We start from the raw sequence: 72089 nt of genomic DNA, 5'->3' as shown, positions 1-72089 counted from the left end.
AACACAGAAAACAGAACTGACACCCTGCAACTGTAGAATATGTGGTTGGAGGTGACTGGAGGCATTAGAGTACAGTGCTATATTATGCCATCCGACCAGGAAAATAGTGTACTTGCGCTAGGTATTGGCAACTGTACTACATTTACAAGCAATTTTCGAATACAGAACGAGAAGTGATGTCATGATCGCATGGGTAGGAGAGACACAAAATAGCTATAATTACTGATGCAGTGATCGGTTCAGATGGAGTTGTAACGAGGTATGATTTAATAGTAGACTGATTATGCACTCGAGAGAGAGAGGGAGATGTTGCTGCAGGTCATTTCACCATTTTTATCCGTTGTTCTGTCGGGATGCATCGATTGTGTTCTGTGTGTGACTTAGACACTGTCTACTTGCGATCGTTAATAACAAAGCTCTCACTCACCTGAGGACTTCCATCTCATGTATGATGATGACGAAACATTCCATCCTGTTTCGACACATTCCTTTAGCCGAACAAAAATTTACGCCATGTAGTCCATTTCCCTGCTGCACCTTGGACGTAAAATCGAGTCATCACTTTCGTAACTACGGTGATTGTAAGTAGAAACACGTGTATGTAAGGTAGTGCAATCGCCGTGTATACATCTGCTTGACAGATGTCCTGTTTACGGAGTTAGTAGCGGCATGATGCGTAATTTCACGTGTCAAACACCGCTGCTACGCGCTTGTCTCTTTCTTTGTAAAGGGCATTCTCTGTTACTAACGATCATTTTATATGCGACTGATGCGTGCATGGTATAATTTCTGAAATGTGATCGGGTGTGAATAGTGAGCGTGTATCACAAAGAATCGATGTTTTAAGGAAGTAGTTTCTTTATTATACAGTTTGTCACCATAGTTTTTGTAGAGAAACCTGAAAGGACAATGTGTCTCATGCGCTGGAAATATGTTTCCTACGTTAGAATAGTAACTGCTTCGCATTATCACGACTAGCAGGTCGAAAACCGCAACAATCTAACATTATAGCGTGTTTTAAGTGCAGAACCAAGTAGCCTTAGGAGCGCATGTGTTTATGTTCTCTCTTACCAATAGCTTCTTGGTAATCACCCCAGACCCTAGAATAATACTTTAGAATTGATAGCACAGTTGATTTACGTAAAATGCTTCAAACTGTCCCTCTGGAGATCCATCAGGCATAAAAACTATCCGTTTCTTGTTCTTAACTGTCTATTATATCATTACAACACTTTCATATCTATTACACGCCGATAAGGGGTGCTAACCTCCTCGACATTCGCGCATCGATCTTGTGCTCTTGGATGGGTGCGGGACAGCAGTTACGGATTCAGTTTGCTCTGTCCCTTCACAAAACGTGGAATGTAGCGGTCTACAACGGGTCAGCTGCAGATTAAATTGGTGACAGTCCTGCAGGCAGCGTTGGTCAAAGAGAATGCAAGGAGATCTTTCTGTGACTCCCATCCACATAGGGAACGATGGCAATCGTAATCCTACATTACGCACTATGATCGAAGTGCTAGAAATATGTAGATGACTGTCTGGTATACTTTGATGTACATGTCTAAGAATTAATAATGAATGGACGAACTGCACATCATCTGCACTACAGGAAGCCAGACAATGACGGACTGTTACTGAACAGGTAGCATTAACCTCATTTCTGCACTGAAAAACTAGCATGCATATGTCTGCAACGTACCTGTGCACATCTCATGTGTAACTATTGTTGTCGTTTCGATTTGTTTAAGTATAAGTCTATTCATAGTTTATTCTCTGTTTTATTTAAAACTATGTCCAGCGGGACAGTTCGTGCAGTCCAACATGTAGACGAGGGGAAGTTTATTGATGTTTCAGGAACTAGGAAGCATGCTGCCGTGTCACTGGTCGGCACTGTAACAAACTGATAAAATTGCTAAAATTGATCGCACTCTCAACTGTGATGCTTATTACAATACATCGTTGGTGTCTTTTCCATACCATCCATCCACTGGTATGCTGTTGATTACCACATAATGACTGACTGACGTCGATTGTTTGAGATGGAGAAAGAGTCTTGCTGGCCGGGCAGTACCTCCCAGGGATTGCAAGCATCGAAAAAGTGATCGCGAACATGACCGCAATATGAGGTATCAATCGACACGTAACACCGAACCATCAGCTATCCCATCACTGTGAAAGATGGGTTTAAATGTAGAGGTTGTCAGTCACCCTCAGACTGCAGTTTGGAAATGCTCCACAATGCCGCAAAACTCTTCCAGTTTTCTTATGTTGTGAGTGTCTTTAATTTCGATCATCCAGTGCGTGTGTTTTGGGAGCAGCGGCAACATGGTTTACGCCATGCAATGTCCAGTTTTCTGTGAGAACCAATGGGTCGAAACGTGTTTATATCAGTTTAGAACCTGACACAGACTTCGAAGTCGTGGCGGAAAAATACAAAATGTAGGCAGTGTACGAAATATGTTACTGCAGGAAATAAAACAATGTATCGAACAACAATACATGGACGGTCTCTTGCGATGGATAGTCTGTGAATTATAGTCCTCCTGCAGTACAGGCGATGAAACTTTACACTGGTCTGTGCAAGCGACTTTGATCACTGACCATCTGCTCCAATGGGTCAATACTTGTATATTTAATAGAATCACCACATACGCTCCATGCCAGCAAACCGACGGTATTTGTTTTCGATGTATCGGAAGAGAGAGATGTGGTAAAAATCTTATCGAGTTCTCTGTCATATGAAGTTAACAGAGCTTTTATAGTTCGTAGTTTTTCTATATTGAATGGTCCAAAATAACGATAACAGGATGTTTGAGCTACAGACGAGAACGCACCCTGAGGGATGTAGATCTCTTTGAGACTGTAGTACCTGTATGTAGTTTAGAAACGAATTGAAATGCAGTAGCAAAATCCTCGTCCTTCTTTCAGTTTCTGTATTATTTGGAGTCTTCCTAATTTTCCCAATAAGAAAAATTACCATAACTGTTCGTACTATCTTTTATACTACCTCATATTACAGGAGAAAGATTTGTTTTGGCACCGACCTTACACATCGTACACCATTGGCGGAGCTATGACAACATGTTCCCATTTCTTCCCTGTTTCTTCACGCGGTGCAGGAGATGTTAGATATAGCGCTCTCTGACTTCTGCTCAGTTCTCGCTTAAATTGGAACGATCACACGCGCAAAGCTGGAATGGTGGCGGGGAACGACTGAGAAGCAGTTAAAAGACGCATAGGGACTCTTTAAAACCACGATGGAGTCTTACTGTAGCAGATAGGTTCGAAAAAGGTGACTTGCTTCGAGATATGAGAGTGCCACGAATATGATTCACCAGAGGCTGTAATCATTAAAATACGTCTCCATAGGATCCAACGCAACTATGTGGTTGAATAGAGCAACTCGATTCCAAATCGCATACAGCATTTCTGCCAGAAAGCTTTAACGCTGTCAGCAACTCTTGTATATGCCTGTGGAACCAAGACCGCTTTTTATGCAGGGTGACGTTGACACAGTTGTTGTGATCGTATTTTTAATAATGCTGTCCTTACGCGAAATGTATGTTACCGGCGGTAGAATTCTTCTGCGGTCAGCTTCAAATGTCGGTTCTCAATAGTGTTGCTCGAAAAGAACATCGTCTTTCCTCCAGGGTTCCCATTTGAACTACGTGGTGAGTGTAATCTGACTACTGAAAAAGAAAAATTCCTCACCATGCAAAGTGACTCTCATGATCAGTTTTATTAATTTGCCTATAAATTTGATATGAGTGACATGCCGCCTGGCAGATGGAGGTGATGCTTAGGGCACCACGGATATGATTCTTGACTTAGAGTTTTTTCCACTGCGGTGATATCTTTTAATGATGTTGGAATCTCTCACCTACACAGGGAGAGACAACCATCGTAATAAAATCGGATGTATTACCGAATTTATGAAGTGATACGCAATACAAACCTTATATATACAACTTCTCTGTGTTGTTACCTTAAGAAACTTTGTATATTATGAGACATTTGGTTACCTTATGAAAGAGTTCGAAAGTGAGGAGGCATCCCGTGACAGTTGTAGATCTAAGCACTCTGTCATGAGCCAAAAATGAGTTTAATATTGTAGTCCTGTGATGCATGATGTAATAGATAAGACAAGAATTTTTTCTTACCTGATGAGGAAAATTCTTAGAGGTAATGTAACCTATGCCATACTGTTATAGGATTTTCACAACAAGTAATGATACTTCAGCGATGGGGAAAAAAGCTTGTATGCTTCGATTTCTCCTGTCTTCGAACTGACTTTTACAAAAAGGAGGAACCTACATTTCATGTGAAGAACTCGAGGTGTATTATCAATAACATCGCTGGCTCAGATTGGGTAAACTGGGTTTTGTAAACAGGTGGGCCTATGTCAGGGTGAAATTGTTTAGAACTGCTGTATACATCCAATTTGTAGCTGCTTGTTTCGGAGTACACCAGGGCTGACTGCACTGGCGTCATGAGGAGTCGGCAACCGGAAGTAATAGATTAGTTCAGCTTGTGAGAGGCACAAATAATGCTCCGACCTGTCTGATGTTGCTCATGGCAGTGAGGGCTCGCGAAGTGACCAGTGTGCTGGGTGGGTGCAACAGAAGCAGACTTGTCTGTTGCGTGAGAGAAGATTCAAAATGATGGGTGCTTGCACTGTATGTAATAATATCTAAATTCCTACCACTCCAATAACTCCATCCCCCTCGACACCCTCCAATGCCAAGAGAGTGGTGCATCCTGGCATACACGCACATACATGACTGCAGCTATGATCATGACAGTAGTTTTCAACGACCTGTGAATGTCGGTGTACAATGATGGTGAATGAGGAGACAGGTGCACTGCATGTGGACATCTGGAAGGTGAGTGTGCAGGATGTCCGAGTGTTTTCTATCTTGCAGTGGTATTTTCTGTTGTCGTTATCCACCATGCAGCAGCCCTTTCTCCTTCTGAAAGTAGTGGAGAAAACCATTTTCGGAGTTCTATGGTGCTTGAAAAACCCAATCGCAAAGTCAGATTCCCGACTGATAGCTTTCTCTGACTTTTAGCCACGACAGCAACAACTACTACTACTACTACTATGCATTGGGTTGTTGTTTAAGTGTGTCGTGTTTAGTGCTCTCAGTACATCACTGCATGCATGCGTTTTGTATGGGGAAGCACGACCTGTGCAGGTGTGTGTCTCTCTCTGGTCAGTGCGGACAGGGCTGCCCTGTAGTCAGTGGACAGCACTTGCCTCACGATCGCTAGTTTTTCACCAGGAATGCTTAGTGGAAACGTTGTGAGGGAGGAGTGTGTTTGTGCTCTCATACATCGGTGCACACAGGACCTCGGATACAATAAGCACTGTGATATAATCGTGGCGGAAATTTCATTACTTGATTTGCATAATGTTTGTGTGTAATGCTCAAACATTGAACATTTGTTTTTTTTTTTTTATGAAGAAGGATCGTCACAAGGTGGCGATGGGTGCCTTAAGCGATCTATTTGACTCATGCAAATTCCTAACAATTAATTTAATAGGCTAATGTAAATGGCCTATTGCACTGTATTTTTGATAACAGAACTGCGTCAGCTCTCCCTTTGTCTCCAGCATTAGCCAATAAGAACACTGTATTCCGAAGAGAGATAAAAACCTCTGTCTGCATGTTTCGGGATATTGGTTCACAGAAATAAACTGGGTGTGGCCTCCTGAGAAAGACAGAGACAGGAAGCGAGTCTGTACTTTCCGATCAACAGAATTCCGCTGTTTGATGCTTTGTTCGGGGCCCATGAGATCTAAGTAGGCCGATATGTGCCATGTGGTCAATGATATTTAGTAATGTGATCTGTAATTATGGCACTGGGCAGTTTTGACTTTAGTGGCTGTGCCCGCATGGTACATGCACGCATGGAAGACCCCAAACAGTGGCTACTATACTGCACTTCATTCAATTCGTGAGCTGTAGACCCCTTTTGCAGGGTTTAACTGTCAGTGCAATATGACTGCTGTATGTTTCTCTACCTGAAAAAAAATAGTTTGTCACTGAGAGTCTAGTAATTTGTCTGTCTGCTGAAAGAGGCGGTGGGTTTCGAAATATGTCATGAACATTTGGATACCAATGTAGTTGTTCTGATTTTCCCGTCTGTTCTTAGACATCAGTGTGCTTCGAAAAGTGAGGAAAATAAAAAATATGAGCCTTAACATCCCTAACTGCAGCAGCAAATGTAAACTGAGCCTTCTCAGTGTTTCCATGCAACTGTTTGAATACTCCATACTGCGCTCTATTTTCTGAAAAGTTCTTTAAATAAATTATATTCCATACACCATCTTGTACCCCATAAATTGTTTAAAAAGACAGTATTCTATACACTGCAGTCAATTTCCTGACAAATTCTTTAACTAAATAAATAAACTATATTCCAAACATCGCCTTGTATGCCATAAATTGTTTAAACAAACAATATTCCACACATTGCTTTGTCTACCAGAAATTGTTTAAACAATATTCTATACACTGTGATCCATTTCCCACCAAATTCTTTAAATAGGCAGATAAATAAACTATATTCCATACACTGCCTTGTATCCCATAAATTGTTTAAATAAACAATGTTCCACACATTGTCTAAAATGTTTACACAATATTGGATGCACTGCAATCGATTTCCCGCCAAATGGGGGGATCAAATGAGTCATTTTCGCGCCAGTTTCCACGATGAGGGCTGGAAGGTTTCCCAGAGGGCAGCGGTTAGTTAACTGATCGATTTAATTAATTTGTCAATGAAATTGATATCAAAAGTGTGTTTTTATCAATGAGGGGAGTTCCCAGGGGGATAGGGTGGAGGAGGGGGAGGAGGAAGGAGAGGGGGATGGTTAGAGGTTTTTTGGAAACCATTTCACCAAACAATAGGTTAAGGACCTGTCAATCAAAAGGACAGATTATGCCGATGGGGTCATAATCTTCTTAGCAGAACAACAGCTTAAGGACCTGTCAATCAAAAGAGAACACTCGGGTTGCCCCTGAATGTATAGTTGCCCCTCAATGTAGACAACCCACGCTAACAAGTTGCACTGGTGCCCCTCCCCCCCCTTCCCCCCTTGTCTCACTACTTATAGGCTTCTTCAGCACTCTTTCACTGGAGTTTACAAGGCCAATGATAATACTGAAATCAATACTGGGACCAAGGAGAAGAATAAAGTGAAGGTGAAAGCCGTTGCTTCCCATGCTGTGCCTGATAGTCCTTGTGTTTTTGCAGGTGGAATTTTGAATTTTTCGCTTGTAAAGGAAGCATACAATTGTTCATGTCAAAAATATGCTAAATATATTTTCATGTTGTCCACCAAGCACAAGCACAGGTACATGCATCTTTGGAAGACTGTTTTATCATATATGACTGAATTTGCTATTAATAAAAAATGGAAATGTCGTGTGGCTAGGGCCTCCCGTCGGGTAGACCGTTACCGTTCGCCTGGTGCAGGTCTTTCGATTTGACGCCACTTCGGCGACCTGCGTGTCGATGGGGATGAAATGATGATGATTAGGACAACACAACACCCAGTCCCTGAGCGGAGAAAATCTCCGACCCAGCCGGGAATCGAACCCGGGCCCTTAGGATTGACAGTCTGTCACGCTGACCACTCAGCTACCGGGGCGGACTTTACTATTAATGATTGTATACGTTTTGCTATTTGTCAAATATCGAAGTGAAAAACAAAATAGCAAGGGAAAGGGATTTCGAAAAAATGCCTTTGTCAACAAATTTTGGTGACCGTTGTAATGCGAATTAAAAACTATAGTACTTTTATTTCTAGTTCTTTTTATATCCATTACTGTTTTAACAACATTTATTCAAAAAATTAAACTTAGTTTTTTGTTCAAAGAATGAATGTGTTTCATCCCCTTAATGTTCGCGTGGCCCTGAATGAAAAAGTATGTCTCCGATCTACTCTATAAGCTATACAAAACTGATTAAAATTGAAATGTATTCCTTTGGTAGGTTGTCTTATCAGCTACCTTTTTCAGTCGCATTCTTCCTGCTGTCAGAATGCTTCTTGTTGTAGTTGTTTGGAAACCTGTTCCAATGACACAGGGGAAATCTCTCTCTGTTCCTGCTTTCTGACTATCAAGTTACACAAATGTTTCCACTCAGAAAAAATTGCACAAATAATTCCACAAGCTGCACTTTTTTACTTCAAGTCAAACTACGAAAATAATAAAAGAACAACTGCACGAGAATCTATACACCATCTCACTGCTTACACTCTACTGGCACTCAAACTAGGCAACTATGGACATTCCCAATATTCGAATGTTAGAAAAAGAAAGAAAGAAAGAGAGAGAGAGAGAGAGACAGAGAGAGAGAGAGGGGGGGGGGGAGCACTACGCGAGACTGGGCATAAGTGTGACATCAGTGCACTTGCAAGTACCCACAACTACACCTGGCCAGAGCTATGGTCTTGTTAGGACTTAACATAGCAGTTAAGTCAGACATGGAGACATTGACCACTGAGATGTTTTATCGGGAAAAATTGCATCTGCCATTGGAGTTTTTTTTTCATTACAGCCAGCGTGCATGGAACTGGAACTGCCATATACAGGGTGGTCCACTGATTGTGACCGGGCCAAATATCTCACGAAATAAGCATCAAACGAAAAAACTACAAAGAACTAAACTCGTCTAGCTTGAAGAGGGAAACCAGATGATGCTATGGTTGGCCTGCTAGATGGCGCTGCCATAGATCAAATGGATATCAATTTTGTTTTTTAAAATAGGAACCCCCATTCTTACTACATATTCGTGTAGTACGTAAAGAAATATGAATGTTTTAATTGGACCACTTTTTTCGCTTTGTGATAGATGGCGCTGTAATAGTCACAAACAAAAAGTGCGTGGTATCGCGTAACATTCCACCAGTGCGGACGGTATTTTACCAATTGCGGAAAAGGTCGATATCGTGTTGATGTATGGCTATTGGGATTAAATTTGCCCAACAGGTCTGTGCTATGTATACTGCTCGGTATCCTGGACGACATCATCCAAGTGTCCAGACCGTTTGCAGGATAGTTATGTTCTTTAAGGAAACAGGAAGTGTTCAGCAACATGTGAAACGTCATCCACGACCTGCAACAAAAGATGATGCCCATGTAGGTGTTTTAGCTGCTGTCGCAGCTAATCCCCACATCAGTAGCAGACAAATTGAGCGAGAATCTGGAATCTCAAAACCGTCGGTGTTGAGAATGCTACATCAACATCAATAGCTTCCGTACTTGTCTGATGTTGCTCGTGGCAGGGAGGGCTCGCGAAGTGTCCAGTGTGCTGGGTGGGTGTAACAGATGCAGACGTGTGTGTTGCGTGAGAGAAGATTCAAAATGATGGGTGCTTGCACTGTATGTAATAATATCCAAATTCCTACTACTCCAATAACTCCACCCCCCTCTCCCCGACACGCACCAATACCAAGAGTGGTTTACCCTGGCATACACATACATCCATGACTGCGGCTATGATCATGACAGTAGTTTTCAACGACCTGTGATTGTCGGTATACACTGATGGTGAATGAGTGGACAGGTGCACTGCATGTGGACATCTGGAAGGTGAGTGTGCAGGATGTCCGAGTGTTTTCTATCTTGCAGTGGTATTTTCTGTTGTCGTTATCCACCATGCAGCAGCCCTTTCTCCTTCTGAAAGTAGTGGAGAAAACCATTTTCGGAGTTCTATGGTGCTTGAAAAACCCAATCGCAAAGTCAGATTCCCGACTGATAGCTTTCTCTGACTTCTAGCCACGACAACTACTACTACTACTGCTACTACTACTACTACTATGGATTGGGTTGTTGTTTAAGTGTGTCGTGTTTAGTGCTCTCAGTACATCACTGCATGCATGCGTTTTGCATGGGGAGGCACGACCTGTGTGGGTGTGTGTCTCTTTCTGGTCAGTGCGGACAGGGCTGCCCTGTAGTCAGTGGGCAGCACTTGCCTCACGATCGCTAGTTTTTCACCAGAAATGCTTAGTGGAAACGTTGTGATGGAGGAGTGTGTTTGTGCTCTCATACATCGGTGCTTACAGGACCTCAGATACATTTAGCACTGTGATATATTTGTGGCGGAAATTTCATTACTTGATTTGCATAATGTTTTTGTGCAATGCTCAAACACTGAACATTTGTTATTTTTTTTTTTTTTTTTTTTTTTTTTAAGGATGGATCGACATAAGGTGGCCATGAGTGTTTCAAGCGATCTATTTGACTCATGTAAATTCCTAACAATTAATTTAATAGGCTAATGTAAATGGCTTATTGCACTGTATTTTTGATATCAGAACTGCGTCAGCTCTACCTTTGTCTCCAGCATTAGCCAACAAGAACACTGTATTCTGAAGAGAGATAAAAACCTCTGTATGAATGTTTTGGGATGTTAGTTCTCAATATTCGAATGTTAGAGAGAGAGAGACAGAGAGAGGGCACTATGCGAGACTGGGCATAAGTGTGACATCAGCGCACTTGCAAGTACCCACCAGTACACCTGGCCAGAGCTATGGTTCAAATGGCTCTGAGCACTATGGGACTTAACTGCTGTGGTCATTAGTCCCCTAGAACTTAGAACTACTTAAATCTAACTAACCTAAGGACGCCACACACATCCATGCCCGAGGCAGGATTCGAACCTGCGACCGTAGCGGTCGCGCGGTTCCAGACTGTAGCGCCTAGAACCGCTTGGCCACTCCGGCCGGCGGCGGAGCTTTGGTCTTTTTAGGACTCTACACAGCAGTTTGAGATGTTTTATGGGAAAAAATTGCATCTTCCATTGGGTTTTTTTTTCATTACAGCCAGCGTGCATGGAACCGGAACTGCCATTGATAGTGACCGCGCCAAATATCTCACGAAATAAGCATGAAAGAACGAAACTCGTCTAACTTGAAGAGGGAAACCAGATGGCGCTATGGTTGGCCTGCTAGATGGCGCTGCCATAGGTCAAAGGGATATCAATAGTGTTTTTTAAAATACGAACCTCCAATTTTTACTACATATTCGTAAAGAAACATGAATAATTTAATTGGACCAGTTTTTTCGTTTTGTGATAGAGGGCGCTGTAATAGTCACAAACGTATACGCACGTGGTATCACGTAACATTCCGCCAGTGCTGACGGTATTTGCTTCGTAATACACTACCCATATTAAAATGGACCGTTTACCAATTGTGGAAAAAGTCGATATCGTGTTGATGTATGGCTATTGGGATGAAAATGCCCAATGGGCGTGTGCTATGTATGCTGCTCGGTATCCTGGACGACATCATCGAAGTGTCTGGACCGTTCACAGGATAGTTATGTTCTTCAAGGAAACAGGAAGTGTTCAGCCACATGTGAAACGTCATCCACGACCTGCAAGAAATGATGATGCCCATGTAGGTGTTTTAGCTGCTGTGGCCGCTAATCCGCACATCAGTAGCAGACAAATTGCGCGAGAATCGGGAATCTCAAAAACACCGGTGTTGAGAATGCTACATTAACATCAATTGCTTCCATACCATATTTTTATGCACCAGGAAATGCATGGCGAAGACTTTGAACGTCGTGTACAGTTCTGCCACTGGGCACAAGAGCAATTTGGGCGATGACAGATTTTTTGCACGCATTCTATTTAGGGACGAAGCGTCATTCACCCACAGCGGTAATGTAAACCGGCATAATATGCACTACTGGGCAACGGAAAACCCACTATGACTGTGACAAGTGGAACGTCAGCCACCTAAGCAGGTTAATGTATGGTGCGGCATTATGGAAGGAAGGATAATTGGCCCCCATTTTATCGATGGCAATCTAAATGGTGCAATGTATGCTGATTTCCTACGTAATGTTCTACCGATGTTACTACAAGATGTTTCACTGCATGACAGAATGGCTATGTACTTCCAACATGATGGATGTCTGGCACATAGCTCGCGTGTGGTTGAAGCGGTATTGAATAGCATATTTCATGACAGGTGCATTGGTCGTCGAAGCACCATACCATGGCCCCACGTTCACCAGATCTGACATCCCCGGATTTTTTCTGTGGGGAAAGTTGAAGGATATTTGCTATCGTGATCCACTGACAACGCCTGACAACATGCGTCAGCACTTTGTCAATGCATGTGTGAACATTACGGAAGGCGAACTACTCGCTGTTGAGAGGAATATCGTTACAGGTATTGCCAAATGCATTGAGGTTGACGGACATCATTTTGAGCATTTATTGCATTAATGTGGTATTTGCAGGTAATCACGTTGTAACAGCATGCATTCTCAGAAACGATAAGTTCACAAAGGTACATGTATCACATTGGAACAACCGAAAAAAATGTTGAAACGTACCTACATTCTGTATTTTAATTTTTAAAAACCTACCTGTTACCAATTGTTCGTCTAAAATTGTGAGCCATATGTTTGTGACCATTACAGCACCATCTATCACAAAGCGAAAAAAGTGCTCCGTCTGGCCTATAACAGCGCCATCTACTGGGCCAACCATAGCGCCATCTGGTTTCCCCCTTCAAGCTAGACAATTTTCTTTCTTTGTAGTTTTTTCGTTTGACGCTTATTTTGCGAGATATTTGGTCTGGTCACGATCAATGGATCACCGTGTATGCTACAACAAGTGAACATCCACATAGACAGGCTATGCCCATTCTCGGGATCATGTTATGGAGTTACAAGAGTGTTGATACATTAAGACATTGCGACATGCTCCCAGTAATGTTGCAGACAGCCACTATTCACACACTGTTATGACTGCAATACTCAGGACTTTTACGAGTATTAAGCCATAACGAACTAATGGTCCAGAAAACTTACAATGACTGGCCTCTGATAGTGTCATGGATGTGGGATAAACCAGCAGACGTACTCTAAGACAAAAAAACCATGCACCATGAAGAAATTATCCTGATGGGGTGGAAATCAGCATACTTTGCATAATTTAGATTGCCATCGATAAACTTGGGGCCAATTACCCTTCCTCCCACAATGCCGCACCATACATTAACCCGCCAAGGTCGCTGATGTTCCACTTGTAGCAGCCATCGTGGATTTTCCGTTGCCCAATAGTGCATATAATGCCGGTTTAAGTTACCGCTGTTGGTGAATGACGCTTCGTCGCTAAATGGAACGCGTGCAAAAAATCTGTCACTGTCCCGTAATTTCTCTTGTGCCCAGTGGCAGATCCGTACACAACGTTCAAAGTCGTAGCCACGCATTTCCTGGTGCATAGAAATATGGCACGGGTGCAATCGATGTTGATGTAGCATTCTCAACACCGACGTTTTTGAGATTCCCGATTCTCGCGCAATTTGTCTGCTACTGTTGTGCGGATTAGCGGCCACAGCAGCTAAAACACCTACTTGGGCATCATCACTTGTTTCAGGTCGTGGTTGACATTTCACATGTGGCTGAACACTTCCTGTTTCCTTAAATAACATAACTATCCTGCGAACGGTCCGGTCACTTGGATGTTGTCGTCCAGGATGCCGAGCAGCATACACAGCACACGCCCGTTGGACATTTTGATCCCGATAGCCATACATCAAAACGGTATCGACCTTTTCCGCAATTGGTAAATGGTCCATTTTAACACGGGTAATGTATCACGAAGCAAATACCGTCCGCACTGGCGGAATGTTACGTGATACCACGTACTTAATAAGTTTGTGGCTATTACAGCGCCATCTATCACAAAGCGAAAAACGTAGTCCAACTAAAACATTCATATTTCTTTATGTACTACACGAATATGTAATAAGAAATGGATTTTCCTATTTAAAAAAACGCAGCTGATATCCGTTTGAACTATGGCAGCGCCGGCCGGTGTGGCCGAGCGGTTATAGGCGCTTCAGTCTGGAACCACGCGACCGCTACGGTCGCAGGTTCGAATCCTGCCTCAGGCATGGATGTGTGTGACGTCTCTAGGTTATTTGGGTTTAAGTAGTTCTAAGTTGTAGGGGACTGATGACTTCAGCAGTTAAGTCCCATAGTGCTCAGAGCCATTTGAACCATTTGAACCTATGGGAGCGCCATATAGCGGGCCAACCATAGCGCCATCTGGTTTCCCCCTTCAAGCTAGACGAGTTTCGTTCCTTGCAGTTTTTTCGTTTGATGCTTATTTCGTGAAATATTTGGCCCGGTCAATATCAATGGACCTAAGATAAAAAATAATTAAATTATTTAGTTTTAAATCGGATTTTTACGCTCCCATTCGATAAAGCGCTCCCATACTATTCCAGTCCGATATTCGGTCTGTTAATAGGTATTAACAGGGACAGTAAAACATTAACATTAAGCAGCAATCTACCAGCGAATCAGAAGCACTGGGTGCTTAGCGGTAGTATCAGCGCCGCCCAGGGCAGTATTATTACTTGTGTTGGGACCCTGTACGATTACATAAAGCATTGTGCCACACTTGAGCATAATTTCTGATCTTCCGTGATTCTCTCATTTTGTCTCTAATGTCTTTGGGACTTCATTTTCTGACCAAAAATTCCACTTGTATCTATCGTTTCTGTACATGTTTCTCTCTTCAGTTTCTATTGTATCGACTTGCGCTTGTTCAAGATGAAGTTTGACATGTATGCCCCATGGTATTGTTGACTTGACCCTTGTACATATGTTAGAATTCTGTTGGTGAGCCTTGCTAACAGTAGCCTGCTGATGTACCTGTTGAATGTTAATCTTCTTTTCTGACTGCTGCTATGTTTGACATTTTCTGTGTGGTTTTCCTGGAGTGTAATGTGTTTCCCTCTTGTCTCAGTTTTGGGCCAAGAATTTTTCACATAATTTTGTGTTCTTCCTTCAACACACTTCCCATGTCGCTTTTCATATGGAATGTTAGTGCCTCACTTGCATATGGTATTTCAGGCTTAATTACAGTGTTGTAGTGTCTGGTGTTTGTTTGAATTGACATGCATTTGTTATTACATATCTCTTATTTTATGCTGTGGGCTCTCTTCATTTTTTGTAGTCAAGTCTTGTGTGAGATCGTTTCCCATCCTATAATTTCAAGGATTTTACCTGGATATTTAAAATTTATAACCCTGTCTGTCTTGCAATATTTTGTCTCTAATTTTTGTATGTTTAATTTTGAATGGAGGAATTCACACCTGTGGAAAGGGACTTGCAGGTGACGTTTTTTGCACATTCTTTTAGTCCATTTAATTGTAAAATATTTAATTCGGTGCCGGTACGTGTAAAAATTCACATTGTGAATGAAGTAGAGGGCAAGCAAATTAGCACGCTCCAGTCCTACAATTCGGACTGCTACCTCACTGCTTCAGATAATCTTTAGTCATTTATTAAAAAATTTAAGAAAATAAATAACGATGCGAAATTATTTATAACAAACAATGAACAACAAACAACTGATATCAACTATGGAACGTCATGATGAAAGGAAATAAGATCTGCAAGTGGACGTGTATCGGGAGGAAATGAGCTAGGGGATCATGTGATCATCAACGGACGGATGACGTCAACCATCAAAACTTTCTTCCTGAGAAGCCTTGACACTTGACAGTTGACAGTGCCGTGACGTGACGGGACAGGGCCACAGTCTAATATATACAGTCGCGACACTTACTGGTGTGAAAGTTGTTATCATTTGACAGTTCAAGTGACACTAGCGCCCCTAGAGGCCAGAAAGCTCGCCTTCCTCTGACCGCAGATGCGACGTAAAAATAATGTTTGTTTTTATTCGTTTTGTACGTAATTTACAAAATAATTAGTATATTTTTGCGTCACAAGTGTTAGGAGAACAGCGAGAGACATAAATAATCGTGAAATATAAGTAAACAGAGCGCGAACTATTGAATGAAGTGACATAAGCTGCAACATATTCTTGAAGAAATTATCAAGAAGTAGCATACAATCGCACTTATTTCACTGAAAGTAAGAGAATACACACTGTATGTCCCACATATGAAGTATGTAGATGCTCTTCCTTGTGTAAAACTGAAGCGACACATCACTTTTCATTACGCTCTGCTTTGCAGGAAGCCTGCTTCCGAAAATACAATTTCCATCATATCCTTTCTGGTATCAGGTTATCTCAACAAAAAGCATGACTGTTTTAAAGCTTTATTATATCCCATTGATACATTTAACGAAAATAAAATTAAATGAATGAGTCAGTCCCAACACTTTAGCAACCCAAATGAGCCAGCTTCATCACTTTTTTATTTCTTCTCTGGCTCCTACAGACTAAGTCTTGATTCCTGAATTTAGTAATGTAAAAGAGCCTCACTTTCACGAACAGTCCTATTAACTGCAGCTTGGTTTCAGCACAGCACCCAGATGGAAAATTGGGGATGTCCATCAACATGTTCACAAAGAAAGCACCACAATTACTTATGAGAGCGTATTCATCAAAAGTAGAAGTCATCTTAGTCTCACAATGAGTTAAAAATTCTTTGACATCTTCTGTACAAATAAATAGGCTTCCAAAGCTGCCTTCATAACTTTTAAAATGACAATAAACTTTGTCATTTGTGTCTAAGTCTTGGCTGCCATCTACAAGTACTGTCCTACATTTATAACAGTCATGAATTGTAAGCAGTTTCTTTAAAACCTAACCAAAAACGTATCTCATGCTGTTTGCCTCTCCGAGGTCTGTTTGGACTTCCACGTTTGGTAGTCTGTTCACTGAACTCGTGTCGCTGATGTCCAACAGTGGTGAAACAAGTAATTTGGGCGCTGCTTTCATATCCACTATTGGCTGACCCCAGTTGATCCCCTTACAATAGGAAGTAGCTACACTGTGTGTGTTCTTTAATTTGCTTAAAGCACAATTATTGAATGTAGCACAAAACTGTCGTGGTGATGGGTTACTAGAAAAACCACCTTTATGCCTTATCAGTGAGAAAAAGTTTTCCAGTGGATCTTGATTAATTTTGCGTGTTAATAAATATAACTTGGTTCCATCCAAAACATCATCAACAAACATGTTCAAAGCGCTTATGTTACCCAGAAGTCCTTTAACATGCCTAATACTAGATGAAAAATCTTTCCCATCAATATCTACAAATTTCCAAGACTGTATCCATGGCTTCAGTGTCTTTAATATTTCCAAATGTCTTGAGGCACTTGTAATGCAGTTCCTTAAGGATACAGGCCCTTTAACACTATATGCATTAGATATGTCAAAAATATCGTTTACTTTATGGCAAAAATCTGCAGCAGCAGTAGCAGATGATGATATGGTGCCACAAGTAACAAGTGTCTCAATGCCTGCTGCTACTGTATGACTTAACACACGATCTGCAGTGCTTACCTTCATTTTTGAAAATGCTGACAGTTGGACAGTTCTTTTAGTGAGCTTGGGGGCCAACTTGTACTTCCTTTCACAATCACTTGAGTACAACTGACGAATGTCCTTCCATGAAGCAGTGCCAATCCCTCCTTCATCTGTTGTGTGGATAATGTTATACCCGAATAAATTATTAAGTATGCTTTTTATCAAGTGTGGGGTGTCATAAAAAAGTAGATCTTACTCCCTTCGTGTACTAAGCATGGATTAACTGGTGTGATACCCAGTCTGTGCCTCCACTCCACAAAATTCGAGCCTTGGTCAGTCACACTTGTTTTTACAACCAAACCAATCTCTGTGAGTCTTTTGACAACTTCAAAAAATATGCGCGTCAGATGGGTGGCTCCTACTGGTCCTTTGGAGAAATAATTTACTAATGGTTGTTTAAAATTTGAGAAGATGCCGTTAATCATTATACTAATGCAGTATTAGCAACCACAGATGTACATATGAAACCCATGTCTTCAAATCCAATAACACTATCCCTAGAGCTGTCATATATCAAATTTTCCATCTGTGAAAGCTCATCCATTGATAGATTAACAATTATATCAGTTTCTGGCAACTACTGCACTTTCTGCTTTAAAAGATGAAATATGTTATTATTTATCCCACAATTTAATTGTTCATCTTCCACATACCTTTGTAAGATATGTACTGATGGAAGGCTAAAACAGTGTGATAAAAAACTGTATACCTGAGTACTATAATACAAAAAATTGAGTGCTAATAATTTAGTTTCATCTTTCCATCTCGCACCACGTTTTCCATTCAATGGTATACTGATCTGGCTTATCAATAAATCGAGAGCATCTTTTTTCAAGGACTTGGAACCAATACTTTTTAAAATGAGCTTGTCCTTTTGTACCTGTGTCCTGTGGCGTTGTGGTTGCAGTTTATTCTTACGATAGGCACTTTCCTTGTCACATAGTAATTTTGTACGAAGTCTAATGATTTGCACGTTTTTACATTTCACACGATTTTCCAACACTCGAATAATTTCATGTAATCTAAGCATTTCATCTTCAAAAGATGCCTGTGTTGCAGATTTTATATGTCTCTCTCGTATATGTTTCTTCTGTGTCAGGAGACAGTTTTATTGTTTTCGCAGTAACACTTCCACGTTTGTACGGCAATTTTCTCTTCATCACCACTAATTGTGGCTTATTCGGCACGTCAAATAACGTAGGAACTGCATTTGATACCAATGTCTTCTTTTCCGCGCTCAGAACTGGTTTGACTCGAAATGTAACACACAAAACTTCACGTTATTATGCAAATAAAGGACATCTTTTTGTAGCAGGTCCTGTCTTCTACTATTTATTAAACATTTCTTGCTCCTAAAAAAGAAAAACAAATTCAGTAATTCAATACAGTTTACAAAAAAATCGTAAATAAAGTGCGCTCTAATGTGATGTTTCATACTTCTCAGGGTCCTTAGGAAACCTGAAGAATGACAAATGTGGTGTCTTCTCCCTATTATTACTGCAATTAATTGCGCTACATACGCTGCCTTTCGTAAAAACCATCTTAAAAATGAATATAAACGATACTGTTTACATTTACTGAATACCGTATTCAGCAGCGTAGCTTCTCCACCGCCTGGGGCGCTGTTGTCGCAGTGTGTGAGAAAAGTCAGCGAGAGTGTCGCGACTGTATTTATTAGACTGTGATGGGGAGGCCAATCCAAAACCCAGGCGATCATTGTAGGCCAAACCACCCCTTCCTTCCGCCTCCTTGATTTCTATCTCACCGTCTATGGCCGTCCCATCGCCCTCACTCCCACCCTTAAGTACCTTGGCGTCACCCTCGACCTTCGCCTCTCCTGGACTCCCCATCTCCAGACAATCTAAGCCAAGGCACGTTCCCGCCTCCGTCTCCTCAAGCTCCTTTCCGGCCGCACGTGGGGTCTGGACCCCTCCACCATCCTCCACACCTATAAATCCCTCATCCGCCCTATCCTTTGTTATGCCCATCCAGCATGGATCTCTGCTCCTGCTACCTTTTATAAATCCCTCTGAATCCTGGAACGCCATGCTCTCCGCCTCGCCTATCGCATCCGTCTCCCCTCCCCCACACGGATCCTGTATGATCTCATCCCCTTCCCCCACCTCCTCCTTTTCCTTGAAAGGATACAGATCCTGTACACCTCCCATAAACTTGATCCTCCTCACCCACTCGTCTCCCCGCTCCTCTCCCACCCGCGCCCGCTGCCGCGCCTGTATTCCCACGTCCCGCCCGGTCTCCATCTCTCCACCCTCCTTACCCTCTCCCAAGGTGGCTTCCGCCAGCTCCCTCTCCCTGATGATGCCCTCCTCCCCTCCATCTACCCCTCCTACCAACTTTGATCCTCCCGCCCTCCTCCTGTACTTACTCCTCTGGGCACCCTCCCTCCCTTCTCTCCCTTTTCCCTCCCTCCTCCTTTTCTCCCCCCTCGTCCCCCGGGCCTCCCCTCCCCTGTCCCTGTCATCCTGTCCCCATCTCCTGAGCCGTGGCATCCTCTTTTCCTCCCCCCTCCCCCTCCTCACCACTGTTCCCCTCTTGGCAGGTCCCCGGACTCGCACACGCTTAGTGGACATTCGCGCGCCGGATATCACCGCCATCAGTGTATCGTGTGTGCCGTCGTGTTTAGTGTTCAGTTTCGCCGTCACGCTCCATTGTTCACCAGTGTCATTGTCTCCTCAGTGTTTGTGCGTCGGGTCTACAGTTCGTAGTGTGGCTTGTCATCAAGTGTGAACGGCTTCTTGTGCGTTTATGTTCTTGTGTCTCCTGTTTATTCCCGCCGTTTTTCTAAGTGATGTCTCTTCTTTGTTTATCTCCATGTACTCTCTTCGGCTGAAGAGCGGCGTATTGTGCTGCTGCCAGCCTACCTGGTTGTTCAGGTGTCAAAATAACAATAAAGTAAAAAAAAAAAAAAGAAAAAAAAGGGGGCCAATGTGGATGCCGCTATTTGAAATGCATTGCAGAATGTTTTGACAGGACGGGTCGTGACGTGACGATTAGTGTTCCGCAATTTCGAAGCTGTACTGCTAATTTTTTATCACGAGTGGTAACTCATAACCTCATTTTCAACGTTCGATACTGCCCTAAGTCAATTGATGACAGGCAATGCCGATTAATCCTGGCGGGAAGGTGCCGTGAAGTGATGTGGCGGACTTCCAATGTGCTTTGCCGTTTCGGGAACCACCATTGAGTCTAACTTCCTTGCCTTCCTAAAATCAAAGATACTGCAGCCAATAAGAAACATTCTCAGATAGTGAATTCCATGGAGGTAGAATAAGGGGAGATGGCGCTACAGACTTACGCTGTACGATGTTTTGAAGCCAGTGGGTGGGGCCTGCCGCCATCTTGGATCCCCCAAAACATTAGCAGACGAGTGTTTACAATTCTTTCGTGTTCGTTATTTCTGTCGTGTGCACGCGATATTTATTTTATATAGTAAATGTTACACTGTTTTAATGAACAACACAGCATAAGGAATGCAACTTCAAACTTTTTTCTGGTCTTAAATGCATATTCGATGCAGTAATACGACACCAAAATATGAAGCTTCTGGCCTCAGTACTGTAATTCCTTTTTGTTTATACAACGAATAACCGAGAAGAGAAGTATGTGCTGTGAAAAGCGTGCTTTCATAATCCATTTCTGTTCACTTTCATTGTGTGTGTGCCGATAATTGATAAAGCCAGAACTCCAAAACAATGATTGATAGTTTACAGGCACCGATTTGTATTCGTTGCATTTTCAAATGTTCAGGTTTGCAAGAAACTTGCCTTATTTCCTTTGGTGTCCCATAGATGTATGCAGGGACGATATAAACAAGCCAGCTGTCATGCCAACAAAGTGAAAGGTTCGTTAAATTACGAAGGAAAAGAATGGAATTTAAGATTGTCAGGCCCATCGTAGTTTACACATCTACTTTGTTTTTAAATTGTACCTACCAAGTGACATTCAGTGTGGCAAATAACAGCAATTTACAGGTTAACACGACAACACAGTGATTAATATAATGATCTAAGTAGCCTGGACATTGATAGGGAACTTTGCTTTAACAAATATGTAAACCTTAAGTACTCATAATTTAACCACTGTAACATGTGTTCCACAGATTTCACTGAAGATTTAACTAACTACATGAAGTTACACTACTTTTATATTAAATTATCGCATTTTAAAACATTAGTCTACATTTCCAGGATATTTATTGCCAGGACTTTTCAGTTACTTGGGAATAACCAAACAATGAAAACCAAGTGTATTGCTCACCTCCAGAGAGTTCTTCGCATTGGACTGATAGGAAATCTAAAGTCAAATCACAGAAATAAAACCATACTGTATTACTTCACAGTGCATCAGAATTTCAAGTATATATAAGAAAATAGCGATTAAATAAGTCCACTTAGGGATGAAATGTGATTTGTTTAAACTTTAGACTACAATCAGAACGATTAGTACACCAGTAAGCGACGCAAGCCGGCATTTTTTATCAAAACACTTCACGACTACACGAAATAAAACTACCAGAAGCGAATGTTTTGGGGTAGCTAACATGGCGGATCTTGACTTGGGTCGGCTTCAAGTTTGTGACGTCATGACAACTCCTCTTATTTTTACCTCCATGGTGAATTCACTTGATTGGTAGTAAAATCTGTGGACGAGTTGTGTTTGTGAGTTGTGGTTTAGATTGTTTACCAACGTAGGGCAGAGGAGGACGAATATGTCTATTCAATTGCAGTACATGAAACGTGTCGTGGATGTGGAAATACCAGCGACATACGAGAAAATCATCACGGAAGTTTCGGAATGGACGGTACGTTAGCTTCCTACTCCAGGTAGTAACATGTTTGTCCATTGTAATTACTAGTAGAAGTGATTTTTTGCCGAGCGCCTTGCAGCTGTTATCTGATAATAATAAATTTATTTCTTCGGTGATAATTTTGAAATGATATGCGACCTGACTGCTTGTTACAAGGGAAACGTCAGTCTTACATACCGACGTGCAATATTCAGATGTCTTTAATTAGAAGTGAGAGATTTTGTTTAGCTCATTTGCATATTTATTTGGATTTATAAGTAGTAGATGGAGTAGCCACAGTACAGACTGTCAATACCAGACGGGGTTTGTCGAAAATCTGAACACCCTGTGTAGTTCCCCACACTTATTACTAAAATTGATACATTCCTTGCCGTGGCAGAGAAGTTCTCTGTGGTAGTAGGCACTCAATTATATGTTGAGGTTAATATCCTTCAAGAAGTCACTGTAATATTTATTTGATAAGTTTCTCACCTTTTTGGTTGCATGATAGTGACGATATTAGGAGGAAAGCAGAATTATAATTTGATTGGCATTATAGGAAATTTTAAGTTCTGATTTCAGTACCCATTATGCGAAAAGGATGTTAGGTTCAATTCTGCTTTGATGATGACTGCCATAGGCAAGTTGGAGACTTTCTTGACACTTGCCGCATGGAATTGGTGCTATCACATTCTTATCATGGATGTTGGTTGTTATCATTTTGTTGAATACCTGTTCTGTAAACTGTTATCTTCCTTGGGAGCACGCTGCACATGATAAAAGGTTAGACTTATTAAATAAATTGTAGGGTTTTTTTCATGTTCTTCCTGACCTCATTCCAGAATTAACATAAAATTGTAGATTCTTGCAATCGGACACAGTCTGTGTCAAGGGAAATTAAAGTTTACTTTACCATACTGAGAGGGAAATGTCACTGTTACATCCTTTTGAAATCTTAATGCTTTCCTATTTCATGAATGATGTGTCATGGCAGAAATCAAATTGCTTGAACATTCTTTGGTTTGTATAATTGTTAAGATGCTGAATTGTTCTTAAAACCTTTATAAGATTTTTTTTTTGTAGTTGTGGGATGTAATGGTAAGAAATAGACTTTACCTCTTTGAGGATGTCGACATCGAAACTAGTACCAGTGACCATGAGGCAGTTGTAGCAACAGTGATTACAAAAGTATAAATGGCATCTAAATCAAGTAGAAAGATTTATGCGCTCAGCAGTCCAGATAAAGAATCAGCAGTGTGTTATCTCAAAGAGAAACTTGAAACATTTAGTTCTGGACAGGAGAGTGTAGGAGGACTATGGCTCAAGTTAACAAGAATAGTCCTCTGGATAGTTATGTACCTACTACGACAGTTGGGGATGGGAGGGACCCTCCAAGATATACAGTCACTGTAAAGAAACTTCAAAAGAAACAGATTACTGCACGATAAGTGTAAAACAAAGCTTTAAGATAGAGAGGTGATAAATGAAATATATTTGGCTGTTGTGAGAGCAGTTACACCATAACAGAATATTCTCAAAAAATCTCTCATAAAACCTGTTATTGGCAGTAATGTTAGCACTCAGATACTTATAGACAAGGCAGGAACAGAAAATGAGGATAACAAAGCAAAAGCTGAAATGCTGTCTATTTTTAGATGTTCCTTTGCACAGAAAAATTGAGGAGTGTTCCCTCAATTTAATTCTTGAACCACTGCAAAGATGAGTGAAATAAATATAGTGTGACTGGCATCAAGAAACAGCTGAAATAATTAAAATTGAACATAGTTCCAGGGCCTGATGGAAGACCTATAAAAAAGTGTTGCCGAGAGCCATTGATCAAGGCAATTGTGTAGAAGATTGCAGAGCAGCCAGTATGCACGTGCCTCTGTTTGCACAATGAGGCAAGGTGGTCATTAGTCATGCAGAAGTGAGGAGAGAATGTTATATTAATAACGGATGAAGCAAGCAGCACAAAAGATGTTGCTACCTCGTTTGGAACAATGGGATGGAACCACCCAACACTGAAAATGAGAATGTGTTTCTGTGGTGAGACCAATTTATCTTACTGAAGCTCTAGGTGCACTCGTTCTTGGCTTACAAAAAGCATCTGATGCACTACCACCCATACACGTATTATCAGGAATCCGATTGTATCGAGTATAAAGTGAAATTTGTGACTGGATTGAGGATATGTTGGTAAGGAAGAGACAGCATGTTATCTTTGATGTAGAGTCATTAACAGATGTAGGAGTAACTTCAAGTGTGCCCCAGGAAGTGTATTGTTACCCCTGCCACTCATATTGTGTTAGGGCCTAGTGACCTTGCAGACTTTTTGTGGTTGGTGCAGATATATATAAAAGTATTGTTTGAAAACAGCTGCACAAATATTCATTCAGATGTGGATAAGATTTCAGAGTAGTGTAACTATAGCAGACTTGTTTTAAATCTTCAAGAATGTAAAATTGTTAACTTCACAAAATAAAAATAGGAAAAAAAGTAATATCCTATGACTACATCATCAACTAGGCACAGTAGGAATCATTCTGCTAATGCCTGGTGTAATAATTTCTAGGTATATTAAACAGAATGAGTACATAATCTGTCATATGTAAAGCAAAGTGGTAGAACACAAGAAAAATGTGATCAGTGCATGAAGGGAATTCCTTACAAAGTACTTGTGTGATCCATTCTAGAATATGGCAAAAGTATGGGACCTGTACCAAATAAGACCAATTAGGGATAGCGAATGTATACAAACAGGGCAGTGCAAATTGTCACAGGTTTGTTTTACCTATGGGAGAGCACAAATGAGATGCTGTATTTTTGGCATGTGGCTTGCAGTTGAGGCTGCTGGGATAACCTCGTGGCAGTGCACGGTAAAAATGACAATCTTTGCATGTATGCCTCAGTCCTTTGATCGTCGTCTGGTGGGTGTTGTACCAATATTTCCCCCTACCAGCAAAGGCTTCTTCACTGTTTACCACAGAATTTGTTGCCTTCACATTTTCTATTTAGACTGGCATAATTGTTAGGCTGTACTCGTAGCTTAAAAATATGTTCATCACTCTTGAAGATGGTGGTCAGTTGCACAAGCAAAATATTATGGGGCTTTCACAAATACTTGTGATGTTTTGTTTAAGTACCCTTTGTACAATAAAATCTGAATCTTTAAAGGCACAGGGATATGGCCAAGGTTCTTGTGAAATAATTTTTTGCACAGCAGAATTAGGTTGATGATGATGGATCATGGAGCAGAAGTAATGAATTACCCCTGTCAATACGCTGGTGAAATTTGTGCTTCAAAGAATAAAGTGTGAAGTGCTGGGGAAATAGCAATTACACTCTTGTCATATTGTGCACTATCAATAATCCAAATAATTTTGAACCCATTCTCTTTCAGTGAGTTATTTTAACAAGTATTGCAGAGCATATCTTTACACAGTTTTATTGTTTATGGATGAGGTATCTTGATCAAGATGAAGTTTTTAGTTGCTGCAATAGCAGTGTATGGTGTGCTGCAAATCCCCATGCCCATGCTCGTTTCAGATAATTTGTAATGAATAATTATCAGTGTTGGACCTGCAATTGTAACATAGCAAATAATAGGACCGTAATTGCTGTTACCTTGTTTGAATGGGTCTCATTAACTGGCCATTCACTCAAAATGTGCTGTCACCATTATTGGAGACTATAACCCACAATGAATGTGAGAAAATGTTGCTTTGTTATTTCAGCAGAACAGTGCACTATTCCATTTTGATATTAATGTGGGCCTGAACAACAGATATTTTCATTATTGGACTGGAAGAGAAGATCATGTCTTGTAGGTGCTTCAGTTGTTAGATCCTGCCCTTGTGGATTTTTCTGTAAGACTATGTGACCTTATTGGTATATGAAACCCCCAGGCAGATACTAAAGAGAAATTGATTGTTAGGGTCCAAGTTGCATTGTGCTACAGATGACAGGCGCATATGAAAGAATGCAGCAGAATTTTATTTGTCATTATAACACAAACATTGAGATTGGCAAGTTGCTGTGAACTTCAGTAGTAGTTGTAAGGTGCAGGTTGTTGATGTTGGTTAAAAAATTATTTACAACTATTAGTTCCTTATCAGCAGTCTGTGTAAGTACCATCAGCATAATTTTGACCCTAGAGCTTTGGGACTCCATTTATAATATAAACATCTGTGTGGGTAAGTGTCTGCAAATCCAAAAGTCTGGGGATCACTCCTTAGTAAGTGCTAGAATTTGTTTTTGTGACTTACTCCTTCCTCTGCAGTGATACATTAATGTGAAAAATGCATAATGGAGTTCATGTTAAACTAAAGTTTGCCCTGTAACAGTCTGAGTAAGTCAGTTCAGTGGTCATTCACTTAAAATTTGACTATGGTGCGTAAAGCACTGTGGTATCTGAACCAGTCTTCTTGATTGATATCAACTTTAACTAAACCCTACATTAATCCATGATGCAATACTGTGTGTCATGGAAGTACCTCGGCCTTCAAGAAAAATGTGATAATTCCAGTATCAAAGAAAACAGGTGCTGCATGTGTGTTTCGAGGTCATCAGTTTGTCATGATCACAGAATACAGTGAATTATTTACAGAAGAATTGAGCAGTTAGTAGACACTGACCTGGGGAAGATTCAGTTTATACTATGTCAAAATGTTGGAACATGTGAGGCAGTTTTGAGTTTCCTTGGAAGATAGCTTGAGAGTAGATAAGCCTTCATTTTTAATATTTGTGGATGTAGAAAAAGCTTTTGACAATGTTGACTGTAATACATTCTTTGAAATTCTGAAATTATCAGGGATAAAATAGAGGAAGCAAAAGGTTATTTAAAAATTGTACAGAAACCAGACTGCATATGCAAGATTTTAAAGACTGAGAAGCAAACAGTATCTGGGAAAGGATTGAGACAGAATTGTAGCCTAAACCTGATGTTTTCAATCTGTTCATTGAGCAAGTGTTAAAGGAAACCAAGGAGAAACATAGAAAAGTAAATAAAGTTCAGGGAGAAGCAATGAGAGCTTTAGGGTTTTCCATTGGCATTGTAATTCTGGCAGACACTGCAAAGAACTCGGAAGAACAGTTGAGCGGAATGGAAAGCGTTTTGAAAAAGAGGTTAAAAACATCAATGGCAGTAAAAAAGAGTAACGGAATGTTGTCAAATTAAAACAGGTGGTTCTCAGGGAATGTCACACTAATAGTAATAGATGAGCTTTGTTTTGTGGACAGCTAAATAACTGATAATAGACAAATTAGAGAAGATATAAAATGCTCATTAACAACATCAAACAAAGATTCTGTGAGAAAGAGCAATATAAATTTGAATGTTAGCATTTCTTTTATGAAGATATTTGTTCGGAGTGCAGTCTTATATGAAAGTAAAACACAGTATAGACCAGAGGAGAATAGAAGTTTTTGAAATGTGGTGTTACAGAGTAATGCAAAAGAATAGATGGGTATATAAAGCAACTAATGGGGTAGTACTGAATCAAATTGGGGAGAAAAGAGCTTTGTGCTACAGCTTGACTAATAGAAGAGATAAGCTGATAGATGTATCAAGATATGGTTAATTTGGTAATGGAAGGATGTGTTGTGGGTTTGGGAGGGGTGGGGGTGGGGGTGGAGGGGATTAAAAATTGTAGACGGATACTGAGGTTTGAATACAATAAGCAGTTGAAAATGGTTATAGGTTGCAGTAGTTGTGCAGAGATGAGGAAGGTTGCACTGAATTCGTTAGCATTGAAAGCTGCACCAAAAAGTCTTGCAAATGAAGACCAGAAAATTATATTATTTCATAAAATTGAGTCATTCTATTGTATTTCACTTTAACAAAATACACATTTGTAACTTTCTTCCACATCACAGGGATTAACTCATCGTGGAGTTGCAGTAACAGTTTCAGTTAGTTAATGGCCAGTTGTGCTCTTTACATTGATTGAAGTGCATCCCTAGTGACCTCAGTATGGAGTTAATTCCTCTACTCCCACCCTTCCTTGTGCAAATGTTGAAAATCAGTGATTGAAATTTGTAGGATGGGAAAAAACCCTCCAGGCAGTGCAAGGGCTACGACCTAATTTCCTGTCTTCCCCTCTTGAGAATAAACTCTGTTGCTCACAGAATATTTACCTGTGTGATCCAGAAGAACAAATGGTTCTCCTTAGAACATGTTATATAGTAGTTTAGTTGTATTTGTACACATGAATAAAACTTTTGGGAAGTTGTGGACAAGGAGAGACGGACCTGCTTATGACAAGCAGAGTAACAATTTAATGCCCTCAGTTCAGTGAATATGGTAGAAAAAATAACTTTATTCATTTTTTAGAACTGAATTCTATCCATCAGCCAATCATATTTCACTTGTGTGATTTGAGCAACTTCATTGGGTTTTGTCTCTGACCTGTTCAAAGCATGTAACTGGTAAGAAAAGTACAAACCAATGAAGAAGTCGAAAACAGTTAAGGGCTATATGTTTGATTGATGAACAAAGATATGTTTGCTAACTTTAACATTATTCCTCTTATTTCACAAGCTAAAATGTATTATATTGCTTACATATTTTCAGTATTTTTTGCATCCTGATAGAAAGAATGAATTTGATTTCAACAATTTCACATTTATTGCTCAGAAAATAATAAATTGTTATTCATTAGTTATAGACATGCAACATTCTGTAACTAAATAAATGAAGTAAAACAGAAGAAAAAAGTTTTCAATGAAAATATGTCATACATTTTGCAGGGATTGGATACTGCTGAGTTTTACCTACTGTACAATGGCCGTATCTTGTGTAACACTGACAGCATTGAAGATGGGAATGTGCACATTATTCCTAGACTTGTTGGAGGCAAAGGAGGTAAGTGCATTCTTTAAGGGCATTATTCTGGTCATTGAGGTGTGTATTATGTAATGAAAACAATGCAAAATCCAGAATGGAGTGTAACATTTTGTGCATAATGGAGCGTAACATTTTGTGACAAGTCTTTCTGTTGTGCCTACTGCGATCAGCATCTCTGCTATAGGCCTATAGTGAATAGCAACTATCCTTTTCATAATATTGTTACATTGTGAAAAGGTTCACTTGCAAACTTTCCTGTTATTGAAATTACACTAGTTTAAAACTAAGGCTTAGCACAAAAAAATTGTGTATAAGGCTTAGCACAAAAAAATATTGTGTATAAACTGCTGCAGGTGAAATAAGGTGATTAAATCTTACTACAGAATTTGAGTTCTCTATAGAGTCATTAAAATTTGATTAGATGAGTTGATATTTCTTTCCTAGGCACTTCAAAAAAAGATTAATTTCTTAATTTTTCTTGCTGCAAGATCAAGGCAAACAGAGCTTTGACAGTTCCAGTAAGGCAACTTGCAATACAAATAAGTTTATGTTAGGGTTATTTGCAGGTATTTTATTAAAGAATTATCTCTACAAAAATAACTTCAGTATCAGCATTAAATGAGAAATTGGAGAATTGTACAACTTGAAATGTGTGTGTTAAAAAAGTGTTGTTTTTTTGTGCAGGAGGTTGTATTGGTCAAAAGTAGAAGGGAAGTTTCTACAATATGTCTGCAAACCAGTATCTGTTGCGATGTGGACCAGTCTCTTCTTTCCTTCCCATCTGTGTATTACATACCATTATATATAACATAGAATTAAACTCCATCTGCAGTGCTGCACATGGTTACTATGTGTCCCGATACATGTTTCAATCCTTCTTCGCAGTGAATCACACACTTTTTCAAATAGACCTGGCCCCATTCTGATAACGTCACATGAATTGGCCACAAGCTTCTGTAACATCTGCTTGTAGTCAGTGGGTTGGACATACACCAATGTCTTTAAATGTCCCCGAAGTCAAATTCCAAAGGATTCGGGTCTGGGGAATAGGCAACTCTTCTAGCAATTCATTGCCCATGAGACATTGTGGTGAGGTACCTCACACAATCTGTAGAAAATGGGTGATGTCTCATCATCCATAAACTACAGTTGTCTTTCTGCATGGGTAGCATTCTCCAATAGTGCTAGTAATCCAAGGTGCAGAAATCAGTGATATACAGCACTTGTTAACCCTTTTGGTAAAGTGTATAGTCCTATGAGCCTGTCACCAACAGTTCCTGCCCTTAAATTGATACTCAAGTGGTCCTGATGTCACTCCTCTACATTTGCTCAAGGATTTTCCTCTGCCCACATGTGCATACTGTGGTATTTAACTATGCCATCCCTTGTGAATCCTGCCTCACCTGTAAATAAAATACAGACTGTGAACTACGTACCTTCAGTGGCCCATATCGTGCCAGGCATTGGTTTTTGGACATATCAGTACCAGAACTTTTCTTCTAGTTTTGACCAGTACTACCTCCTGGAGCAGTATTTGACATTTCTTATCAGCATTCTGTATATTGAAAGAACAGAAAACTGAAAGTGTTGAATATTTTGTGTTGAGAAGTGATGACAAAATCAAATCTTGTAGACACACTGTCTCATGTGGCTGATCGGTGTTAAAGTGAGAAGTGTCAGTATATTATAAACCAGTAAATGTGAATTGAGTGATGAGTTATGCAGCGGTTATTGCCTATAAAATGTGAGGAAAGATTCTGGAAAAGAGGGTGAGTGATAAGGAAAAACAAACCAGCTAAATAGCTTATGCATAAACCATGATCAAAGCCAAATTCACTGTAGTATAACATAATGATATCCTAAACTTACCTCACTTGACCCAGTCAGGTTATCTCAAAAATGTTTCCATTCTGCTTACCTCCTAAGTACTCTCCTGGTTGTCATAATTGGTCTCAGGGCCATATTCTGATAATTTATTTTTCCTTTCTGTTCCAGTCTTCTCTTGCTCATTTAACCACACCTCATCCTCATGTTGTATTGGCATTTGGTCAGTGTCTGGTAAATGTAAAGTCACCTGATCAGTCATAAATCAATAATTAGTTAGTTGTGTGTGTGTGTGTGTGTGTGTGTGTGTGTGTGTGTGTGTGTGTGTTCATTTTTATTGTTTTTATTCTTCTCATTTGTATTTGTTTATCACTTGTGTTTTGTCAGGTCATACTTGGGTCTTACTGTCTCTGTGTTTTCTCTGAAGACTTTGCCCATTTTTGTTTCCCTTTGTGGATGCTAATACACAAAATAATGGACTTTGTGACAGGAAAATGTTGTATCTCATCTGTTCCTGTCCTCTCTGATTTGAAGATTGTTGTTGTTGAGTAGTCGAATATAAAGAAACTGTAGACAAGAATAATAATAATTTATTTGTTAACAAACAACCTTAACTTCGTAAGATCTTATTAGATGCCATAGTTCCTCAATTCTTTGTGATCAACATTTATCCTTTATGTTTCAGAACGTAGATGTGGAATGAAGCTCTTCTGTGATATCACAAAACACACACACACACACACACACATCACTGAAAAAAAAAAATACAGAACTCTCCTTTCAGAAGCAATTCTGTTACTGATTTTATTCAATAGGGTTTCATTGAATTGGTGCATCTTTCTGCCCTTGAGGCTTACAGGCATTCCAGTATTTTAGTGTGTGGTTTGAGAATAAGTGTAAGTTACGAATCTTGTTATCAGCTGATGGCATTCAGATGATCACAATTGAGAAACATGAACCAGCTTCCAGGTAGCTTTAAAACTGATTAAAAGGTAGCTTAATTGAAATTATAGAGTGCTACAAATAATCATAAGTTCTGAAGAATTTAGGGAATCCTGAGTGGAAAAGAGATTTTGTTAGATGAATGGAGTGTTTACTGTACCTACAGACCCAAAGAAGATGTAGTTTTGGTCTTCCAGCTTTCATTAACCTCTGTGAGAGTTTAAATTTGAGTGATAGTTTGTTTTATGGTGTGTCTGTAATATAATCTTAGAAAGGATGAACGTTTACAAATCAAGATCATTGCACAGAACTGCCCATTAAAAACCAAATTACTGATTTTAGAGTGATGGAATTAAAAATAAAATAAAAACAACCTCCTTGGTAAAACCAAATTGAACATCTAAATCAAGTCACTTGTGTCGCTTGCATAAATGTTAATTGTAAGTGCCTAATGAGAAGCAGAACACACATCTGCTGCAGGTACTTATTGGGTGTAGTAGAACCCTAGGATAAAGCTCTCATTATTTGATGATGAATGTTGCTTCTAGCAGTTTTTCTAGGGAAGACTTTTCGTATTCATAAATACTAAGAGTAATGTAAATTACAAATGTTAGGCACGACGATGGTATTTATTACACGTAATTCAAAAACTTGCTGCTGTTATTGGCTTAACTCTTGTGGACAGTGACAAAACTAAATTTCTGATGTGTATCTACAGCTGTATCAATCCACGACAGTTTCAGCGCAATATTTTCTGTTATTTATTGGGATTAATTTTGATGTGTATTGGTATGTGAGACATAACTCAGTGTGATCCAAGTCTCATGTTCACTCACTCTGTTGGCTTCTTTGGGACATTATGATCCCATACTGCTGTGGTCTGCTCTCGCTGTCTGCCCCCAGTTCTTACTGTCTTGTGCTGCTTCCTTCTATTCTGTGACACTCAACACTCTGCAGTTGGAGGCCACCTCATCTTGCCATCTGCTTCTTGGTCATCCATGGGGTCTTGACACTTCAGTCTTCTTGTCATACAGATTATTCTGCCAGGGTCCATTCTGACAATATGGCCCGACCAATGCAAACATCTCACTTTGGCTATGTTCACTACCAATGGTTGTGGTTGGTTAGCATAACTGGTTCTTCATTGGGTCTTTAAACCCCTCTTTGTGTTGCTTGGTTGAATATTGGCCCATTGATTTGTCTGTAAACTTTATTTTTGAAGACATAGGTTTGATGCTCTTCTTGTTTTGTCACATTCCATGCTTCGGCTTCGTGCAGAGCACTGGCCTGATAAGGATGATGTATTAGTTTTCTGGATTCATGTTTTCCCTTTGTCTTACCATGTATTCTGTTTTTTATTAATTAATTTTTAAACCTATTTTCATGGTGGTTTTATTTAGTTTCTTGAACAGTGTGTTTCATCACTGTTATTTCCTATTAAAACCATTTGCGTAGGCCAGTATATTTCGTTGTTTATATGTGATGTTTCCATTTGTCGCTTGCTTGATTTCTCATGGTTCTTTTTCATGGAAAAGGTTGAGACCGATCACCACCTTCTTTCAGTCCAGTTTTGTTCTTAAAACAGTCTGATAATGTCCTGCAGTATGTTACCATGCTTACTGCGTTCTCCACACAAATTTTGACCAAGCTGATGAGTTTCTCAGGAATTTCATATGCTGACATGATTTTCCGTATTGGTTCTATGTGTACAAAATCATAAGCCCTCTGAAGGTCTGAACAGGCAATGCAATTTCGTGTTTTATTCCCATACATTTAGTTTCTGGTCCTGAAGCAGAATGTTGTTGATATGTTTATCCAAAAACTGTTCTGGTAGTCCCCTGTTATGTCCTCAGTTTAGGGGGTGAGTCTTTGCAACATTATACGTGACAGTACTTCATATGCTGTGACAAGTAGGGAAATTTTTCTGTAATTCCTGCAGTTTTATTCATCTGATTTCTTTTGTGTAGGAACAATTATTTATTCCTTCCATTGATCAGGTATTTTTTGCACCTCAATGGATTTTAAGAACAAGGTGAAACAATATCTCAGGAAGTTTATGCCTGTCATGTTTCAGCAATTCCACTGGAATTCCATCAGTTCCAGCTGCCTTGTGGTCTTTCAGCATTTCAAACACTGGCTACAGCTTCATATATAGGGTAATTTACAAGAGGTTCAGCTGTTGTAGAGCAAGTTGTCTACAGTTTGTTTTCTGGTTCAGGGCTGTTCAGTAAGTTGTCAAAATATTCTTTCCAAGCCCATAATATATCGTTTTATCCAGTGATAATTGTTCCATCAGCATTTTAGAACTGTTGCCCACAGTTGATATCCCTTCTTATGCATGCAGTGCCATATACTTCGTGAATGTTGTTTCCGTTAAGGTTGTTCCCAATACTCTCTACGGTGCACTTTGGGTATAGTCTTTCTTCTCTTCATAGGATGTTACTTGTTTCCTTCTGTGTCTCCCTGTAGCCCATTTCTAATTCTTCATTTCTCCTATACCCATGCCATTCTGGCTGTGATGCTGGCTTCTATTGCTGTTTTGCATGTATTGTTGTAACACTTCCTCTTCATACATTCTACATTTGGCAGTGTGTTTTTGGCTGCTGCTTGAATCACTTTTTTCAAATCTGCCTGTCTTTCATTTAACTTCCATTCATTTCCTCTGTTGTTTTATCAAATACTTCAAATCCGTTGCTTTCTTCCATTTGATACTGGCAAGTTCCAGAATTGTCCCTTGTGGTTGAACCTCGTACTGCACTATGCATGGTTGTGTTTTCTGTGATTTGTTTGCATTTTTACTTCCATAGATGCAGCCACCAGGTTACCATTAGTACAGGATGTATACGACCCGGGAGATCCGGGAAAAACCCGGAAATTTTTTCATCCCGGAGAAAACCGGGAAAAACCTGGGACTTTTTTAGAATTCCGTGAATTTTTTATTGTTTTAGTTTGCAGTTAAATTTTTGTAACTTTGACTGGTAAGAACCAATAATCTAACAAAGAATATTACTGTATCTCGCTACTGTAGAATAATCCTGCAGCAATAAAAAACGAACAAGAGAAAAAAGAAAAACTTAAGTTGCAAAGGAAATGCATCACATACAACAACAAAACACAGTGCTCATACAAGTGTCTACCAACAGCAAAATGTGTCAAAGGCTTTAGGAAGACTATGCAATGTTTCATAACAACAAATATCCTCTGATGAGCATGATGTAACAACTGTTTACATTAGATTCGTTTGAGCGGTTGCGAGCGAGCTTATGGGCATGTGCAGTTGAGACGCGTATGAGTAGTACCTTCTCCCACTTTCTGCTCCAGAAGTGTGGCAGTTAGCTGTGTAAGCAATAGCAGCAAACAGCCAGATGCTATCCGGAAAAATTTTCCTGGTGTGCTTAAGCTGCCTGAGTCACACATGCGCAGCAGGCCCGATACTAGGGGGTGGATGCAAACCGGGGTGTCTGCCTCTGGGGGAGGGACGCCAAATTCATATTATTGAGAAAAAAGACCTTGTTTCACAAAGCACCTAGCATCCAGCGCACGTTGGTATATCGATTACTCTTATGATTTTGAAAGCATCCCTGTTGGTTTTTGAACAAATCCTAAGTTGATTTCTGAATGAATAATAACTTGATCTTTGAATGCGAGCATAGTATACGTGATGTCTCTGCCAGGAGAATCCCCGTCGCATCTAGAAATAAACTTTCCTGCAGACAAAAGGGGATGGGTCTATAAAAGCTGAGTGGAATAAAGCCAAACTGGTGAATGCCAATCGCTGTTTATGTGGTTTGACTGTGTTTGCAAATAATCAGCTTTGTTTAATTACTAGTGAATTCCATAGATTCAGACTACCAGAGTGGAAATAAATGACTTACAGGAATAACAGGCAACAAAGATTACGTATTGTCTTCTCCGTGTATCCAAGAAAATGAAATTTTGACAGAAAATTTTTGACCGGACTGCTAAGGGCCAGTTATACAGTCCCCGGCTATCAGCCACTAAAGTTCTATTCTGGAAGTAGTGGGGAAAACGTGTTGTACAAACATGTAATAATGCCTAACCGGAGAATAAATGCAGGATAACTAAACCGGTGATTGTGGCAGGGTTAGTGAAGTTAACCAGAGAATAAGTTTTGACACTGGCAGGAATTATAAAAATGACCATTTGTGCTAAAACAGTCCCATTTATTTGGTGTGTGTAACAATTCCTGCAGTGTTAGGCAGGCCTATTTCATTTTATCTAGCAGACAGTGAAAAAATAGGTGTAATAAGATCAAGAAACCACACCAGTCTTGGGTAGAATTTGTATTAACAGCTTTCTAGTACTAGACAATGGCATTTCGTCTTTTCATGTAGCAAAATGTTGACAAACTTTGAGGTAATAGATTCTTTCCCAGAAAGGAAAGCACACCATATAAAGCGATGGCAAGATTAGAGAGAGAAAAAAGCTAGAACTTAAGGATTGAAGAAACGTGTACTGTTGTGCTTGTTTCTTGTCTCTACTCATTTTATGTATCCTATATTTAATTTTATGTCAAACAAAACAGCAAGTTATTAGCTAATAGGCAGTAAAGACTGCAAATTTTCTGAAGAGTTCTTGTTCTGCCGGTTACAAATAACCTCATCCAGTATTAATTGTGAGATTTTTTTAAAGAGGGGCAGGATGTCAAACCAGCCAACTGTTAGCTGGAGAGGCACCGCAGAGCATTTTAATTTCCACTGGCCTGAATATAGTTTGGCGTCCATTACAAAATATTACATGTTTGAAATCCACAGAGCGAAATACAGAGACGTGCAATGGTAGAATGCTATGTGAAGAGGCGTGGCACTGCACTTTGGCACACTTAAGGTCAAATAACATGCCGTATGTTACCTCGAACATATATGTTTTATGTATCAGACTCTTCAGAAAGATGTATGCTACAAAATGAAGATATTTTTGAAAAGTCAACTTTTTTGATTTTTGGCGTCCTACCTCAAACACTCAAGGGAGGGGGAGTGCCACTATCTAATATTGCTCCAGTTCGGAAATATCGTAGCTCTGGACCTGATGCACAGAGCAGTGGGGAGGTGGTAGTCTCCACGTAACCCGTGTTTACGTTAAGTGATTTTCCTGTTTCCTCTTCATTTATTGCTCTCACGTCAAATGAAAACAAAATGAATTTCTGTGACTGGGAGCTATCAAGTGAATTAAAATTCATTCACATAATGACAGAGGGCTAAAATATATTATTCCACCTTTCTGACAGCAAGTGTTAATCGCCTTGCAGAACGATGAAGTCATTTTTGTCGGTTTGTTAAAGACATTTGACTTTCATTGATCTTTTCTTCTGAGGCAGTCAATTTATTTTAAACAAAGTGTTTAATTCCACACTATTGGCTAGTTTCAACTGTTCGCTGCATTTCAAGTTCACGATTTCATCTTCTAGCGCATATGGCATTATGCCATAATAAAGAACAAAATATGAGGTAATACAGTACTGGTACTCCAAGACAATTTACATCTGAATCTGGACATACGAATGTGCACTTTAAGCTGAATTATGCATTTTAGTATGGTTCACAAAATTCCCATGCTCTTGGAGTATCCTCTAATGTCTTGTTTTTTTTTTTTTTTTGACATAATGTAAGATCTTTTAATGTTTTACATGTATGAACGTACTGGCTTCCTGCATCATCGTAGCTGCGCAAGTGTGGCGACGCCTGTTATCTTGCGCTCTCTGGCAACTGCTGAAACGAACCTATTTCAAACAGGTCACAGGAAAGTATTCCAAATGGTTGTTTGAAAAGCGTTACTTTCAAAGTAAATTTTCTTTTATGCGAGATGAACTCTGTGCGCGAATATCCGATGAATTTCTTAAATCACAGAGCGTTTGACTATTGTTCAAAAATCAAATCTCTGAAGACGACCATTTAGAGTATTTACGAGCCCAGAAGGTCAAACATTTGTCTTTGTTAAAAATTTTACTGGCACATTTGTATCTTGAAGTGTAACATGCTCAAAAAAGGTCAACATTATGTGCAAAAGCTTAGCTTCTCATGCAGCTTATTAATCTTAAAGACCAACATTAAACGTGAAAGCTTTTCTTTTCTTGTAGGAGCACTATGTATATTAATTTAAACCATTACCTTTTCCTATTTGTGTGTTTGCGCTACTTAACAGTGATGTTGCTATTGGCTGACTACATCAAGTGTCCTATGCTCTGAATATCCGCTGTCATCGGCTGGTGAGATCGCATGACATGAGCTAAGCCTGGCGTACAAAAGCGCATCACAATCTCAATTTCAATCCTTCGGAAGGTAACATGTGGTGTTTGGTGGAATTTGAATTAATACTTTCGTAATTCGAAAAATATGTAGCATACATGTTGCTGCACATCAGACATCTTTCCAAAATGTGTTTTTTTCCCTGATTTTCATTTTCTAAAGTGCTGGGAAGTTCTACGCTGGTGTTATGTACCACAACCATTGAAAGGATTGATAAGTTTTACAGTTATGAGGAAAAGTATACTGTTACTTAACATAGAAAAAGTGTACTTTCATCCAGGAGAAAGTGTATTTTTAACCGGGAAATCTGGGAAAAATCCGGAATATTTTTCCTTGTCCATGTATACACCCTGTAGTATCTGTCAGAACACTTTTTTGTACCTTTGCCCCACATCCACACGGGGTTCCTTCCTGCCAACAGCGTATCACTCTCCAGAACTGAATATGTTCACCCCCAACTGTCTGCGTATAGTGTTATTCGTATGAAAGAGTGCGAACGTTTTCCAGAAATGTACAAATTGTGTAGCTAAAGCAGGACTTGGGTACCAGCCTGGTACTCACCTAGTCAGATGTGGGGAAACTCCTGTCTCTCTGAAATTAATATATAGTTGATTTGGGTCTTTGCATCTTCCGAATACCATGACCTTTTGTGTGCAAAGGCTGTACATGTAACATACATGCTTTCTGCAAGCCTCTCTTTGTGAATCAAGTCAAGCAAATGATGTGTGTTATTGCTCCCTTCCACTCATCTTTCTAGCCCGAGGTGGTTATTTTGGACAGTGGATTATTTTAGGTTTTTCCTGTGAAACTTAATTTTTCCTTTAAACCTCTTTTGTTGTCATGAAACACTGGCAAATCCAGGATGGAATGTAACGATACTATGAGAAGGAAAGTTGCTACTCACCATATAGCAAAGATGCTGAGCCACGATAGGCACAAAAAAAGAGACTCTCAGAATTACAGCTTTTGGTGTGTCAACAATACACACACACGCACACACACACACACACACACACACACACACACACACACACACACACACACACACACACCTGATGGCTTTTCTTTGATCCTAACCCAGTACTCTTTTATTGTCATTTTTGCCAAAAATTACTGGTTAAGTAGATTGAGTTCTGAATGCTTGAAATACATTGCTTTTGTTTTCTATATTAAGATCTATTACAGCCTTCATTATTTTTAGTGAATATTGCCAAGTAATGAAGTCCTTGAAAGAGAAGTGACCATTGAACTCCAGAAACCAAAATGTTTACATGAAGTGAATTATTTTCATGTTGTAAGAATGCATTTCATCTAAAACAGACTGCACTTGAAATGTGTTGCTGCCTTTTGGCCGTATATTTTGTAATTAGGATTTAAAGAGGAAGGTGCAGATTGCAGATGGTCAGCTGTGACAAACCGTAGTCAAACCACAAAATAATTATTAATTCAATATTTTCCTCTTCAGGGATTATGTTAATGCAGTGGAAAATGAAATGCCATACAAATGCAAGTTAGAATATCAGGAAGGTGGAAGAAAGAGGGGGTACTTTGAAAAGAATACAAGACAAGTTGAGATCAGGCAAGGAGGGGGAAAAAAATTATAGAAAGTAAAAGAAGTAGGCAAAGAGGCAAAATATGTGAAGAAATGAAAGTTATGAGGATAGTTATGCTGCTTGAAAAGATGTATTGGAGTTACATTAACATTGAATGGAAAAAAAAAAAATAGTTATGACTGCCTATTAGCCAGTTAGTAATTTGACAGATTGCCCTTCAAGTGTGTGTGGATTCTGAAGGTGGCCCAGAGTCGATAACAAATAATAATTGGTTGCTTGGAGCAAAAATTGTAGTTCAGTTAGTCACTAGATACACACCATGAAGCACAAAAGTAGTTTGAGTATGACATGGTGTCTCACAATGTTATCAAAATGAATAAGCTACACGAAGGAGTTTTGGTTAGCGTGGAGATAAAATGATGTAATGGGCTCATATGCAACAACACACCTGTCCAGCTCAGGGACAGCCCATTTGAATCACAGGACACTGTAGTTGAGTACAACCCATCAGGCCAGGGATTGACAAGTCCCACTGGCTTGTTGCATCTCCATCACGCAGGAGCACCCTGTCACTTCTGCTGCATTAAATTCTGCCTCTGTCTGCAAATCGTAATATTTCTCCTCCTTTGTTATAATTTCAATTAAATGTGCGGGGGCATGTGGGCAGCAGTTTCGAAGAATATTTGGGCATGCATACTTCATAGTAGTGCCAGTTCATAATTTTATTTTACTTCCAACCAGTTCCAGTATTCATGTAGGTGTTTTTTGTGATCACAAGGGTGCATGTGATAGTGATAACAATTAAAGAATACCTTTGGATAGATTCTTAATATCAAAGTTGTTCATCATCAGAACTAAAGACATTGCTCAAATAGGGCGGAACCACTAACAGTCACAATGTATGAATCTATTACTGCCCTAGGCATAAACTAGTACACTATGTCAGAGCCATATCTTTTCCACAGAAGTTTTAGGATGTAGCAGACATAGACAAATTGTGATGATACTCTTCTCGGGTATGTAGCCAGATAATGTAGTCATCTTGACACAACATTTCAACGAACCAACTGGCTGCCGTCGTCAGGTTAGTATGCTGATGCCCAGTCTCTCTGGAACTGAGTTTCCATACAGAGGAGCTGCCAAATCTGTTGGAAACTCAGTTCTGGTGAGATTGTGCATCAGCATACCCACTTGAAGATGGCAGCCAGTTGGTCTGTTGAAATATTATGTCAAGATGACTACATTATCTGGCTGTATAACCAAAAAGAGTATCATTAGTCACTACTCTGGGAAAGTCTATGTAACCACAGAAACAGTGGACTGCAGCACATGCAACAGGCTGGATCACTGCTTGGTAGCAGAGTGCACAGTACAGCAGGCTGGTGAGCTGACAGACTGGTGGGTTGACCTGCAAGCGTGCTGTCTTTAGTGCAGTGGATGGTTCCGCCAGCCCAGCAAGCTATTGTGTGACACATAGGGGCCGGCAAGTGACACATGGGCTGGCCAGGCTGAAACCAGCGTTGTGTACAACTCTAATTCTGACCCTTCTGCTGTGGCTGCATTTGAATCCTGCATAAAAGAATTTGTACTGCATAAAAATAATCTGTTTGACAATTGTTCACAAGATACAATCACACGTGAAATTTACAATGACTTATTTGAACATACTTTTGCAATTACTTTTTGCGATTGATGGTGCTTCTTTCTATACCGGTATTCAGCATGTTTGACAAGTAAGTTATAGAACATTTCTTTCTGAGAGACCTGGGACGCTATTACTTGCGTTAAACACGTGTACTATTTTTGGCTCATTGTTTCCCCTTTAGTAATGGGATTCTGGGAACCAAGAACGATACTGTGGGAACAGGTAGGACCCTTTTTTAATGTTATTACTTTTACTGACCCTTTGACTCCAACATTCCCAGATTTCCTTCTTTCACCCAAGTTCATTTATAACAGCATTAGCTACCTGAACGTGTGAGATGTGTGAGCTTCATATTAATTGCAGATTAACTGATCTGGTCTTCTATCATAAACCAAAACAACTTTACTGTGCTGGTACCGTGAACAACTGAATTTAAGGGGAAACTAAGGCCGTAATTTTTACCCAGGGCAAGCATCTCTACTGTATGGTTAAATGATGATGGAATCCTCTTGGGTAAAATACTCTGGAGGCAAAATAATCCCCCATTCGGATCTTTTGGCGGGGACTACTCAGGAGGATGTCGTTATCAGGAGAAACAAAACAGGTGATCTACGGATCGGAGTGTGGAATGTCAGATCCCTGAATCGGGCAGGTAGGTTAGAAAAATAAAAATGCAGATAAGCATACTGAATGCATTATTGTAGCCAAGACAGACATGGTGCCCACACTCACCACAGTAGTACAAGTTTATATGCCAACTAGTGCTGCAGATGAGGAGGAGATAGAGGAAATGTATGATGAGATAAAAGAAATTATTCAGAAAGTTAAAGGAGATAACAATTTAAGTCATGGGGGACTGGAATTCAATAGTAGGAAAAGGAAGAGAAGGAAAAATAGTAGGTGAATATGGACTGCGTGAAAGGAAGGAAAGTGGAAGCTGCCTGTTTGAATTTTGACCAGAGTATAATTTAATCATAGCTAACACTTGGTTTAAGAATCATAAGAGAAAGCTGTATACATGGAATAGACCTGCAGACACTCAAAGGTTTCAGATTGATTATATAATAGTTAGCCAGTGAGTTAGGAACCAGATTTTAAATTATAAGACATTTCCAGGGGCAGATGTGAACTCTGACCACGATTCATTGGTCATGAACTGCAGATTAAAACTGAAGAAACTGCAAAAAGGTAGGAATCTAACGAGACGGGAGCTGGATAAACTGAAAGAACCAGGGGTTGTAGGGGGTTTCAGAGGGAGCATTAGGGAACGATTGTCAAGAACGGGGGAAAGGAATACAGCAGAAGAAGAATGGGTAGTTTTAAATAGTGAAGGCAGCAGAGGATCAAGTAGGTAAAAAGATGAGGGCTAGTAAAAATCATTGCATAACACAAGAGATGTTCAATTTAATCAATGAATGGAGAAAATATAAAAATGTGATAAACAAAGTAGACGAAAGGGAAGACAAATGTCTAAAAAATGAGACTGACAAGAAGTGCAAAATGGCTAAGCAGGAATGGGTAGAGGACAAATGCAAGGATGTAGAAGCATATATCACTAGGAGTAAGATAGATACTGCCTACAGGAAAATTTAAGAGACCTTTGGAGAAGAGAGACCCGTCTGTATGAAAATAGAGTGCCCAGGTGGGAAAGAAGGGAAAGGAAAAAGGTGGAAGGAGTATGTAGAGGGTCTATACAAGGTAGACGTACTTGACGGCAATATTATGGAAAGGGAAGAGGATGTAGAGGAAGATGGGAAGGGAGATACGATACTGCGTGAAGAATTTGACAGAGCACTGTTCAGACTGAAGTGGAAACAAGTCCCTAGGAGTAGACAACATTCTATTAGAGCTACTGATAGCCTTGGGATAGCCAGCCATGACATAACTCGTACATTAGGTGAGCGAGATGTATGAGACAGGTGAAATACTCTCAGACTTCAAGAGTAATATAATAATTCCATTTTCAAAGAAAGCAGGGGCTGGCTGGTGCAAAAATTACTGAACTATTTGTTTGATAAGTCATGGCTGCAAAATACTAACACAAATCCTTTGCAGAAGAATGAAAATACTGGTAGAAGCCGACCTTGGGGAAGACCAGTTTTGATGCTGGAGAAATGTAGGAGCACGTGAGGCAATACCGACCCTACGGCTTCTCATATAAAGTAGGGTTAGCAAAGGCAAACCTACATTTATAGTGTTTGTAGACTTAGAGAAAGCTTTTGACATTATTGACTGGAAAACTCTCTTTCACATTCTAAAGGTGGCAGGGGTAAAATACAGGGAGCGATAGGCTATTTACAGTTTGTACAAAAACCAAATGACAGCTGTAACAGATGAGGGGCATGAAAGGGAAGAAGTGGTTGAGAAGAGAGTGAGACAGGGTTGTAGCCTATCCCTGATGTTATTCTGTCTGTATATTGAGCAAGCAGTACAGGAAGAAAAAGAACAATTTGGAGTAGATATTGAAGTCCAGGGAGGAGAAATAAAAACTTTGAGGTTTGCCGATGACATTGTAATTCTGGCAGAGACAGCAAAGGGCGTGGAAGAGCAGTTGAATGGAATGGAACAGTATCGTGAAACGAGGATATAAGATGAACATCAACAAAAGCAAAACGAGGATAATGGAATGTAGATGAATTAAATCAGGTGATGTTGAGGGAATTAGATTAGGAAATGAGACGCTTAAAGTAGTAAATGAGTTTTACTATTTGGGAAGCAAAATAACTGATGGTCGAAGTAGGAGGATATAAAATGTAAACTGGCAATGGCAAGGAAAGCGTTTCTGAAGAAGAGAAATTTGTTTACATCGAGTATAGATTTGTGTGTCAGGAAGTCCTTTCTGAAAGTATTTGGATGGAGTGTAGCTATGTGTGGAAATGAAATTTGGACAATAAACAGTTTAGACAAAAGGAGAACAGAAGCTTTGGAAATCTGGTGCTACAGAAGAATGCTGAAGATTAGATGGGTAGGTCATGTAACTAATGAGAATTGGGGACAAGAGAAATTTTGGTACAACCTGACTAAAAGAAGGGATTAGTTGCTAGGACACATTCTGAGGCTTCAAGGGATCACCAATTTAGTTCTGGAGAGAAGCATGGGGAGTAAAAATTTTAGAGAGAAACCAAGAGACGAATAAAGCAAGCAGATTCAGTATTGTTTAGCAAGTGCATAATAATAATAACAATAATAATAATAATACCTTTGATTGAATTGTTTACTATTCCAATCCAGATGTTCTTGGTCTGTCCCCTGCTGTGATTACCCAATGAGATGTACCAATGAGAAAGTGGATTGTGCCATTGTGATTTCTTGCTGGCTGCAACAATTCATGTTGATTCATGACTTACAGTCCACTAAAACCTGATGTGCAATAGCTATTAACTCTCCTTTACTCCTAATTATTAATGTTCTACCAGAATGTTCCTTACCATAGTTATTAATTCAGTGACATATGACAGTGTCATAACTTATTTAAAATACTGCCTAAATAAATTTATTGGTGTTATTCTCATTTTGGTTATTTTAAATTTTGTAGTACTCGTGACCTCACTTGTTATTGTGTGGTCTTTCAGATGAACTTTAAAAATTATTTGATAATTGAGGACTTGTGAATGAGTACCTTTCTCCTCCCTATTGTGAATAGAGAAATATTTACAACTAATATTTCCCACCGTGTTCCTGTAGTTTACAGCACATTCCTGCAAAGAATGTGCACCTTACATCAGTTCGCTCCACTTCTGTTTTTAACATATTCTCCACTGCCAATTCACTTGACTGTTAGCTGATTGCTTGTGTTTGTTTATGATCACATTGTACTGTAGCGCATTTCTCACTGTTGTGTGTGTAATTTGCGATTGAACGTATTTCATTGTAAGCATGCCTATTTCTTCCTGCTTCTTTAAAACATTTTTTTTGAGCCTCCTTCTAACTTTCTGCATGGTTTTCTGTATACCACCTATGATTTATTTCCATTATAACACTTCAACAAAAAGTGTCAGTTTTCTTATTTTCAGTCTGTTTAAACAATTTTTTCAGTAAATCCTTTCATCCTTTTGTCTCCCGATAATCCCACCATGAATTCCTGCTCTATCTGTTTCTGCCAGTTCTGAAAACTATCTTTTGTCCTTGCAGAACTCTAGTCGCACATCAGAACTCTAGTCGCACATCCTTGTCCTGAAATCTTGTGTGTCACATGGTATCCCACCTAACGAGCTTACCAATAAATTGGCATCCCAGGCTGTCACCTATCCTACTGCAAGAATCTCCTTCTTTCCTATTCCATCAGTCCCTCATGCACACCAATCAAGTCCTTCATAATCATACAAACCAAGCTCATACCATACATGACAGCCTCCACTATATCCAAAAAATCCTTTCAGTCTGTGGCCACAACTTCTTGAATGCCATCACTGCAGTAGAAATTTGCCTTTCAGCAGTTGGAACAGCATTTCCAGCTCCATTCGAGGAAGCTATTCCAGCTACTCTTATATCTGCAAGGGATTGTCTATAGCTGAGTAAGAGCCTACCACTCTAGTCCAACTCTCCCCCCCCCCTCCCCCCTCCCCCCCTCCCTGTCAACTGCTCATAGCTTCTGGACCATCCCTTGCTGACTTACTCGGCCGTCCATGAAACACCCTATTCCTATCATGTAACACTTGTCAATCCTTCTGCATCCCTGCAGAAGTCTCTGTACTTTGTTAAGGAATCATCTTTAGTACCTAACCTAATTTCAACCATACTCAACTTGTGAAGGACCGTCTTTCCTTTGCTTGTTCTTTGCAGTGGAGATATTTCTTTGTCACATCCATTGACAACATCCAGGCAAAACTCCATATAGAACCTCATTAGAAACAGTTCTAACTTCCCTCTAATTGTGATCTTTCCCCTTTCCATCCAGTTATCCCATGGTAATCTTTCCGAAATTCCTCACTTCCAACCGGGCCTCACCTTCCTTTCCTAAGTTCCTCTTCATTGAGCCGAACATCTCCGCCAACTTTCAGACACCTCTGCATGCAAACTTTATGACCATAATCCCATTCCTGAAGTCCAAAATGACCTCCAGCAGCTCTTCTAAGCCCTAGGTCCATCCCAAAACCTGACACCTGAACCCACCTCCCTCCTTACTCTAGCACCACCCCCTACCCCAAATTCTTATTTTCTACCCCCTCCCCAAAGTCTGCAAACAGATCTCCCTACAGGTTGTACCATTGTGGTTGGGTATAGTGCTTCCACAGAATGCATCTTTGCCTTTGTTGCCCAACACCTCAAAACTGTTGCCCATAATTTCCTGTCCTACAGCCGAGACAAGGCTCATTTCCTTCACCTCTTTTCCACAGTTCCTGTCCTGTTACCACTAGACTTCTTGTTGATCACTGTTAATGCAGTATCCTTATTCACTATCATCTCTCATGTCCATGGCCTTACAGCTATGGAACACTACCTTTCCAAATGTCCCCTGGAAACCTTTATTCTTTCCTCCATAACCTCATCACCTACAAATCTGCTTCAACTGGTCCTTCTCAACTTAACAAGTCACCTGCCTAGACATTGATCTCCAACTCTCAGATGGCTCCCTGGATACGTCTGCTCATAGCAAGTGCACCAACCACCAAAAGTACCTCCACTTCGATAGCTGTCATGCACTCCATGCCAAAAAGTTTCTTCCTTACATCCTCACCACCTAGGGATGCAATTTCTGCAGTGGAAAGCAGGAGTTGTTGAAATATACTGATAACCATAACAGAACCTTTACTGATAGACACTATCTTTTCCAGCTCGTCCACAAACAGGTCTCCCATGCCATCTCCTCCAACACCAGTAAACCTGTTAACCAGCCACCAACCAGCGCTCTTCTTATCACCCAATATCACCCTGGCCTTGCAAATCTCAACCACGTTCTTAGTTGGGGATTAGACTACCTCTCATTGTACCCTGAGATGAGGGATATGTCACCCAAAATCCTACCCACATCACCCAAAGTTGTGTTCTGCCATCCACCTGACATACATAATGTACTTTTCCATCCCTTTTCCAGTTCTGCTTTCCAAGGGTCATTTCCATGCAGTTGGTCCAGCTTTAATACCTGTCCCACACACCCACCCACACCTCCTTCAACAGTCTAGTCACAGGGTTTTCCTGTCCAATAAAGGGCAGGGCTAAGTGTGAATTTAGATGTGTTGTATACTGGTTTTGCTGCAGTTACTGTACAGCATTCTATGACTTGCAAGAATGGCCACTTCCAAACTGTGGCAAATGACAGACTTGACCATCCAGTTGATGAACATGTTGCGCACCACAGCAAAAATGACATCGACAGCTGCTTCACTGTGCAGTCATTTGGATACTTCTTTCCAGCACAGGCTTCTATGAACTATGCCTGTGAGAATTGTCTGTCCAGCATATCGTGTACTCGCAATCGCCATAGACTAAACCTCCGCCAATCTGTTTCCCACTGCCTCACTGTACTTTTTTTCCTTCTCTCTTCTGTTGACACCTCTCCTTCCCCATTCATATCGTGCACTCCCAACACTCTTCCTCCCCCTTCAGTATGTGGAGTCCATCTAATCCGCCCTTTCCCTTCCCCCCTCCCATCCCTTCTCCCTTTCTACATATCTTATAAGCTCTTCATCCCTCTTTCTTCCTTTCATCTTGTTGTCCAGCTGCTGAGTTATATCAGTTGAAAGACTTGTCTTGCACTAATCCTCTACCCTCTCCTTGTGTTGTGCATCTTCCCCTTATGTCTCCCCGCCTTCATCAGCCCAGGCAGTTGTTCTCAACAATCAATAATCAGTAATTAGTCTCACAACAGGGTTGGGAATGTGCATTTTGTTGTCTGTGTGGTTGTGTGCATGAATGTGTGTATTTTTGCTAGGAAAAAGGCAAGAATTCAAAAGTTAGTGTGAATACTGTTTTCTGTTATTTGTTTCTGTCTGCTGTAGATGAGTGGTTGCCTTTTGCTTGTTTTACATTTTGTGTGATTTTATATGCATTCTCTTGTTAATTAGGCAATTATCATACAGAGTTAAAAATAAATTTTCTTCTTCAATAGGTTTTGGATCCATGCTTAGGGCAATCGGTGCACAAATAGAAAAAACAACTAATAGAGAGGCATGCAGAGACCTGAGTGGGCGACGGCTGAGGGATATAAATGAAGAGAAAAGGTGACATAAACATAGATATTTTACACAAAAATTATATTTTGTTAGTAGTATGTGATCTTACAGAGCATTTATTGTTCAGTTGTGGATGCTTTGAGGATCTCACCACAAATTTAATTTTTTTAGATGATTGTAAAGGGTTGTAAATGGTATTAGATACTATTGTTTTGCATTTGTTTTTGAGTATGCTGTATTTCATGCTTGCATCATATTGGAGTAAACACACTTTAGTGCACCTGTAGTGTATATGAGAGGTGAATGGAAAGTTGTACTAACTTGGCAGATTGAAATGATAATGCTGATATGGTTGAGAGATTAAAAAGTTCTCTTTTTTTGTTTTGCTGTTGCTGGTCATTTCGAGTTTTGAGGAAAAAAAAAAAAAAAAAAAAAAAAAAAAAAAAAAAAAAAAAAAAAAAAAAGGGGGGGAAGCGTGGTCAGTGTAAAACATAAAATAAATGTTTGTCTTCATTGTCATGTATCACTCGCATCATTACTCATACACTTTTCTGTTTATTGACATCTCAGCCTCCTTGTTTCAAATAACTAGAATTTGGGAGACTTTGGCCTATTAGTTTGCTGTTTCTGGTTGTTGCCAATCTTAGCAATTGTTTGTTACGGTAATGCAGTAATAGTGCAGTAACGGTTACTATTTCAGTGTAAAATGCTGTGTTTGACTGCTTTTCATGCTAAAATAAATGATGAAACAATTATTTGGACATGTGTGTGTTACGTACAACCCCTTATCATAAAAACCGGACTTATTATGTATAGTGGGGGCTAATCTTATAGCCCCTGGACACACAGCACTGTATTAGAGGGGCAGAGCTCTGTCTGTACATGCAGCAATCTATAGGTGGCACTAAACTTTAAAGAAACAGATTAGCTACATTAATTAGGCAGATCAGGAAGAGGAGATGCTAATATTTTAGTGTGTCCCTGCTAGAGTCCTAGAATTGGTGTTTTATTAATGCTAATAAAACTCACATGTTACTGGGAATATAAAGCAGGTTGAAATCAGAAGTGAATAGCAGTGAAATGTAAAAGTCAGATTGGAATATATATCACAGGGATAGGCTAGACAATTATGATGGTGGCATAATTATCATTGTAAAGAAACTGTTTTTACATGATGAGGTTATTACAAATTCCAAGTGCATCATACAATGTGTGACAGGGGGTGCTTTTGGTACCACTGTTGTTTCCCACCATTTGCTGTTTTGTTTATGAATGGAGTTGTTTGATTCATGGGAGAGAGTTGCTGAGAAATTTAAAAACCATAACTATCCCGTAACGACCTGCTTATGTAGTTTCAGGAACCAGCATTACATGAGGATTTTAGGTGAGTACTGAAACCTCCTATATATCACTCATAGGGACTGTGAAGACAAGGTTACACTAATTACAGTACACACAGGTCATTTAATTACACTGCACCTGTATGGAGTGAGAAGACATCCTGGTAAGCAGTACAATGGTATTTCCCATGCACTTACAGTGGTTAGCAGGGTGTGAGTGTAGATAAAGGTGTATGAGAAGAATAACTGTTAGTAATCCTCTGTAGGAATACAATTTCTGTGATTAATTTTGCTAGATTTGTGCAGAAGTAAGTAATGTGTTGCTTGATTCTTCTTGTAATGTACTCTGTCAGAATTTTATTGCAAACCTCACCATGAAACAAAACTTTTTTCTTGTGTTGTCTGTCATTTTACTTTGACAAGCATCCCTCTCTGTATCTCTCTCACACGTACTAAATAATAACAATATTATAAAAAGAAGAGATTGTTACTATATAGTGGAGATGTTGAGTTGCAGACAGGTGCAACAAAGACTACTAAAAATATTACCTATTGGCCAGAAGGCCTTCATCCGAAAAAGACAACTCTCTCTCTCTCTCTCTCTCTCTCTCTCTCTCTCTCTCTCTCACACACACACACACACACACACACACACACGACTGCTGTCTTTGGCTACTGGGCCCAGACTGCGAGCAATTGCGCATGATGGGTGGTGGGGGTAAGTAGGAGGCTGGGGAGGGGAGGAGGAGAGAGAGCAGATTATGGGTGGTGGACAGTAAAGTGCTGTCTGTGGGAGTGTAGAGGGGTGAGGTGGAGACAGGGTAAGGCAGCTAGGTGCAGTCGGGAGGTTAGACGGGAGGAGGGAGCGGAAAAGAAGAGAGGTAACAAAACTGCGTGCACTTGTGGAATAGAAAGCTGTGGAGTGGGAACAGGGAAGGGGATAGATGGGTGAAGGACAGTGACTTATGAAGATTGATGCAAGGAGGGTTATGACAGGAATGTATATTGCAGGGAGAGTTCCCACCTGAGCAATGCAGAAAAGCTAGTGGTGGTAGGAAGGGTCCAAATGGCACAGGCTGTGAAGCAGTCGTTAAAATGAGGAGTATTGTGTTGGACATGTGCCAGCAGCTGCATGGTGCAGCTGTTTCTTTGTCACTGTTTGTTGGTGGCCAATCAGGCTGACAGTCAGCTTGTTGATTGTCATGTCTACATAGAACAAAGCACTGTGGTTGCAGCATGTTTGTGACCAGACTGCAGTAGATGGTGGGAGGAGGATGTATGGGACAGGCCTTGCATCTAGGTCTATTACAGGGATGTGAGCCATGAGGCAAAGGGTTGGGAACACAGGTTCTCTAGGGATGCGCAGGGATATTGTGTAAGTTTGGTGGGTGATGGAATACCACTGTGGGAGATGTGGGAAGGATAGTGGATATGACATTCCTCATTCAATGCATTATGAGACATAGTTGTTTCCAGTTCTGGATGGTACTGCGTTGTAAGGAGAATCCTTCTCTGTGGCCTCATCTCTGTATATTCCCACAAACACCATTTTTCTGTACTCAACCCTTACCCTGCTCTCCATCCTCCCTCCCTGCCCCAACCTCTTGCTTACCTCCACCACCCAGATTCCTTCGCCCATCATGCACAGTTGCTTGCAGTCTGGTCCCAGCTGCGAGAGACAGTGGTGTTGTGTGTGAGAGCTGTGTTTACATGAATATGTGTGTATATTTTCTTTTCAGAAGAAGGCTTTCTGGCTGAAAGCTGACATGTTTAGTAGTCTTTTTGTTTCACCTGTAAGCGACTCAATATTTCCGCTATATGGCGAGTAACAATCTATCCTCTTCATAAAATTGTCATTATTCCACCCTGGATTTTACATTTATAAATAAACATATGACAAAATGTGCTGCTCTTCATTAGATCTCCTCTATTAATCCTACCTGTTAGGGCTCCCACACTGATAAGGAACTCTCAAGAATCAGCTGAACAAGTGTCTTGTAAGACACTTCATCCAGGGATATGTGACATTTCCTTGCTGTTCTTGTAATGAGTTTCAGCCTACTTCTTGTTTGGAAGGGTCCTTCAAATTCAGGTAGCTCTTAATTGTTGCTCCTGGATATTTTGAAATTGTGGTTGTTTCCAGTGATTTGTCACTAATAGTGTAACTGAACAGTAATAGTTCTCTCCACCCATTTATTGTCTGTTTTTGGAGAAATTGTGGCATTCAGGCAATTGGGAAAATGTGTGGGTAATTCCCGTTTTCAAGAAGGTTCATTGGACAGATGCACATAGTCATACACTTCTGTTTCATGATATTCTCCGTGTCTAAAAATATCCTTTGCAGGAATAAAAAAGGATTTTGCAAACAGTATTTCTGTGAATTTAAACTGACTTTGTTCATCCAGGAGATCCAGAAGGCAGTATGTGGCTGCACCATGTTTGATATTTTGATGCTTGACTTCTGTAAGGTATTCAGTACAGTTCCACACTGTTAGTGAACAAAATACGAAGCTACAAAATATAAGGCAAGTATTGTAACTGCATTGAACACTGAAGCAGCTAGGTCTCAGAACACTGTTCTTAGTGGGAGTAGCTGTCAGATATGAAAATGGCTTTGGACGTACTACAAGGAAGTGTTAATCAGGCTACTGCTGCTGCCTGTAATGTACATACAGGACATCCACAATTATAAGTTCCAGTTTAAAAATACTGTAGAAAGAGAACACTGGTTGGAATGATGCCAAATTTGAACACCATGTTATTAACACAGGAGGGAAACGTAATGGAACAAAAACAGAATTTAGCAAAAATTTGACCAATAGATGACACTTAAGAATATTAACATAAATGGGGTCGGGTACAAATGTCAGATGAATTGCAATTGATGGATATGGTTTAAGTTTCACATTACTACATCTTTACTGTTCAATGTGCACGATTGCACAAGTTCGGCTGTCAACAGCTGTGGTACTGTTAGTGAGGTAAGTCTATCTACCATGGCAAGGTCGTACTACATCAGCTAGAAAAAATTGGGTTTGAATTGTCCTGAAGCCAAAAGTAAGATAGAGAACAAAATGACATTGGTTTTTAATTGCCTTGGGGCCAAAAACTGCATAAAAGGAAGTGGCATTGGTTTTCAATTGTCTTGAGACCAAAAACACATAAAAAGCAAAATGACGTCGGTTTCTGATTGTCGTGAGACTGAAAAAGACATGGCCAATATGCTGCCCACTTTATTCTGCCATAAGTTGAAATCGAGAAACAATATGTTCCACAACAGATCAGGGTGTCTCGGGGGTAACATTCAGAAAGCGTTTCACAACACATGTGTTCATTTCAGTTACGTTCATAATTGGAGCAGAGAACACAACATTTTTCAGATAACCCCACAGCCAGATGATAATTATGGTATTTATGAAATGCCTCTGCAACAGTCATTTCACAGGCTTTGCTGTGTGAAGAGGAGCATTGTCTTGCATAAAAATGATCCTACCTATGTGTCCATGTGTTGAAGGGTTGGAATGATGTTGGCGAGCAAATGACTATCATAATCCAGAATGAGATTTTCACTCTGCAGCGGAGTGTGCGCTGATATGAAACTTCCTGGCAGATTAAAACTGTGTGCCCGACCGAGACTCGAACTCAGGACCTTTGCCTTTCGCGGGCAAGTGCTCTACCACTGAGCTACCGAAGCACGACTCACGCCCGGTACTCACAGCTTTACTTCTGCCAGTACCTCGTCTCCTACCTTCCAAACTTTACAGAAACTCTCCCAAGTTTCATATCAGCGCACACTCCGCTGCAGAGTGAAAATCTCATTCTGGAAACATCCCCCAGGCTGTGGCTAAGCCATGTCTCCGCAATATCCTTTCTTTCAGGAGTGCTAGTTCTGCTAGGTTCGCAACAGAGCTTCTGTAAAGTTTGGAAGGTAGGAGACGAGGTACTGGCAGAAGTAAAGCTGTGAGTACCGGGCGTGAGTTGTGCTTCGGTAGCTCAGTGGTAGAGCACTTGTCCGCAAAAGGCAAAGGTCCCAAGTTCGAGTCTCGGTCGGGCACACAGTTTTAATCTGCCAGGAAGTTTGATTATCATAATGTTTACCAGTTACAGTACAGGTTAAAGAACCCACAAGACTCATCTCCTCTGAAGGTCCTGCGATAAATGATCCCGTCAACCTGTACCACACAGTCACCTTTGCAAAATGGAGTGGTACCAACTGACATGTGTGCGGATTTTCCGTTGCCCATGTCCTGTATTTCTGTGTATTGGCATCAGAATGTTCCATGGCCATTCATTATCCACTTCCATGCGAGCAAGAATTTCCAAAGTGAACATTTGCCTTGCTGGCATGCCAGCAGGAAGCAAATCCTGAACATGAGTGAATTAGTGTGGATAGCTATGCAGGATGTTTCGTAGTATTTGACGCTTTGTGCTTGGGGCATGTTCAACGTTTGGACAATTTCCCACGCATTGGATGTTTACACACCACCCCACAACCTCCCGTGCAGTGCTGTGGTCACATCTTTGACAGACTGCCACTTCAAAAGAACCTGTCTTTTCGAATTTTTTAATCATTTTCTCCCAACCCTTAACTGACATTGGACCAATGCCTTTTTCTATACCCTTAAGTGTCCAGACCTTTTGCAGGTCTAAGAGCATACAATTTTCATTCTTGTAAAAAAGCTTTATCAGCAGTACATGATCCACCATGGAGACAGTGAAGCTACGCATCTTGGGCAAAATGATGAACAGGCATGTGCCGTCCAACTGTTGATGTGCATATTATTGTGCTTATAGTGCCATCTATTGGTCAAATTTTCATTAAATTTTTTTTTGTTTCATGGTGTTTTCCCTTGCGTCAATAATATGATGATCAAATTTGACATCATTCTGAGCAGTGATTCTCTTCCTACAGCATTTTGATACTGGGACTTTAATTGTGGACACACTATATATTTGATGTGGCGGACAGTCAGATGTGAAGTGAGGATGTCTGTGGGTGATGCTGTTGAATGTATGGAAATCACAACTCCAAAAAATAATGTTGTGAAATGCAGAAAGATTTGTTGAGGATTAATGCTTGGTGCAGGGATAGGCATGTAACATATTGTGTATAAATGGACAGAAAGACCCATTGTGTCTTATTGCACCATTGGCAATTAATCACAGGAAATATTCACGAGCCAAAAATTCAAGAATATATCTTGAGAATGATTTAAAGCAAAACTACCACATACTAATAGTAGCAAGACGGACGAATCAGAGACTGATTCATTGGAAAAATGCTAGAGAAGTGTAATTCATCTGCAAAAGAGTTAACCCACAGAAATCATAGTGCAACTGATTCATAGCTATTGCACTTCAGACTTAGACTCTTCAAGTACATTTAGTAGAAATATAGAGAAGATTCAAAGAAGAGCAGTGTATATCATCACAGATTTGTTTAGTTACCCTAGAAACATCAGAGAGATGTTCATTCATCTCCACTGGCTGATGCCACAAGAGCATTGTGCATTTCATATACTGATGAAATTCTGTTATTTGACATTCCAAGAAGAATTTATCATTGTACTACTTCCTCACTCATCGATGTGACGTTAGCAGTAAGTCCAAATCTTACCTTATGTGGAGGCTTGCCAGTTCTTCGTGTGCAGCATTCATGAATGGAACAGGAAGTGGGGTACATCACAATGCATACAAAACAGTCTCTGCCATACACTGTAAAGGTCTCCTGGGAAATGTAAATGTGGAGGGTCTAGAAAAAGTAGTTGTGGAAAGCACAATGATACCTGTTGCCACATTAATTCTTCATGTAGTAATGTAATATTCTTCCTCACTTTGTTTGCTGTATTACCTAGTTAGTTCTGGACATTGCTCTGTTGCTTACTTGGAATGCCCTTACCACTAGAAGCTGAGTTATAAATTTTCCTTTTTGGTTCTAAGAATACATTTTTTTATGTATCAATTGTAACAAACATTCATTGTATATTGCTGTCGCCACTCAGTGTTGGCCGTTGCACAGAAAAACTGTGGCAAGGTATTTTGTATTTCCACTTTTCTTTTGGATGTATAATGTAATACTTACAACTTTCACCAAGGTTTGTATGATCCCAATTCCTGCTTAGATTAAATAATGTGATGGACGTTCTGGTATTGGAAAAATACTAAATATTTTACTCTTTAATGTTTTCGCCTTTTGCGGCAGACTGAAGAAAAACTGGTATACTCATGCTTATCACTGATTGCAGTATGTTGTTTAAGCTAAAACTGTTGGTTGTGTTGTTATATTTTGTGATGAAATTGCTTCATCCTTAGTGTAACATGTAATTTCACACCATATTGAAATAGCATTAGGTTTTAAAGTCATTTTACTGTGTGAGGTTTGGTCTTTCCATATGATCTGGACAGTCGTTAACACTATACGTCGACTTGGAAAAAAAAAAAAAAAAAAAAAAATTAATGGAACTATTGTGGAAATAGTAGCTGCTGTGTTTCCAGAAGCTGCAAAATTATTCTTAAACCTTGTGAAAAAGGAAGGAATAACTTTCACAGGAAAGAGAATTAAATTTTTAATCATCAACATTTTAAGTAATCTTTTATGGTATGGGTGGATTACAATGATGTGGGAGTAATTGACTGTTTCTTTCTTTCTTTCATTTCTGTTACGATAAAAAAAATCATATAAATCAAGACAAATATTTACAGCATAAAAACACATAATGCATGACTGTGGTCACCGAAGTTAAGGTGTATAGTCTAAATACTGTGAGACAGAAAGACAATATCCAATAATGACTAGACATCGAAATCACCGCTTCAATTGTATGGCTGGTTTTGGGCTGACAGATCCCATCATTAGGTCAAATTACTCAAAACAAACAAGAGAAGAGCACTAAAAATAACCTTTACATATGCTTGTGGATGTAAAATAAAATGAAATAGGAATATTATTTATAAAATTCTAACAGCAATTGGCATAGGTATGATAAAAAATAAGAATGGAGTACATAAAAATACCATGGCAACAATTAATAATAAAAGAGAAACTGTAGTTGAAGAGCCATGTTTAAGAACCAGAACACCTAAGTCGGTGTTGCGACCCCAAGTCCTGTGAGACTGGGTAAGGCGGAGGAGACCGCCGCACTCAAGCTCAGAACACGGACTAGCGCACATGAAGGATGTAGTTCAGTTGGTAAACTTTGGTGTGACACTACTGTAACTATCTTTTAGAACGACTGGAAGTGAATGGCATGAGATCAACTAGACTGGCCATTTACATTTATATTGACAATTTTAAATGCATGATAAAAGGTAAAACTTTATAAAGTGATCTAAACGATGCAAAAGTCACATAGAAAAGTAGAATAATACAAATCTTAAGGGATTAATGAACACACTAAAATGAGGAAACACAATGATCTGGTGATAACCTGTAACTGAAAAGCTAGTAGTGTAGAGAGACCTGTGCAGAATAAAACCTAAATGAGCAATAAAGTTCTTGCCATAAGTGAAGGCACATATCATTTAGTGGCTATAAATTGAGTAGGATTCCAGTAGTATGCCATAATTAGATGTTTATAAAACCATCAAAAGTGTGAGGAATTCTACTTCCAGTAGAAGTCTTAAGTGTGTAGGTTAAAAAGTAACTGAATCATATAGTTTTTTGCTGTAAGTGATAAACATATGCCATTTATTTAATGGTTAGACGTATAGCAAAATTCCAATAATGTGCCATAATCAGAAATTAATAAGACTGTTAAAAGTACATATACAACACATAATTATCAGAAAGCAGAAAGAGGAAAGAGGTGAAGTTGAATGCTGCTTCAAGAAAGAAAGATTATTCAATAGGACCATGTGCTTAAGTGAGATTTGTTCATTGAAGATGAACAACAGATCATGGTGAACGCTGTGGAGAATTTCAGTTTCATCTATAATATTTAAAATGTGGCTCTTTGGCTGAAGATGTAAAATACTGCAGTCTATTTTATATGTGATAAAGAATAAATATTATGTTTCAAGCAGTTAATCAGTGCTGATTTTGACTTGCTGAGATCTTGGTGTTACCTAAAACATACATTAAAAGAGGGCCGGTGTGGGCTTTGTAGACTGATCAGCAATGTCTACATTGAATCTGATAGATACCTGACTGAGCATAATGATTGTATTCTCTAGTTTTGTGGTGTTTCAAATCCATTGTTCACTTTGAACAAACCTCACTCAAGCACACAGCCCTGTTGAATAATTTTTCTTTCTTGAAGCAGTGTTTGATTTCACCCTCTCCTCTTTCTAGTTTCTGATAACTGCGTGTTGCATATGTACTTGTAACAGTGACATTAATTCCTGGTTATGGCACTTGACTGGAATTTTGTTATCTGTATAACCGCTAAATGGCATATGGTTATCAGTTATGGCAAAAAATTTGTGGTTCAGTTTGTTCTTATTCTGCACACTTTTAAGAATTCTGCTTCCACGATTTTATTAATTTGTAATTATGGATTACTACTGGAACCCTGCTAAATGTATAGCCACTAAATAGCACGTGCCTATCACTTATGGCAAGAAATTTATTGTTCATTTAGGTTTTATTCTGCACAGGTCTCTTTAAGCTACTAGCTTTTCATTTAGAGGTCGTTATCAACTATTCATTTTGTTTCCTCATTTCAATGTGTTCATTAATCCTTTAAAATTTGTCTTACTGTGCTTGTCTATTTGCCTTCCGCATCATTTACACCACTTTGTAATATTTTATCTTCTATTACAATAATATTACGAAAAGGAAAGTAGCTACTTGACATATAGTGGAGTGTGGCTTCAGTTGCCCGAGACTTGCAGTCATGTGTGTGAGTTGTGATTATATGTGTGTGTGTGCACGCGCCGTGCGGTATTAGCCGAGCGGTCTAAGGCGCTGCAGTCATGGACTGTGCGGCTGGTCCCGGCGGAGGTTCAAGTCCTCCCTCGGGCATGGGTGTGTGTGTTTGTCCTTAGGATAATTTAGGTTAAGTAGTGTGCAAGCTTAGGGACTGATGACCTTAGAAGTTAAGTCCCATTAGATATCACACACATTTGAACATTGGTGTGTGCGTGCGCGCGCGCACACACACACACGTTTGTGTGTGTGTGTGTGTGTGTGTGTGTGTGTGTGTGGGGGGGGGGGGGGGGTCTATTTTTGATGAATGTCTTACTGGCCGAAAGCTTTATTTGTGACAGTCTTTTTGTTGTGCCTATCTGCGACTCAGCATTTCTGCTATATGGTGAATAACGACTTTCCTTTTCATAATATTGTTACATTCCATCCCAGGTTTGATTTTTATCTTCTATTATGCATTTAAAATTGTTCATTTGAATTCGGATGGCTGGGCTTGTTGGTCTCAAGCCATTTACTTCCAGTGATCGGAACCGATGGCTATTGTATCCTCACACCAAAGTTTACCAGCTTAGCTTCCTCCTCAGAGTGTGCTAGTTTGTATTCTGTGGAGTTTTCATTCTTATACATGCCTCTTCACCTAGGCAGTTTCTCTTCTTGTTATTAGCTGTTGCCATGATATTGAGGCGTGTTCCTTTCTCACTTTTCACCATATCTAGCCCTGCTGCCGTTAGAATTTTATAAATGACAGTCCTCATTCAGTTTATTTATGCAGACAAGCATATATAAAAATAATTTTTTCAGCACAATACTCTTGTTTGTTTTGAGTAATTGCACCTGATGATGGACATTTGTTAGCCCAAAACCGATTGTGAATCTAAAAATAAAAGCCTTACAGTGGAAGTGATTTCCACATCTATTACAGTGCTGAAGGTGCAGGCACTCTCCCTGTAAGATTATTTGTGCCAGTATTGACAATTTTGTTTAAAATGTTCAAGATATTGAAAATTCCTTAAATTGATCAAAGTCTGTTCTATTTTGTTCTTATAATTTCTTTCTCCTCCCCCTTCCTGCCCTCCCCGCCCCTTCTCTACTCCTCCATATGTGTAAATGTGGGATATAACTGTAACTGCATGCTAGTTCATTGCAAATATGTTCTGGAAAAATCAGGACAGCGGTAAGTGGAGCAGAATGATCCCCATAAATATGATTGCAGGAGACGGCAGAGGTATTACTGAAGTGTCATTTATGTAACATAAACAGAAACATAATGGTCCCTAGGGGTAGGAACAAGAAGTGACAGCTGAGAGGAATTGCTCTGTATACTGATGTATTGTCAGTTGTCATGCAGTTTATGTATGATGTGTTGTCAGTTGTCGTGTAGTTTATTGTAACTTTTTTTTTTTTTTACCATGACAGTCATAGAGGGTGTTTTAAAGCAAGAGGTCTGAAAGAATCATAGTGATGGTGATTTTTACTGTATTTGTTGCTGTTTCATGTCATACTGTCTCTGAGAAGTATTGCAAAGTATTTGTTTGTTTGCAATTGCACTAAAATTGCACTTTGCAGTCTTCTGCATTTTCCCTGTTTGCTATGTAGCATTCTGTATAGGTCATTGGCCACAGATACATGGAAAGCATTGAATATTGGTATCTGCATTTTTATTGTGAAAGACAATAGGTATCAGCAGTCATTGTGCACTTGCAAAATGAAAGAACTGGTGCGATTGCACGGTGTTTATCCACACCAACTGTAATGACATATGTTTGCATACTACCATCATGAGATTGCTACTACCATAAAAATAATGTACAAAGGAAATTTAAATCTTAAATCTGTTAAGAAATTTTCAGAGTTAAAGAGAGCAGTCACACTTAATCATTCCTCATAGTAAACAAAGTCAATATGTACCTAGAAGCGAGAAATAAATCAGTACCAAATATCTCATCAAATTTTGTACATAGTGTGATCCAAAGGCTTTCCTAATTTTATAAGTATACTTGTAGCGCATGTGCTACGTATTACTATATAGGTATAACGAAATTGTCATGATTCATTCCTGAACTTTCCATTACTATCTAGGTACCGTTATTATGCATTACTACATATTCTGTCGAGAAACATTTCTGTAACATAATGTTACTTAATTGTTACATTTGCTGTGTAAGAGGAAAGTTATAACCCATATAATGAATGGTGTATTTGGTTTTAACATTGATTTTATTTCAGATTAAAAAACTGGATAGCTCAGCAAGCAGAGAGGGAACAGGAAGCAGCAGAAAGACGTCAGAAGAAACTTGAACGACTGTGCTTGGAACCGAAGCATGAATTGAAGGACATAAAATATGAAGAAGAGCGATCTGTGTTAACAGAAAAAGTTTGTGATGCTGTTGAACAAGGTAAATTCTACATTGCAGAGATTTACGGTGTATGGACTCCCTTTTCTTAGAGAAAACTACTTTTGAGTCACAGTTTATCTTTCGAACTGTGTGACATGTTACTCTTTTATTTAAAAAGTAGTGTTAGTTAGGTTCCTGATAGTCGTCTTAGATGTAAATGGAAGCAGATTCATTTATGTTGTTGACCTCTTCTGCAAAAAGTGATAATGAAGTGCAGTAAAAAAAAGTCAAATGAAGCTGAAGAAATTAAATTAGGAAATGAGTCACGAAGTTGGAGACCAGTTTTGCTGTTGGACAGTAGCATGATTGGTGATGGCAGAAATGGAGAGGGTGTAGAATTCAGACTGGCAATGGCAAGAAAAGTGTTTCTAAAACAGAGAAATTCTTTAATATATAATACAAATCTGAGTACTCGGAAGTCTTTTGTGAACGTATTTTCCTGGAGTGTAGCTGTATATAAAAGTGAAATATGGATGGTAAGCAATACAGACAAGATGAGAATAGAAGGTTTTGAAATTTGGTGCTACAGAAAATGCTGGAGGTTAAATGGGTAGATGAAATAACAAATGAATGGGTTCTTGGGGTCGCAAATCTGTTGTTAATTTTGGAAAATGTCCCTGCAAGAATGTGTCACTTACCTCGGTAAGCTCCACACATTCTGCGGCCTGATTGGTGGTGACACACGAAGTATCTCAGACAATAAAAGCTACGAAGAACTAATTGTGTTTCACTTGTCTTTAGACTACATCATCTTAACTATAATTTTTCAGAAAGTTGACACCACACTTTGGGGTTAGGTTCCTTACTAATTGACATAAATTCTTCGAAGAGTACCTGATCTATATTTTAAAATAGTGAAGTCACAAAAAGCTACTACCAAGCTCATACTATAACTGCAAGTGCACAATTCTGATGCACTATTCATAGAGTACAGTTTAATTGTTGAGCTGGTATTGCACTCCTCAGATCATTCATATAACAGTCACAGTCACAGTAACAGTATGTATCTATATTGAATCCACTAACTCTTGGTAATAAATCATGAAAGTCAAGTTAACTAACAGTCTAAATTTTACGTGATGCCCAGTAACTTGTTATACACACCAAAAATACTACAGAGTTCATTACTTAGTATTGAAATGATGTCTCGAACTGATGCCTGTGTGATGCATTACATCAGCAACAACATATATTCTCAGAAACATTATCCAAACCAGACATCATTGCACATGTCTACTTTATACTGTCAGCAATCACAGTTTGGTAGTATATTACTTTTCAGAGCCACTCCAGACAAACCTTACTCTTTGGTGACTAGATTATGACTTCTTGATAACTTTGCTTCACAAAGTACATTGTCAGGCTCCAGAATGCAGTACTGGCTCTTTTTACATTATATCTTTCACTCAGTGACCAACTCCACTATTGCACAACATTATGCACAAACTCACATTCCTATTGGCCCACCAATTCCTGATTCATTCTTCATGTACATTTCCTATTCACTGTATGCACATTCTAATTACAAGTAAACAGTGTATTATTATTACATACCGAAAATTTGGGGGTTTAGCTAATTTTCTATACTTCAGAAAATTTTGCAGGTTTTAACTTGAAATTAAATTGGTAAACTGCTGTTGCTGTATAACATTGTTGTGTACAGTTTTATTAAAATTAGTTCATTGAAATGTATAGAAGTAGACTCACAGGCTTGCATATGATTAAGCATCTCTATATGCCCCCACAAGAAACACCTCTCCTTACAGCATCTACACAGATGCTCAGTACTGCGGCTAAAGGAGTGAAAAACACAATTTGGATCACTGTGTGTAAATTAGTGATGAGCAGTTTTAAACTGACAAGGAAATCACCTTCAGAAACAAGTTTAGGAAATACACAGAAAGAAAATTGCACAATGTAAAAAAAATTATTATAAGTGTAACACTATAAATAATGCCAACAGTTGTACTACGAATAACATTAAAACATAGTGCTACACGGTACAGTTTGTCGGTAGTGGTAAAAATTACATAAAACTGACATAAAAAGATGGAGGATAACACGAAGAAAGTTGCTTAGTCTGTCACGTCACATGTGCACAGGTCAGTGGCCAGTACATTGATATGTTGTAAACAGGATTCTTTCATCATAAAATACACAGAATTATTAAAAAAAAAAAAAATGTGTTAATCAAAGGCAGTTCAATGTGACAATGTGTTACAAGGTAAAAGTAAAAGTACAGTTTTGGGAAATACCCTCACAGTAAATTGTGTATATATGTTGTACATTTTTGCATGTGTTTATATATTTTGTAAGACCAAGTTCGAGATTAACAACCATATGTGTCTTCCATCTGTTAAAGCAAAGCTTGAAGAACTTCTGTTCATTTAAAATACTTGAAACTCGTATTAAACAATAGAAAATCCAGGATGGAATGTAACAGTGTATGAAAAGGAAAGTTGCTGCTCACCATATAGCGTAGATGCCGAGTCGCAGATAGGCACAACAAAAAGACTGTCACAAATAAAACTTTGAGCCTGTAAAGCCTTCGTCAAAAACACACACACACACACACACACACACACACACACACACACACATACACACGACTGCAGTCTCAGGCAACTGTAACCACACCGTGAGCAGCAGTACCAGTGCATGATAGGAGTGGTAACTGAGGAGGCTGGGGTGGGACGGCGGAGGGATAATAGAGTAGGGGTGGTGCACAGCGCAGTGCTGCTGGGGAGCACACAGGGACAAGGTGGAGACAGGATAGGGCAGCCATGTGCAGTTGGAAGGTTAGGCGGAATGCAAGGGAGGGATGGGGGAGGGGGGGGGGGGGGAGAAGAGAAGTAAAAAGACTGGGTACAATGGTGGAATGAGGGTTGTGTAGTGCTGGAATGGGAAGACGGAAGCCAGATGGACTAATGAAGCTTGAGGCCATGAGGGTTACAGGAATGTACATATATTGTAGGGAAAGTTCCCACCTGTACAACTCAGAAAAGCTGGTGTTGGTGGGAACGAACCATATGGCACAGACTGTGAAGCAATAATTGATATGAAGGATGTCATGTTTGGCAGTGTGCTCAGCAACAGGGTGGTCCACTTGTTTCTTGGCCACAGTTTGTCGGTTCGTTCATTTCAACGACTGCTTAACTGTCTGTGCCATATGGAACATTCCTACCACCACCAGCTTTTCTGAACTGTGCATGTGGGAACTTTCCGTGCAATATATCTTACATTTTCGTAACCCTCCTGGGCTCAACCTTCGTTAGTCATTGTCCTCACCCATCCAGCCTCCCTGTTCCCATTCGAGCACTATACAGCCCTAATTCCACCATCACAACCAGTCTTTTTACTTCTCTTCTTTTCCGCCACCCCACCCACCTCCCCACCTCTCCTCTGCCCTCCGTATAACCTCCTGACTGTGCAAACACCTGCCCTCTTCTCTCTCTCTCTCTCTTTTCTCTTTTCTCTTCCGCAGCAGCACTGCACTGTCCGCCACCCCTAACCTGCTATCCTTACCCCTCCCCACTCCAGCCTCCTACTTACTCCCACCCAGTTGCCACTCGCATCGTGCACTGGTGGTGCTGCTGGCAGTGTGGCTGCAGTTGCCTGAGACTGAAGTCATGCGTGCGTGCGTGCGTGCGTGTGTGCGTGTGCATGTGTGTCAGTCATCTATTTTTGATGAAGGCCTTACAGGCTGAAAGCTTATTTGTGACAACATTTTTCTTGTGCCTGTCTGTGACTCAGCATCTCCGCTATATGATGAGTAGCAACTTTCCTTTTCATATTATTGTCGAAACTCATATTAACATCTAAAAGAAAATGTGTAAAGGTATCTGGTCACAAAAACAGTAGTTCAGATCGAAACTTGCCTCCATTATTAAAAAAAAAAGTTATTCAGATGCTGTTTCTCATTCATTCTACCAGTGATGGTCTCGGTTTCCTGGGACTGGCTGCCAATTGCTGTCCGCACAAACGAAGTTGACACTCAGTGCAGCGGTTGATTAGGATGATCATAAAGGGGAAATGCCTTTATGGTTGCTCCTATCAGCTACTGTGCTGAGTATCAACATAGTTTGTGCAGACAGTATGACTTCCACTAAATACTATATACATACTGTTATGGCACATACTGAAGCATTTTGAGGAGGAAAATATGTTACGCACAGTTGAACTAAAAGAAGGAAGTGGTAGCCAGGATGGATCCTGATTCATCAAAAAATAGTCAGTTTTGTTATTTGGGGGAAAGGAGTAGTAAAACTTGATCTCATCCAATTATTACATTCTTTATTGGGCATTTTTTTCTCGCTGACTCATCTTAGGGTGTCTTCATTCCTTACTTGATCAGTGCATTTGATCTTCATCAGTCTCCTAACATTAAGTATGTGCTTCATTTTTATCCACTTTTGATGAAGACTGTCATATTGCCAGCAAGCTGTATGATGCTGAGTTTCTGTTGTGTGGGTTTTGTTACTCTTCCATCAGCTGTATATGAGTGGTTGCACTTCATCTTCTCTGTTAATAGTATTTTTTTGTATGTTGTTTTTGTAGTGTACTGAGAATTACATGTTTATACTTCTCATGTGTCTAGGATTCAAGGCATCAACAAGTGGTGGAAATGGCGTGAAGAGAAAACAGGAAAGCAAGGAAATGAGCTCAAAGCCAAAGAAAAAGAAGACATGCTTGTGGTATGTGTGAAAATCATATTCCAACATATGTTCCCAGCTTTTAATTACTCTTCTAGAATAGCCATAGATTTCAAGTGAAGAAATTAGTATAGTATAAAATCTTCTAATTTGTATAAAATTTTGAATCATTTTATGCCAATCAATTTAAAATTTGCCAGTTATCCCAAAGAACAGAATTAGAAATTGCAGTACGTACCAAGCCCAGAGCAAGGTACGGCTAACCATTGCTCTGTGCCCACACGTGGTACAGGAGCTTATAATTTGCATTATGCCATTTTTCACATACTCTTCATGCAGATGCAAGCTATAATGTAGTAACTGCAGTTCAAATGGCTCTGAGCACTATGGGACTTAACTTTGGAGGTCATCAGTCCCCTAGAACTTACAACTACTTAAACATAACTAACCTAAGGACGTCACACACATCCATGCCTGAGGCAGGATTTGAACCTCCGACCGTAGCGGTCGCGTGGTTCCAGACTGTAGCGCCTAGAACCACTCGGCCACACTGGCTGGCAGTAACTGCAGTCACCTAGATGTGCCACACCTGTTTCTTTAGGAATTTCAAATGATCTTTGTCTATGTTTGTATTGTGGGGGCTTCATAGATACTTTTGACAGTGGCTTCAGTCATGAATTGACATTGATATAAACTCAGTGCATTCAAGAATAAATTCATATTGTGTAGTGCAACAACACCTAAAACTTCATGAACACAGTATCTGTCGTTTAATTTATAAGTGACTAGCAATTTCAGCAATGCTTTGCATTTACTGAATAAGAATGGGAACTGGATATTACTCCTAATGGGGTATCCCTACGAACTGTCAGGATGTCAATTTTGGCTCCTCGTTGCGACTTCACCACTTTGGAGGTATAGAATATAAATGAAAAAGACTCCTTTGTTTCAAGATATGGTTTTAGTTGCTATTAAGGTTTTTAACTTTTTTAGGATACTGTTACATAAATTCAGAGTATACAACATTTTTCATGTTTTGGACACACTGTGGTAAGATTATGAAATGGTTCTTTGAATTACCAGTTCTTGAGAGGACAACATGCAGAAAACACTGATCGCTTAAATTGAGTGTGTAAATCAATTGAGATCATTGTTGTGTGGGGTATGAGAAAGGCTTCTCCAGCTGCTACCTGTGCGCATATAGTAGCTTCAGCGACATTATTGCGCATAGTTTTAATTTGCAAATGGGCAGCGTTACAAAATTTTTGGACAATTGAGATTGCATAGTAGCTCTCCAATCATAAGTCAATCAGCTATAATTACAACTTTTCAAATATGTATAGGTTTTGTTAAAACTGACTTTGAAGAAGAAACAAAACAGCACATTGTTGTGTATACAATTTTTGGTAAAATTATATACATCGAGAAACAACGTACAGTAAAACTTCTAGATAAACAGCATCCAAGGAGTAAATAAAAAGTCCCCTTTTAAGAAGTGTCCACTATTAAGGAAAGAATAAAAATGCATTGTACAATACAGTACATACAGTGTACTGTATGTATAATAGTACATTACATCTGTATACTGTACTAGTACATTTAAGTACAGTACTACATTAACAAACCCCATACAGTAGTATAATACAGTATTAAATTTTTTTTCATGCATTCTGGAAGGTTGGTTTGAAGTAATCAGAATTTTTTTTCTGATCCAGGGTGTCATTTATAATTGTCTGCTAAATGTGTGTTTCAGCTACTAACATTAAACTGAGTCCCTCTTCATCACTTTTCACTGAAAAGTAGTGTTTCAATTTTCTTACCTTGGAATAAAGTCCAGTGCAGTTATGTCATCATTAGGAACTACAAAAAGTGGCATCTACTTTTGGGAAAATTCACACTTATTTTTTGCAAAATTCATGTCTATTTTTGTCAAAATTCACACCTACTTTTTTATTTGTAAATGATTAGACACACACGTGAAGACAGACAAAGCGTTAGTTCGTTGAAAAGGACTGTTAAAAAAAGTGTCGATTGGGAACTTTTTTACTGGAATGTTTGTTCATGCAGAAACTTTAATACCTTTTTCCCCCAAAATAACCTTCATTGTCTTTGTTTGGCTGTCTTTAAGCTTTCAAAAATGATTGTTCTGTTGAAAAGCTGCAGCATTTTCCCACCCATTACCTGAATGCATCTCCATTTTAAGGCATTTCTAGGGTTGGCCTTTCTCCACCCAATTCAATGATTTCAAAGTCTGCAGACTGTTAATTTTGAACTTTCATGGGCATTCAGCGTAGAAGTAGAACCAATGTACAGTAACTGTATTTTAACGGTAGGGGAAGAATTTCAAGATAGTCGAAAAATTTTACAGATTTTGCTTTCCAGTTGCACACTATTTGGGCACTACAGGCAGGAGTGGCAAATGGCCCCAAGCATAAACAAATTAGAATTTTGAACACTGGGTGGGAAGGGGCGGGGAGAGGAGTATTGTGGGGGAAATGTGAATTTTTCTGGTCCCTAGTCAGCATTGTCTTCATCCTGTAGTCCATTCTCGACATTGTCACCACACCCTTCTTCATGAAGTTCTGGTAGGAGTTCACATACACTAGTTGATGTACTTTCCATGAACAGTGCATCATTGACATTGGCATATCCATCAGATTCTACTAAAGTGTGAATTTCATGCTCATGTTCCTTGGGGTTGTTTTCTTCAAGACCATCATCAATTGCTGAAGCCCTGTTGTAAATGAACCCTGCCTTCTTGAAAGAGCAGTTGATTGTGGTGGATGTTACTTGTTTTAAGGCTGAAGAAATCCACAGAATTTCATCCAATACTCTGATAGATTTTCAGAGTTCATATCCAAATTCAACATTGTCCATTCAAGATCAAATATGTCTCAAGTAAAACACTTTGAAATTTTGAATAAACCCTTGATCCAGTGGTTGGCAACATGAAGTTGAATTTAGTGGCAAAAACATTACTTTCAATTTTTTTTAGTGCAGCATCACAAGAAGAAGTAGCATTATCTATAAAGAAAATCATGTTCCTACTTTGTCTTTCCATTCTTCAGTCAAATGCCAGCTACCATTCAGTCATTGTTGCCCTCATCATCCAAGATAGTTTATTCGCATATCACTCCACCTTCAGTTTACTTAAGTCATATCCTTAAACATTTGGGGTGTTGCAGCGTTACCAATACTTAAAGGCTTTTCAAATTTGCTTATCATATTAACACACAGTAGTACAGTGAGTCATTCTTTTGAAATTTTGCCTCCAGAACAGTTTTCACCTTTCAGGCTGTTGTTTTACTGGGAAGAGTTCTGAAGAAAAGACCAGTTCCATGATGGTTAAAAATATTTCTTTCTTCATAAGCTTTACAAATTCCTGTTACCCTTTCTTTCCAATCTGACATGATGTTTTCATCCACTGACCTCAATTCACTATAACGGTTAGAAAAGAGATGGTGTGCCTGCTTCTAAATTTGTCAAGCCAACTTACAGATGCTTTAAAATCCTGAAGTCCCAACTCCTTGACAGTTTGGAGTGCTTCCTTGCAGATCAGAGGTCCAACAACTTTCAAGTAATTGCTGCAAACACAGCAGAACCATTCAAAAGTCAAAAAAGAAAGAATTTTTAAACCTATTATGTTAGGAAAATTGCATTTACTGGTAAGGTTACCATTTCCTCTCCATGACTTCAGAATGTCATCCTTGTTTCTTAAAATCACACTGATCTGTGTTTTTTCAACGGCAGACCTCATTGTCGTGCCTCAACCACTGAGCTTTTCCTTTTTGTAGCCATTGATCTCAAACTTTTCCTTCAGTTTCAACTGTTCCTGTTTTTGTAATGTCTTAGCACTACAGTACATAAGCCCCCTTGCTTGAAGACAGAAACAGTGTGCACTTTAACATAAAAAATGTTCAGAAGGATGATACAGATTGTTGCTGTTTAATTTTCAAACATCTTTTCCTTTCACACTGTCTGTTATTTCGAATTTTCATTGTTGGGGATACATTTCAGTGTCTATGACCATTAGTGAAAGTGTTTGCTGTTCAGAAGAATTTTACTACAAAGGCCAGAGTTATTTTACAGGGGAATTTTAAAATGTCCTCTTTTGAGAGGAGTCTGCTATTCGAAAGTGTTCGTTAGGAGAAGTTTTACTGTATATAGGAGGAACAATCTGTCTATTACTTTACTTGCTCAGCTATCGTAGTTAAAACAAACTGCAAGAAAGAAAATGAAAATGCACATTTTCACAGTATGGCATAACATTTTCTTTCTCTCTGTCAATTTTAACAGAAAACGTGCACATTGATGTTGCATTTCTGTCCAAATGTTATTTGTGTGTGGTGCAAAAACCTGAAGTAAGACAGTCAGGAACTTTCCAAGGTTTTTGGGAACAACGTTAACCATCTTGATGAAAGAATTTGTCTCTGGAAGACGTGTCCTTTTGTCCTCAATAAATTCTGTGGTAATTTGTGACTGAAGTGGTTACTGTTATTGCTTTTTGAGTCATTTGCAGATTCCTGTCATTTTTGCTGTTGTATGATAACAGCCTGATATATGCATGTGAAGGACAAGAAGTTTCTTTGCTATTCTTTCCCTTGTAGGTTACAACAGTTATTAGCTGGCAATTTTGACATTTATCGCTTAACAGTGTACTATATATGCATTATGATCACCATTGGTAGATCTTGCAGATCACTTGCACGGAAATAACAACACTCTGAAATGAAGTGGCAGGCACCAAATTATTGTATGATAAAGGTTATATAAGTTTGATTTGTCTAGAACTTGTTAAACATTGAGAGTCATACAATGACATTCATTTAGGTTTTTGAATTTCAGAACTCACAGTTTTGTTCTGAAATATTGAGGAATGTCACTTACTGTTAAAGAAACTGTAAGTATTGTCGAAATCAAGAGAATGTTGCCAGGCTGCTGTCGTTCAGAGAATTAAGCTTTCTCTTGTACTTGCACTTTAACCTCTTGTATTCTTTTCATGGTTTTCATATAGCAATTTTGTATTATTGTCCATCACTTACATTCTATTTTTGTAATAATAATGCTGTAAACCAGATTTTTCCTAATATTTCATATCATTAAACTTAAGTCACCCAGATTTTAATTTTGTCTGTTGATTTCTTTTAATGAATTATGTGAGTTGTATCTCAACAAATTCTGTGGTAAAATACAACAGTGTTCCATAACAATATTATGAAAAGGATAGTTGCTGCTCACCATATAGTGGAATGCTGAGTCACAGGTAGGCATAACAAAAAGACTGTTAGAAAATGAGCTTTTGGCCAACAAAACCTTCATCAGAAATAGAACTCTCTCTCTCTCTCTCTCTCTCTCTCTCTCTCTCTCTCTCTCTCTCTCTCTCACACACACACACACACACACACACACACACACACACTCACACGCTTCGGGGGGGGGGGGGGGGGGGGGGGGAGAGAATGAGAATGTTCTATCTCTGATGAAGGCTTTGTTGACCAAAATCTCATTCTCTGACAGTCTTTCTGCTGTGGCTATCTCTGCTATATGGTTGGTAGTAAATGTCCTTTTCATAATATTGTTACAATCCATCCTAGATTTTACAATGTTCCATAATATATTTTCTATAGAAAATAGATAAACTTTCACTATTACTCCATATAATTTTGGATTTTTTTCCTTTTGTAGGATTGATGCTGATAATGAACTTGACACTGAGGATAGTGATGATTGCCTCAGTGACGAGAATGATGGCAGTACGTCATCAAAAAGTGCTTCTCAAAATGGTTCCAGTCAGTTAAGTGTTGACAAAAGGATAACACAAGCTGTGTAATATTATTGAATCAATCTCCTTTTAAGGAATCAAGTGATTGTACTGTATGTTTTTGTAAAATAAAATGTGTAAAAATAATTATTATACAAATATATTAACAATTGAATTTGTATGAATAATAAAATAACTATTATTCAGTATTGTTCAGTGGATATTCTTTACCAGTCCCTCCCTTATTAATGCCATAATGAGTCCCTTGCCCATAGTTAAATGGTGCATTGAAAGTTCTTATTGTATGTCATAGTTAAAAGCATTGTGGTTCAGGTTTCAATCTTACAAGCAAGCCAAGATGGTTCTGTCAGCAGAACATGACCATTCCATTTTCCTTTTTTTGGCTAGAAACTTAATTGGTATTGTTTGTAAGGTTTCCAGTAATGATGGGCTATATGATTATAGGAAGGAAACATTAGTACTACATTTAAATAAAATGTAGTATGCAGGAGCAACAGGGTTACTGGTAACTGAAGACCAATAAGTTCATCCAGCAGTGGATGTCAAATGGATGGTGGTGGTGGTGGGGTGGTGGTGGTGGTGGTGATAATGCTTCTCCTGTGTTAAATTTTAAGTGTACAATTGTTCTCTGGAAATTGTGCTGCTTTTGGTAACCATGGTGTTGTGCAAGTCTATTAACCCATTTCTGCCTAGCGTAACATATATGTCAGATAACATCTATTGTTTTCT

At 39.4% G+C, this 72089-nt stretch overlaps 1 protein-coding gene across 1 annotated transcript; it reads left to right on the top strand.

Annotated features, from left to right (window-relative positions):
• The first annotated feature begins 21964 nt into the window (after positions 1-21964).
• On the top strand, positions 21965-71550 carry LOC126470968 (replication stress response regulator SDE2). Its single transcript, XM_050099018.1, has 6 exons — positions 21965-22153; positions 28886-29000; positions 48261-48372; positions 60757-60926; positions 65524-65620; positions 71264-71550. The coding sequence occupies exons 1-6, from the start codon at positions 22061-22063 to the stop codon at positions 71406-71408; spliced, it is 732 nt and encodes a 243-aa protein (XP_049954975.1). The 5' UTR covers positions 21965-22060; the 3' UTR covers positions 71409-71550.
• The last annotated feature ends 539 nt before the right edge of the window (positions 71551-72089 follow it).

This window comes from Schistocerca serialis, chromosome 1 (assembly GCF_023864345.2).
Source record: "Schistocerca serialis cubense isolate TAMUIC-IGC-003099 chromosome 1, iqSchSeri2.2, whole genome shotgun sequence".
In the NCBI taxonomy this organism is placed as follows: domain Eukaryota; kingdom Metazoa; phylum Arthropoda; class Insecta; order Orthoptera; family Acrididae; genus Schistocerca; species Schistocerca serialis.
The sequence above is the reverse complement of the archived record's forward strand: the minus strand, read 5'-3'. Positions and strand labels throughout refer to the sequence as shown.

Excerpts from the sequence above, each read along its gene's own strand:
- LOC126470968 (XM_050099018.1), top strand. The coding sequence starts at position 22,061 with ATGTCTATTCAATTGCAGTACATGAAACGTGTCGTGGATGTGGAAATA. Across the intron at positions 48,373-60,756 it reads GATATAAATGAAGAGAAAAG|ATTAAAAAACTGGATAGCTC; the intron begins GTGACATAAACA and ends ATTTTATTTCAG. Across the intron at positions 60,927-65,523 it reads TTGTGATGCTGTTGAACAAG|GATTCAAGGCATCAACAAGT; the intron begins GTAAATTCTACA and ends TCATGTGTCTAG.